This window comes from Agelaius phoeniceus, chromosome 13 (assembly GCF_051311805.1).
Source record: "Agelaius phoeniceus isolate bAgePho1 chromosome 13, bAgePho1.hap1, whole genome shotgun sequence".
Classification (NCBI taxonomy): Eukaryota; Metazoa; Chordata; class Aves; order Passeriformes; family Icteridae; genus Agelaius; species Agelaius phoeniceus.
In genome coordinates this window covers 12,302,365-12,373,500 of record NC_135277.1, presented here as the reverse complement: position 1 = coordinate 12,373,500, position 71,136 = coordinate 12,302,365, and the positions used below count along the sequence as shown (strand labels likewise).

At 49.6% G+C, this 71,136-nt stretch overlaps 1 protein-coding gene across 1 annotated transcript; it reads left to right on the top strand.

Annotated features, from left to right (window-relative positions):
• Positions 1-46,061: 46,061 nt before the first annotated feature.
• On the top strand, positions 46,062-68,816 carry ONECUT1 (one cut homeobox 1). Its single transcript, XM_054642306.2, has 2 exons — positions 46,062-47,546; positions 60,698-68,816. The coding sequence occupies exons 1-2, from the start codon at positions 46,466-46,468 to the stop codon at positions 60,988-60,990; spliced, it is 1,374 nt and encodes a 457-aa protein (XP_054498281.1). The 5' UTR covers positions 46,062-46,465; the 3' UTR covers positions 60,991-68,816.
• Positions 68,817-71,136: the final 2,320 nt, after the last annotated feature.

Sequence of the window (71,136 nt, the reverse complement as noted above, 5' to 3'; positions counted from 1 at the left end):
TAGTCTTTATTTTAGGAATTTCAACCTGTGGTATGTGTGTATTTGCCTCTCTACTGCCATCTGAGAGAAAAAGTGCAGCTGAGAATAGACAAGGTACCACAGTGCTTCCAACTTTTTTTAATTCTCTTTTTCAAGCTCTACCAAAAAAAAAAAAAAAAAAAAGAAAGAAAGAAAGAAAGAAAGCAGCTATGTGTTGATTTACTGGGAAGCTATCCCTGCATAGACCTGCTGGAAACATTACAGCCTTGACACACCAGCAAGTAAAATGATCAACTTTCCTTTTTCTACTTATCATAGTATGTAACAGAAGCACTCTGGGCATTGCTTTTCACATTCACCATAAAACTGTCCTCATAAATATTACTACAAAAAAACAATTACAGCGAGCACACATTTTTGCAGATGTTATTGCAGGCATCTCTGCAATATGAATGCAGCCCCCTTACAGTGGGGCACAGCCCTGTCCCACCAGCAGCAGGCTGGGACACAGAGGGGACCCTGCCAGGCAGGCTGCTCTGCTTGCTAAATGTGCTCCCCACTGTCTCCAGGAGCTTGAGAAATTTAGGGCTGGGTCTAAACTCAGGTTATAGCCCCTGTTCACTTCAGGCTGAGGGTTTCAGCCTCTGTTGCTTGCAGTGGCAGCAGCAGGCAGGGCAAAGCCCATCTGCTGGCTCAGGGCTTGGCCTGGGCAGCAGGGCTGGGACAGGGGAGCTGAGGAGATCCTGCCATGGGCTTGGAGCTCTTACAGGGAGGGAACAGCAGGCAGGAGGGCAGGAGCCAGTTGCACACAGGATTATAGCAGTTCAGTGGGTGTGTGAGAGTCACTTATTTGTTCTCTGGTCCTGGAAAAGAGCACATGGCAGTGCTGAGGCTGCACAGCACTCTCCCCCTTGCGGGGGTTGACAAGGGCAGGTGTATCTGAGGAGAGGGATGCTGTATCTCCTGCACAGGAGTTTGTTGTGTTTCAGGAGTGGAGGCAGACGATGGTGGGAGAACCATGCAGAAGGGATCATGGTTTACCTGTAGGTGTTTGGGCATCACAGTGTGCTGAGAAGTGGAGGTCACCACATCTCCTGCAATTCTTCAGGATGTTCAGCTCTGCCATGCCTCAGAAAAGGTGGGACTGGAGATTCAGCTTTACGTGTTCTTTCAGTGTCAACACCCAGCCAGGGTCAGGTGGCTGAGAGCTGAGCTTTCAGTGCATTAGGAGAAATCCTGTGTCTGTGCATGGCAGAGCTGTATCTCCTGCAGGCTCCAGCTTTTTGGCTGTTGGTAGAGCTGTCAAATTGAAGCACGTGTGCCAGTGGCAGCAGCTGAGCTGTTTTCCTTGAATAACATCCTGTTCTCCCAGCTCTCTCCCTGGCACACTGTTCAGGGTCCCATGCATCCCTAAGCTGATGGTTAGAGCTGTGGGTTGGAGGGGCACTTTAGGCAGGGAAGAGAGAGGCTGGATTAGAAAACGCCTAAAACAGAATTGTCAGTTAATGCCATTGAAAACATTGGACTCCTCTTTAGGAGCTGCATTGCTCCCCAAGGCATTCAGTGTGCCAGGTAACTGCTAGAAAGGGTCTTTTGTGAGCTCCTTGTGTTGGGTGAATCTCCTCTGTGTTGTTTTCAAGACATAGATCATCCAGGCCTTCAGAAATTCAAATTAAATACCGTGAGGTAAATATACTCTGTGTTCTTCATGTGTATCTCTAGTTTTGCTGCAGCTGGTTGATTGGTTTATTTTCGTCAAGTGTTTCTTTATTGGTCTGTTTGCCTCTCTAGAGCTGGGGCTGGTCTGCAGGAGCCAGCAGCTCCAGGGTCCTGCCTCACCTCCAGTACAATCATGCAAAAGAAGCAATTTTTCATTATTGATAAAATGTAATGTCATAATGTCATGGCCTTTCAGGTCATCATCTTTGTAAGTCAGCCATGACATTATCACAATTTATAATGATAACAAATGACCATAATGTTTGCATGTAATTTTCATTGGCTATTGCAGAATTCTAAAGTCACTCCTTTGAAGGAAGGATTTCATTAACAAGCTACTGCAATTACTGCTTCTACTGGGGGCTTTTTGCTAACATGAAGTCTATTCTGTCTGATATGGGAGATTTATGTACTTAGTAGAAATTTAAGATTTGGTGGCTCATGGTTAGTTAAGTAGTGATGCAAACTGAGAGAATATTACTGCCTTTTTATGGTATCAGGAGCTTTATAATATGTCTAAATACTATAATTTCTACAGGTTATGTAAATGCAAACTCTATGAATATTGCTGGCTGGAAGGTCTGGCTTGAGTGTCAGACTCATTCTTGACTGTAGTGTTGGCTTGACTTATTTAATATTTCATGATAAACTTAAAAGATTTACAGCTTGAGGAGCCGGTGAGAATCATAGGGCATTTATTTTCATGTGATATTTAGAGGCTGGAGCTTCAGTCCCCAAACACTTTAAACATATTCTTAGCTTTAACATCTGGACTGAGAACATCACTGGGGTGGGTTCCCTTTGCTCTGCAGGATCAGAACCTCAGAGTGAGTGCACAGAGTTCAATAGAGATGAATCTGGAGCACTTGTAGGGAGCACTCTGTCAATCTAATCCATAAATAAATACTCCTCTACTCCTGAAGTCCTCTGAAGCTAATGCATGGAAAACAATGAAATGCCTGGGCACTCCAGGCCTCTTGAAAGAACAGGGCCAGGCTTTTGTATCTGTGTGTATGAAATTAATTCAAACAAACAAAAATAAATGTTTCTGAAGGAGCAGCTGTGAGTTATAGTCTAACAGACTCCATGACAGGCCACCAGGCAAAAGGACTCAGAGCTGCACAATTGGTCCCCAAGGGACACAGTGCCTCAGAGAGGACAAAGCAAGAGCTGGGGACTCGGCTGTGCTTTGTTTTGGCCCACAAGCCTTATCAGACTCATGTTGTGATTCATTTTTCATTTGCAGCAAGAAGCTTGCAGGGAAAATTTACCTTTTTCTTTCTTTCCTCTTCCTTGAGGCTGCTACTTTTTTTCCACTGGAAATTACAAAAGTACTGCCCTTATGAAAAATATTAGACTAAGTTTCATCCTTTGTCAGTGTGACACCGAGGCCACCTGGTTATTATGGCATTGTCCACCAGGTCATGCAGAAGGTTCTCTTTCCTTGATAGTGAATTGTATACAAAATGCCTCCTTGTCTAGAGAATCATACTTTATGTGGGGTATTGCCCAATTATATTCATGGCCATCCCTTTTGTAGGGCTTGTACATCACTCATATGGGGATCTCCTTGTTATGTCTTTGAAATCCCCACCATGAAGACTGGTTTCATCAATTTTCCAGGCCTAGTGGCCTACAAATGACCCAGTAAGGTCACTCAGCTCAGTCTCCATATCGTGAATGCCCTCAGACCAGGGACAGTTGTTTTCTTTGCTTACAAGAATAACTTCACCCTCAGCAGCCAAGGGGGCTGCACTCCACTGCAGTACACAGGCATGCTTGCATCAGGAAAAATTCTTTTAAATTCTTTTAGCAGAAAAACTGCTTGAGCTATCAAAGTCAGTATGCACTGTGAGCAATGAGCATTAACCAGTCTTGGGAGATACCAAAAGAAAACAAAGTGTCTGTGTTTAATTGTCCTTCTTGAAATGCCTTTTTATTACACATCCCCATTGCTCACTTGATTTGCTCATTCTAACTCAGATTTGACTTTCTTTTTTGGATGCTGTTTTGGACAGGACAAGGGCTTGGTTGTATCAGGGAACATTTTGCAAACTCTTGGAGAGATGGCTCAGGTTAATTTTAGCACAGCTCCAGCTCTTCTCCTATGGTTTGTGTCCCCAAAGAAATAAGACTCAGGGACTTGAGTGGGCTTATCTTATTTTCTGTTTTGCTACCCCAAAAGACTTTTCCCTGAATTTTAAAGCTGATGGCTACATCACACTGCTTAGTGATATTTTATTTGGTGACACATAATGAGATGCCTGTGAGATTATGATACCATTGGAACAGTCCATGGGATTTTCATTCCACTGTAATTTCACAACTCTTCAGGGCCCCACCTTCAGCTCAGCACTGTCCACTTGCTGCTCTGCTCAGGAGAGTTGTTCTGCTTGCCTTGATCTGGCAGGGGCTCTGGGCAGAATCAGAGACTGCTCTTCCAGAGAGACAAGAATCTAAATACTGCAGAAAGGCACAAGGACTCCTTTGCATTCTCTGGCCAAGCCTCCTTGAGCACAGCAAAGGTTTGCCAGGCTGCTGTCACCCCTTGGGTTCATCTTGGTGTTGTTTTAGTGAGCCCATCCTTGCTCCCTCCCACCAGATGCTCCTGATGCCGGAGCTCAGTATCCAGCTGTGCTCCAGCTGTGAGCTCGGGGCTGCTCTGCTGCAGATGGCCAGAGTGCTCCCTGCCACCTGAAACAGCCACAGACAAAGCCTGGTTTTTGCTTGGCAGAACCTGGCTTTGCTGAGCTGCTTCTCTTCACAGGAAGCAGTGGCACATGCCAGGCTCAGGGATGGAGGATGTTACAAGGCTCAGAGAGCAGCAAGACAGGAGTTTCACAGGAGGGGAGGTTGGCAGTGCTGCCAGAGCAAAACCAGTACCACCTGATCCTTCTGAAGGCTAGATGAGAAGTAGTGTAACATGCAGAATTAACAGAGATTTGCTGTTTTGTCCTTAACAGTGGCTTTGCTGCCAGAAGAGCAGCTTTGCTGCCAGGGAATGTCTGTTTGTACTGTCAGGCCCCTGCTCAGCACCAGCCTGTGCTGTGCTAAAGCAAACGAAAGGGGAATTATACAATATTGAATGTGGACCTGGCTCTAAATGCATTGAAAATGTAGGTTATTGTCTTCTGGCATTTCCTAAAAAGCCTCTTGAGCTCCTGTTGGCAACCGCTGATATTGAGGGTACTTTTAGCTGTTTAAGTCTTCCTGTTCTAACAGGGGTCAAAGGGCTGTAAAGATCTTCTCAAAAGGATATAGAAGGAATCATTAAAAGGGAGGAGGAAGAAAGTGACAGAAGGTCAGCCTTTTTTTTTTAATGGGTGCATCCCCGAGGGGGTCAGACACAGTTGTGCATTATACTCCAGCTCCAGTACCTGACTTTTAGAAACCTACAGCAAATCTTATTAGCACTTCCATAAGCATAAAATACAGGACAGAGCCCAATGTTCCAGGCAGAAGTAAAAGAGAAAAACCATGAAATAAATCAATTTAGTCTTTCAAATTAATTTAAATCAACATAGTGCAAGGATATGACCAAGATGAGGACAAATACTCAAATATGTGCAAGGCATTTTATGGTCCCTGGTAAGCGTGTGCATGTATCCGTGTGTGTTTAATTCCCTTGCTGATCTTTTTTTTTCCTTAGAGACAAATTTACTGTATGCTCATTGCATGGCATGTCATGTAGCTTTTTGTAAGGACTGGTGTAGGGCAAAAAATTTACCTTTTTATGTGACACAGCCAAACAGAATTGTGAAGGTTTTCAGTGATTTCTAGACAGCAAGCAATAAACTGCGTTTGCACCCACACACTTACTGCCTAACACCCCATCTGGTAACATTTCCACGTCTCCAGGAAAGAAATCAATAGCAATAATCTGTGAGGGCCTCATAGGGTGTATATTTTTTTATCGCGCTGCTATTTGGAATTTTTTTCCTATCTGCTTACAGCACTAGATTGTTCTTTTTTTGTTAGCTAACATTGAAATCCTGGAACCATTATTATATTTTATAAAAAGCAGGATCCAACACTGGGGTCAGAATAATATATTCTAAACACTCATATTCAGTAATATCACAGTGTTCAGACAGCAAAGTCCTAGTCAGTGAAGGCACTGAAAAATCTCCTACAGTAAGAACCTGTGCATTTAAAATGATATGCTAGCACACTTCAAAGACTAGCATCCTAAAAATTCATGATTACTTAAAGATAGTTTATATTAAAAGAGAGTATACCTCCAGCTTTCATCTTGCTCCAATGCAGAGAAGAAATTGTCCTTATATTCTGAAATTTAGAACAGTGTCACTGTTGGTTTTCTGTGTAAGGAGGAAATATGATGCTTTGTTACTGGTCTTATTTATTGCAGACCTTGTCTGGAATCTAGTATTGAAGCTGTGCTTGATGAGTTGCTGCCTTGAACTTTTCCACTGATCAATGCTGGTGCTATGGCTGCATGAAAGAATAGCTTTCCTGAGGAGAAGCTATCACATGGGAAACACACTACACAGTAAGCTAAGAAATCTGCTATAATCTTGTATGCTTAGGCTTAGAAACGTGTTTCCCAAAAGAAATGGTGATAGGGAATGACCATTTTAAAACAGATGTTACGTGAGCAAGAGGTCAGGTGAAGAACAGGGAGATATTAAAAAAAATAGAGGCAGAGAAAGAAAGAAAGGAAGATTGGGAAAAGGGAAGAAAGAAAGGAGCAGAAACGCTCCTTTCACTGACATGATAAGGCACAACTGGACAAAATGCACAGCTGAAGACAACATTACAGAGCCAGGAGACAAGAATCATATTTCTTCTTCTCCCTGCAGTGACAAATAAAAGGTTGTTTTGATTTTTGCTGTACAAATGATAGGCTTTACTTCAAAACTGTAGCTGCTGAGTTGTTCTCCACGAAAGTATTTTTTGCTTTTTATCCCAATGGCAATAGTAGAGGAAAGAAAAGGAAGCAGTTCTGTAATCAGCATATATTTTATTTACCCGTGGATTGTCCTAGGCATCTTGCAGTGGGGGTGGGATTGACTCTCTGAACAGGAGGAATGTCCTTTGGAAGTGGGATTTCAGCAGCATTTAGCATGGGCAAATCCCTGTCTGTGCTCACCAGGCCTTTACTTTGTGCCAAGGCTGCCACTTGTGCCACTGGGGTTTTTATCCCGTCGGGCACACGCTGGGATGGACCCACTGTGATGTCTTTTTTTTTAAGTCCCCAAATTACGATCTCATTTGGTTACCAGCAGAGCACACAGGAGGTCTCTCAGTGTAGCTGGCTTTATTCATGAGTGCCTCTAAATAAGCCAGTGGTTAAAACAAGGACTCAGCCTTTCTGAAGCACTGCTGCCATTGAGATCCCACAAAGACCAACTGCAGAGACACACAGGGTGCCTTTAGTTGTAAGCAAAGATTTTAATTTTTTAAAAATTAATTTAATTTTAATTTTTTTTTTTAACTTAGCACCAAACCTAAAATCTCTGGATGAGATTGCAGTCACTTATAGCAGTAACAAGGCTCTTACCTCATTTTTGCCCCTAAAACTCATCACTTATCTGTCTTCTCTTACACTCTGAAATGTTGAAAAGTCAGATCTCAAAGCTGAACAAATAATAACATGTAAATAAGGATCTAGCAGATCAAATCACTGGTGCAAAGGATAAATATGTCTGAGAGTTCTGCCCGTGGATAGTGTGAAAAAAAGAGTTACTGGATTTCTTTACTTTAAGTAGGTTCATAAGGATGGATTTGGGCACATAATCTTTGATTTTTTTCGTCTGGTTTTAGAATCTTTTACTTGATGTCTCTGCTCTTTGGGTAGGTAGGAATGAGAAAAACCAGTGCTCTTCTTATTCACATTGTTGCAGTAAAAATAAATCCATGGTGAGGTGGGTATTCAGGTGCTGTGGGAAGGAGGGCTATGTAAATACCTCAGGCAGTGTTTTTTCACCTGGGGTCCATGGGCTGTGATTGAGAGTACTATAAAAGATAAGCAAGGATAGCAAATCTCTTGTCAGTTGGCTTAAATTTTCACTATAAGGGTCCCTACCTCCAGCAGAAGATTTTAGATACATAAACATTGAAGAGATTGAGAATCACTGATATAAAGAGGCTGTCAGACCATTGCAGGCACTGAGAGCAATATATTCAGCCAGCATTATCTCAATCTGAACATTTGAGTCATTTCTTCTAATACTATTGAATTTAATTTCTTAGTCTAAATTAAAACAGGAGTAAAAACTTTGTGTTTTTAATAAAGTTATATTTGAGCTGAGGCTTTGATGATAAATAAGCCATTCACTTATGTACATCTGCCAGAGTATTCATAGGAAGCACTGGGCTTAAATGAGTTGTGACCTTATGAGACAGTGTACTGTTTGGAGACTATATAGGTGACTGCTGGCTTTTGAGTCTTGACCTTTCTGTTTATATTCATCATGAATGTGCAGATACTTTTATTCTTTCTGGGAAAAGGCTGTCAATCTTCACACTAATTTTAATGCCTGTGCAATGCAGAACAGTGGTGGATCTTAGCAATAACAATCACCAACTGACTAAAATTAACTAATTCAGACTGCTATGCTAAATTGAGTATGAGGGGGTTTGTTTCAGGCTCGGCATGGAAGCACAGGTGCAGTGGATAAATAGGGACACATACGGTGCCTAAACACGCTTGTGCTCATTGTGACCTCCCAGCAAAAAAGCTCTGACAAATCACTTGTGACTTTCCAGAGCTTGTCGAGCTGCTGCTCAGTTGATCTGTATTTCTCCAGACTGGAAGTGACAGGAAGAGGCAGTGATACTCGTGAGCTTGAAAGGACTTCAATTCCCATCCCAAAATCAGGGTGCCTTCCAAGGGCTGGCCATGTAAACAGCTCCTCACCCCTCTGCTGAGGCCAAGGCTTGTCAGTGTCTGTCCTTCATCACATCTCCTTCCTTACTTCTGCCACAAAAGTTTGCTGCTGTCCAGGGACCATCTCAGGAAGTCTTGCACCATGCCCCTCATTAGCTGGGAGTTTTCTCTTTCCCCCTCTGCCCCCACCAGGGAGGCTCAGGTGGTCTCCTGGAGGTGCAGCCTGGGGCACATTAGCATCCTGACATCACTTCTGCCCCCAAAGGTGCTAAGATAGCCTGCTGCTGGGAGGTCCCAGCTCAAATCACCCAAATAGCAATGCAGAATATGGCCTAAAATTATGATGAGACTGTTCCAAGTGTGGGATACTCAAGTATCCACCAGGCTCTGGAGCAGCCACTCTCTACCTTGCTCTAACACGGGCATAGAAAGAATATTCATTTGGTAAACTCCAAAAATAGTGTTCTTTAATGATTTTAACCCACTTTACTGGTGAATAGAAAAGGAAACTTCTATTAGAGCTTTGGCACACTGAGCAGAAGAGCTTTGTGAGACCAGATATCTGATTCTGGGTGGCAGAGCTGTCCTGAGCCCTTATTTCCCTATGGCCATGATTTTTATTCTGGCACCACCTGCCCTTCCCCAAAATCCTTTCCTGCTTTTGCCACCACTCCTGCATTTTCACACTATTTCTCATCCTCACAGAGTGTTTTTCTCCTAGATTAAATCTTCATATTTAACTTCTTTATCATGGTTCTTCAGAGAAGCTTCAGCTGGGGAAGCAATTACCTGAACAAAAATAAGAGGAAAAAAAGGGGGTTTCCTTGTCTGCCAACTTGCCAGGAGCCAGGTCAGTGCTAGCAAGGATACACAAAGGTATTTTTCAAGCAAATATTACAGAGCTCTTTCAGTGAAGGCATATTGGCTTAAAAGGGCTCCAACCCTACTAATATCTGAGCTTCTTTCACTCAGAATCGTTCGAATCAATGCAAGTTATATTGCTCCTTTCTCCCATGCTAGCCCAAATAAGCTTTTATTGCCTTCCCTGCCCTGCCAATCTCTGTGATCCCAGGCAGTGCCAGCCCCTCAGTGCTGGCAGTGCTTTCCTCCCTGCACAGAGCATTGTGCACCAGCAGCTGCTCTCGCAGGGTGCGGAAAACACCACGGTGAGGCAGCTTCAGAACCACTTCCCTTGCTTGTTCCTGCCACTACCTCTGTCCTTGTTTGCTTTACCAATGGAAAAGGGTAAATTAAATTATAGTAAAATGTCTTCCTAAATATGCTTTCTCACTCCTCCTTCATGTATACAAGCACTGCAGACATAGCAAGAGATTATGTATCCCAAAGGAATTTGGTGCAATATTTTGTAATTCTGATTGAAATGTGTTCTGTCTGGTCCCCATAGTTTAATTTAGAACAATTAAGGTTCAGAGTACATGAGCTTGCAAAGCACATTACAAACAATGGCTGCAGAATAAACTGCAAATCAATCCACACTAAATCACCCTGAAAATCCCTGCGAACACAACAAAGAGGTCTAGATTCACGGTCCTTTAATACAATCTCCTCTGTCTTTGTAGCCATAAGTAGTTCAGCCTCTTCCTTTATGGAAAATTGTCATCATATTGTTTCAGGTTAGGAGATTTTTTGTTTGTTCCTGAAAATGAAACAAGAAGGAGCCATCCCATACATGATTATGCAAGCATGTCAAATCAAACCGCGAGAGAGACGCTGCCGCTGTGCTCCAGTCTCTGCTCCACCTTGCAATGCTTATTTCTAATGATTGCCTTGCTGCTTTTATACAGGATACAGATGAGCAGTGGGCACTAATATAATTAAACCTGATAAGAGGGTGTCCTGAATATCATGCACGTGCATGCACAGCCTGTGTAATAGGGCTAGTACATGTCACACATCAACTTTCTATGATTTTTACATTACCATTATTACTCTGGCTGACACCCATGTTCCTTTCATATGGCAGTAGCTTTTCATTAATACTGTACCTGAAACGTTATTTTAAGTGAGGTGAAGTCAGGTTAAAAGGAAAAGTAAAGATCCTCTGGTTTTTGTAAAACTAAGATTTTATTTCCTGTGCATACACTCTGAAACCTCGGAAGCAGCAGACAATACATGATGTTTTTAGCAGAAAATCTCACCAAGCATATCCCCATATTCAGATGAACAGGCACAAATGTGTAGATTGTTTTGCAGTCACATGCAGCAGTGTTTTGTTTTGATTTTGAGTGTGAAAAGAGTGGGTGTCTGGGTCCAGCCAGGGCTCTGCAGAGTCTGCTTTTCAAAGCCTGGACAATAACCCATTCCTCACAATCAAAGTTCAGTGAAGGGAAATGGCTTCCAGGAGAGCACAGGAGCCTGGCCAGCCCCAGAGCAATGGCCCTACGTCACAGAAGGCAAAGCAGGAGCTAGCAGAATAATTGTCTCTGGAAATGACCACAGGGGAGGGCCTGATCCAAAACCCTCACCAGTCAATAAGGCTCCCACTGATGTGGGCTCACATCATCAGTTGTTATAGTGGAAAGATTTTTTTCCAGGACAGTAGTTCTGATTTGAATGTAGTTCTGATTTGAATGTCCTTTGCACAACAGAGCAACAGAGATACCCAGCCACCAGATGAAGCAGGGGCTGATTAAGGGAGGTGACAAGGTTGGCACAGGGCTGATATATTCATCAGCACTTCTGCAGGGTTCACATCACCTCTGCAAAACCCCACAGGTCTCTCTGTACTTGCCTTGTTCACCACTGCTGATACATGAAGGAGGTAGTAAGACAAACTGCTGTTGCTGGTTTTCCACATCCCCATTTTGCTGAGCCCGGCAGCATTTTGTGCAGGGCACTGTCTGTCCCCAGCATGGGCACTGTCCCCTCAGTGTGGGCAGGACACAGCCTGGTGTGCTGTCCCTGCAGAGCAGCACAAGAGCCTGTCACACTGAGGTCACCCACCCCACAGAGGGTTATGGATGTTTGTGCTCCATGCAGTGCTGTCATGCCAGGCCTGCTGGGTGTCTCCAGTGACACCTCCCAGCCTGCAGCACCCTGAGCTGAGTGCAGCCCTGAGCCTCAAATGCCCTCAGCACATGTCAGTCACATCCCCATTGTGTTCAGCCCATTACAGGTTTTACAGTTTCCAGTGAGGGCGATGTGCAGCCTGGCTGAGGCCAATCAATATGCTCCAGGACCATTATCCTATAAAATTCCCACTTATTTAAAGAGGGGGTGGGGGGCACAGACCTTCAGTTCTGATCCAGCTCTGTAAAGTCAATGGCCAAACTTGCATTGATTTTCAGAGGCAAAGAGTTGGCATGTGCTTTAAAATATTCACAAGCCAAGAATAATAGCAACAAGCAGATATGGATGCAGCATCTTTAATCCATATGCTGTGGTCTGCGTGCTACTTCTGCCATAAACAATAAACAATCTGATGTTTGGGGGAAAATAAGGGCACATAAGCAATTGTGCATTTCAGAATCCCTTAAAGCAAGTGCAGTGATTATAAGGGCAAAGCAGAAAACCTGGGAGGTGTTTTATTTGCATGTTGTCACACTGGTTTTTGAACCACTTTTTCCCTTCTCCTAGCTAGCGTTCTGCTCGGCCTCGCTGTTGTGCTCATTAGTCTGGTAAAGCTGCACTGCAGGATTCAACTTGTTGTTTCAAGCAAAATGATTTCATTAATCTCGTATTCCATCATTTATTTTATTTTGGGAAACAAAGATGTTTAATCTGAGTACAACAGTGTTTGTTCCCTAACCTAGGAGCCCTGGATTTTAAGCAGAGCCAACAGATAATTTTCAGAGGGGAATTAGCACAGCACTTGTATCTGCAGTGGTGTCTGTGTCGTGCCCCTAATCCTGCTCTGCCACTGTGCAGAAACAACAGGGAGTGCTGAACTTGTAAAGACCTTTAGGAATCAGGTAACTTCCTCCACAGTATGAAGTTCTTCTGTCAAAGGTTCCCAGCATCTGTGGGGTTAGTGCTGATTTGGGAGGATTGCATTAACTGATTCTCACTGTCACAGTGCCACTGGTGAAAAGGCAGATGATAAAAGACTTTCCTGAAGAAAATGTGCTGCCATTTTCATTTCAAACAACATACTGCTGTGGTTATTGTAGTTTCATGTTCACTGGGACAGCGTGGGTGAAAAAAAAGCATAAGCATTTTGTTTTATAGCTATAGGGGGATTGGTTGGTAACTCCTGGCAAGCCTGTCCTTGGATGCTGGATCATGGGGACAGCTTGAGGGGGGAGTGTCCCTTCAGGGGCTCCCCACACCTGTGTTGTTCATATAGGTGGGCATTTCCTTGGAGCTGCTCACATGCAGGGGTTATAGGGACAAACTCCAAACAGGGAGGCAAAAATAAATCAATCTATCCATCTATCTATCTCTCTGGAAAAGTGTCTAAAAACTCTAAAAACCTTCCTGCCTGGCCATGCCATGTACGGACCCCCGAGCCTGGGTTCACATTCTGCTCCCCCCATATCTCTGAGTTTGTGCTTTGACTCTGTTCAGGAACACTTTGTTATTTCTCCTGTAAATGCAGCAGTCCTACGGCTCCGTGGTGCTTCAGTATGGAGGAACCATTTCTATCTTAACAGCCAGTGACCCAGGAGGTTTATATATATGGGAGGACACTAACCTTCGGTCTGAGTGTTTCATCCTTGTTCTCAGCTCAAAGAGGGAATTTTATTTTCCTCTAAACATCTGTGAAATACTTCTTGGCCATTTTAGAGACCTCCACGTATGGGACTCGAAAAGACAGTTCCTTCTCTGTCAGTAGTATTTCAGATGTTTTTATACAGAAGGTAACAGGAGATGACTATTTGCTTGTGTCTTTTTTAATTACATCAGTCCTTGAATGCAGTGCTGGGCCAGTGGGGCCCATCCTGCCTGCTAGGTGAGTGCCTTACTCTCTCAGTGAATAGCTCAGGCTCGTGGCTGCTCTCACTGCCTCCAGGGACCTTTCCAAATTGCATTTCTCAACAGGAGGGGTGAAGAGCAATTTCCCTCCTGGTCCCCTCACAGGCTTTTCCTGTAGAAGAGTACAGTTCAGTAGCCACAACTCCCTATACACAAATCTCTCAGGCAGAAGAGGAGAAACCCTGGTCTCCCTCTGCCTTAACCACAGGGCTTCACTGGGAAAAATAAAGCCAAGGGAATGGCAGCACCTCTCCCCCAGCTCTGTGAAAAGAGAGACCAGACAGCACAGGCAAGGCTGGGGGATATGAACAAAAGCAGAGCAAATGGAAGATCATCCCCTTCTTGGACCTCAGGAGGTGCCAGCCTACTGAGCCTGATCATGCTGGAGGATCTTCTGGCAGCATGAACCTGTGTCCACTTGAACCTTTAATACAACCTTTAACTTTAAAATACAACCAGGTAGTATTTCTAAAATCAGGAACCTGAATTTCACCTAAACTTAATTTGTGGATCAAACCTTTGACAGTTTCTACAAAATATTATAAAAATTTATTCTTTGTGGTTTGACAGAGTTGCCACATGATTAGAGAGCACTGTTGTGTAGGAATGGGCATAAGTGCATGTTTAAAACTTAGGCAAATGCACAGATGCTTTTTTGAACCTGGGGGCCCAAGAGTATGCCATAAAACTTCTCCTGGCTTGACCTGTGCCAGCAGGAACAGAAGGAGGGTCATCTCTTATGCTGTATTCCATTTATTCATTTTGAGTGTTGTTTCCCTTCTCCTTTGAGGTTGCGTTGTAACCAATCAAGTGGAAAATTTCCAAGCCATTAGCGTATCCCAGATAGGAAAGCCAGGTCTCCCCATTGCCAAAGAGCAGCAGGACAGGGCACAGTGGCAGCACAGCAGGGTCCCAGTCAGTGGCCAAGAGGAGCCCTGGCCACCACCATGCCCTCACCAAGAGGGACATGTTCTCATTCAGCCTGCAGGGTTCCTCCCATGCCACATCCAAGGGTGGCAGGGCTGGGGGCTGTCTGGGCTGAGGCTGGGTAGAATGCTAATTTCATGAGGGATTTATTGGAAACAAGACTTCAGATTGAATTATGGTGTAATTATGAACTGTTTTTGTGTGTGCTACAGGACTGGGCAACTTGCCACTGGGCACAATCCACTGTGCATCAAGCAACCGCAGGAGAACCTGGCAGTGCTGCCAGCCCTCCCCTCTCCCTCAATTAAACACTCCCTCTGACTGCCAGTTACACGAATTAAACTGTTTTGGCCTCATTTACAATATCATAAGTGAGGAGCGACAGGCTGAAACCATCAAACACCCTCAGCTTTCAGCAGCCTTATTCCTGCAATGACCATATGCTTGTGCACAGTTGTCTTTCTCAGCTGATCTGATACAGAATTAATTGACACTCAGATTTTAGCTTTAACATACCAGCTGTTAGCTGTAAACCAACAATCAGGGCTGCTCTTTAGTCAGAAAATGTACTAGCTACCTTAAGGGTCTAATTTTTTTGACAGCTATGAGTGATTTCTTATGCTTACATGATCCAGGCATAATTTTAGATGAAGCTGAAATGCTGCTAAATGTAAATGGTTTTACTGCTTGTGAAACCAAACACATCCCAGTGTTTTTCTCCTCGGCTGGAGGAGGTTTGGCACTTGGCAGAGAGGCAGAGGAGGAGGCTGGAGGGTAAAGGCTGCAGGGCAGAGCACAGACACATTTCCAGCCACTCCTGCCAGCCAGCACCCTGAGCCTGATGCTCCTGTGGATATCTGCAAAACCTCCTTGGACAACTTCTCAGCTGGTATAATAGAGCATGAGTGATTTACCCCAGCTGGAAGAATGGGTTTGAATTTGGCAAATACGTTTAACAACGAATGAGCGCTCCTAAAAAGCAATTGTATCACAGGATAAGCTAAGCTGTGAGAGCAGAAATTGGACAGCAAATGTGGCTCTCACAGTACTTGGACTTCTCACATGGCCAGCAAGTTTCTAAATTTGGGCATCTAAGTCTCAACATATTTAAAAATAGGATATTTTTTCCTGTTCTGTTTTTGCTGATCTTTCATTCTGCTTAGAATGATATTTTTCCTTGAGTTCTAATAAAATGAGTTAAATAATTAATGCCACAATCCAATAACTGATTATAGAATTTTTTCAAAATTGCATGTAGCACTGTTCACATACTAAATCTTTTTGATTAATGATTTTTAAAGACAGCTTGTTACATCCATAATATAAAAAGTAGAGAGATTTAAGCTACTGAAGTATAAGTCTAAATGCCTTTTATGAACAGTAATTCATTTTATAAGCTTGATTCTTGGTGTGTATGTAGGAAATACTAACATGGAAGAAATATTCTAAAGAAACTGCAGATAGAAGCCTCCTCTTCCATACCCCCCTGAAATCTAGTTTATGTCCATAGGTGAATTGCTGCTGTGAAGCCACTGCAATTTGACTTTGTACAAAAAGGGTCATTGAACAGAAGGTCAGGCAGCTGGCCATTTCCATTTCAAAGATGCTATCAAAAGGGCAAGAGGCAGTTCATCCAGCAGCCCTTTAGCAAACAAGATTTTCTCCTTTCTCATTTATGATATTTTTTTATGCTAAAATAGTTTATAGGCTGCTGAGAGAAGGGCCTTGATTCATTTTCTTTGGAAAGAAAGTGGACTAAGTGGAGCTTGGAAGGGACTTTGGTGCAAGAATGCATAGGAGCTTTTGAGTAATGAGGAGCCATTTGGTGTCCACTTATCAAGAGCCTGGCAGTAAGGCAATAAATCATTACAGGGGACTCTGAGCTTCAGCTGAAGACAATTGGAAAAGGTAGCTCTTTTATTACAAATTATGGCTTATCACCTCCTTAATGGCAGGTCTCAGCTTTATGAATACTTGAGCTTATTAATCAAGATAAAGCAAACAAGTCCAGAAAAGTTTGGGGATGCCGCGTGCCATCACGGGGGGAATCCTGCAAGGTTTGCAGTGCTCCTGACAGCCAGAGGCACAATCCATCCCTCCTGCCACTTGCTGACAGCTCAGATGATACTGGTTCTTCTGGGACTAGGGAATTGCCTCTCACCAATGAGCAGCTAAAATTCACCCATTAGGGGATTAAAAAGAGGCTGTTCCTCCCCCAGTGCTCAGTGTGTTCTTGCAGAGTGGGACAGAGCAGGAGCTCCAACCCTGCCCGGGCCAGCAACCCTCAGGAGAGTGATCCTGCTTGGGGAGGGGGTTGGCAGCTTCATTGTCACTTAAAGGAAAAGAAAAGTATCTTGCTCTCAGGGAACGAACGCTTAAAACCATTCAGGTCCCATATTTTACTCTACTCACCATTTTGCTTGTCATCTCAGAGAGCTTTTGCACTGCAGCTTCAGGGGCTGTGTTTCACAGGTACCAGGGGCAGAAAGCTGTCCCACCAGCATGCTTTGGGACTGAATTACCAGGCTGCTTGTGGGCACAAGGTGTGGGGGCCCAGCTCCACCACCCAGCCCTTGGGAGGAGCAAAGCAGTGGAACTAGGAACTATTTTCCAGTGTGGAAATTTCTGAAAAGCGAATTAACCAAACTTTCTCTACAAATCAGTGTGACAATTTTCATGAATTCTTTTTTTATTATGGATAGAACAAAGGATGATTTATGGAGCAAATTTTGCAAGTGGGTCCTCACTGCAAACACACTCCTGACCTGTGCTTGGGTTTGTACATGCAAAACAACTGATAAGAGCCCAAAACTCTAGTGAATCTTTGGTCATTCTCCCAGCCCTTGCCATGTCAGAGATAAGTGACTGAGCTCACAGCTTCCTCACCACCACAAATATTTTCAGAAACGTGTCAGTGTAAGTTCAAGATATGTCATTGTAAAATGTTTATACAACATTGAGCTGAAAATCTATCGATATATCTGTGCTATACCAATACATCCTGATAATAAGAATGCTTCATCACAGCAGGTCAATATTTATTGGAATAAATCAACCCCTTGCCAATGTGGAAATGAAGGTGTCTGTTACCTGAAATTGGAAGAGTTGTATATTCAATTATAAAAACCAACAAATGAAGGCTTTAGCTATAATACAACATCACTCTGTTGACTTGATGGAGCATCAGTTTACATCAGATAAGGCTGGTCTTAAAAGTCTTACTGGAATATCTGGAAAGGACTTGGGTGATCTTTACACAATGTGGTTTTAGAGGGCAGTGCAGCCAGATATGCAGCAGGCAGAGCAGCTCCCTGGCACCTGGCAGAGAGGGTGACACTGAGCATCAGCCCAGGGAGCAGCCCTCCCCACAGGGAGTGTACTGCTGGACAAAAGGCAGGGGCTGCAGGGACAGGAGGATCCTGGTCCTCTGGAAAAACCTGTCCCAGCTGCTTGGAGAGCACTGCCAGCAGCACATCCCTCTGCTGCCAGAGTCCAGTGAGAGCTGCAGAATGAGTGAGATCAGGGATGGGCTAATGGAGGGCTGGACAGGACTGTGCAGGGAGAAATGAGTAAATATTTTCTGTCATCCCTCCATGTCTTTATCCCTGTTAACAATATTGATTGTGGAAAGTGAAGGTGAAGTATATGGTTTTAAATACAGATGTTGCGAGTCATAATTCAAATAAGGACATTTCAAACATGTCTGAAGCATGGCAGTAGCAATCAGCAGTGCAGGGCTACTTGAAAATATGGTCACTGAAAAACATGAGGCAAATTGCCAGCTAAATAAGAACTAGAGGAGCACCACAGCCTGCTGTGTTTTCCAGGTTGGTCAGTTATGGTTAGCTCATTGTGTTCTTTGGAGAAGGAAGAGCATTTCCCAGTGGCAGATTTCTGCCATGCCCCTGCTCCAGAAGCTCAGCTGCTCTGGCAGTGCCTCCCAGGGCTGCAGAGCCAGCAGCACTGCCTGCCCCCGAGGTGCCCTGCCCTGTGCCTCTAATGACACTGCTCTGCTCCTGGGCAGCAGCAGCAGCTGATGCTCCTATTGTTTCTTTGACAATAATACAGATTTTAGACTTACTAGTCACGGAGGCATTTTTCTTGCTCTCTTCCTAGTGCAGCATAAGCTCCTTTGGCACCCCAGGGACGGGCTCAGGCACAGCTCTGCAGAGGGTTTGGTGCCGCAGCGCTGAACCTGTGACCCCCAGCGCTGCTGTGGGCATGCAAGTGAATGCAGAGGGACCAGAGGCAACTCTGGGGCTCTGCATCCTCCACTCATCAGCTCTGCTTCAGCATCACAGCTACACCTTGTGCCTTTAGGCTTAGCTCAGTTTCCACTTGCCAGAAGGAGAATGAATTAAAATGTTCAGATCTGCAAATGTAACGAGACCTTAAGGTGCAGCTTCCCCCACCAGGCTGAGGAGTGGGCTCCTCTGGGACTGCTCACAGCAATTATAAAATGAACTATGCAAAAAAAACTGTGAAGCAACCCATCAGCTCTCAGTTGGTGTTTGAAAATGCTAGAAATTGTCCTCAGGTGTTTCAGGGGGGCCTCCAGTTAGAGCTCATTACCATAAGGGACATATGTTTGGCTTTTAGGTAAACCACTGGCTCTATCAGATTTTAAGGTACTGGGAACATCAGACTGTCACCTTTAAGCACAATAATGTTTTGTTTTTAAATTCAAACATTGTTTTTGTAACCATCAAAGTCAATGAGAGTTTTGTCAATGAGCCCACGCTTATGTAAAAATACTACAGAAGAGGCAATCATTTCAAGGTTTTGTATTTTAAAAGTGTAAAACAAAGAGACCTTCCTTTCTACAAAGCAATAACATGTCAGAGAACTGCAGACTTATAACCCAAGGATCTATACCAAAAACCTGTAAAGGGAAAAGCTAACAAGAGGTTGTAAGAAAAGGTCGATGAAGCTGTACAAAAGGGTAAATATTCTGATGGTTTCCTCTCAAATACATTGATATTAGGTTCAGAAAGAATTCTCCAGGTATGTCTGGTGCTCAGTTTCCCAAGTAAATACTGCTTACTTCTGCTTTTAATCCAATGCAAGGCCATTGGTTAAGGTCTGAGGAGTTTGGGAAAATTCACCTGAAATTTTCAATCTTTTCAGTGTGAATTCATGCAGGTTGCAGAGGTGTACCAACTGTTATTTCATTATATAAAATGCTAACATTAAACTTGACAGCAATTCCAGGACATAAAACTTCAGCAGAGCTGTGGAAGCTATGGACCACCATAAATGGGGAAAGAGATGTTTGTCTTCAAGGGAGGAAGGATGATGCTTCTGCTGCTGTCACCAAGGCAGCACCTCCTGCCAGCTGTGCTCCTCCAGCACTGCTTCATGGGGCTCACACATCCCACAGTGAGGGATGTAAGGCTGCAGGGGAATATCTGAGGCAGAAACACCTAAAGATGCCTGCACCAAACCTATTGAGGGAGACAGCTGAGCAGAGCACCCCGATTAGACCTTTTGGGTGTACAAATTATACAGAGTTGACAGCAAGAGATGCCAAAAAGCAGCCACCAAAAAGGGCTGAGGAGTGATTTGGGCTAGCTGAAGACCAGAATTAAGCCAAAGGGATGAGTAAGTGCTGCCTCTGAGTAGTGCTTCAAAGAGAGGTTATTAAGAGCCTTGATGAGCTGGGTACAAAAATATTAAGAAAATAAAAGGGACCAGAGACTTCTGATTTAGCTTAAGGCTGAAGGAGGTCCAAGTTTGAGGGTATAAATAACAAAGGTCTAAATCTGTAATATCCTCTGCAATCCTCTTTGTTATCTCATAGCTGAGGAAGCTACTGATAATATTTCACTTGTGCTGAACCAAACCTCACCATATCTATCCCAGTCCTCTCCTCTTTTGCTCTCCAAGAGGCCCTCATTTTCCTGTCTGACTGCTGAGCATCTGAGCAGTTATTCCCACTAACTCTGTCCTCAGGAAAGCGATGAAGCTGTGTTTGCAGTCACAGCTTAGAGCATCCCCCTGGTAGGAATGTCTTTTCCTTGGGTACACTCACTGCAATCTCCTCTTGCTGCAGGGTGGTGCTGCCATCACTGATCTGTGACTATGCTGTGATTTAGGGGCATTCCAGAGCCCCATAGATGGAGCCAGGCAACTAACATGGGAAAAAATAACTTCAACAGTTTTGCTGGTTTTGCAAGGAGAGAGTGAGGAGAAACATGGCTCACTGATGGGAGTACAAAACAAAGCTGCAGCCTAAAACCTCCACAGAGTTTAGTACAGGTGATATTGGCCAAGTGTTTCCAGCTCCAGGCAGACCCCCCAACCCACAGCCCATGATTGTGAGAGGTGCATATCAGCAGGGACAGCCTGGGAAGGGCATTTGGAAGCTCCTCAGTCCTAGCTGAGCCTGCAGTGTGTCCCCTGCCCACACCTGGCACTGAAAGGGGCAGCCCATGGCCCCAGGTCTGTCACCTGCTTGGCCTCAGAGCTTACAGAGCCACAGCAGCACCAGGGGGCACAGAGCTGCTCTGTGGGTCCCAGGGGGGCCATGATGTGCCAGTGCCACTGCTGCCCTGGGTGCTGGTGGCACTCCCTGGGTGCTGGTGGCACTCCCTGGGTGCTGGTGGCACTCCCTGGGGCTGGTGGCACTCCCTGGGTGCTGGTGGCACTCTATGGGTGCTGGTGGCACTCTATGAGTGCTGGTGGCACTCCCTGGGTGCTGGTGGCACTCCCTGGGGCTGGTGGCACTCCCTGGGCGCTGGTGGCACTCCCTGGGCGCTGGTGGCACTCCCTGGGTGCTGGTGGCACTCCCTGCTGTGCCTCCCAGCCCCTCTCCCAGCTCCCTGTTTGCAGGATGTGCTGATGGTTCCTGCCCTTCACCCCCCCCAAGCAAAGGCAATTCCCCTTTCCCTGACAGGGTCTGACCTGCCCAGAGCCCCAAGGGATGAAGTGAAGATGTTGGGTGGGCAGGGCAGGGCAGGATGGCTTTGTCACCTGGAGGGACAAAGGGAAGGGAACTGGTTAAAGTGGATTTAAGGCTGAATTTTGCCACCAGACCTGCTTCAGAGGAGCCATAACCTGGTACTTTGTATTCCTGTAAATTCTGTCAGTTTTGAAACTGATGAATTTGAGACTTCCCTAATAATACAGAAAATATTTCCCACGGTGCTAATGACAGCTGTAATATCACAGTTAAAATAAATAATTGGCACTTCTAAAAGCACTATTTTATTTCAACTGTGTTCTTATGATTCAGATATTTCTATGTCTGTTCTATGGAATAGACATATTTTCTTTTGACATCTTTACAAGTTGGGTTCAAAATGTATCATTACGAAATATGGTCAGTTGCATTAAAATTATAATTAAAAAATTACTTCTTACCCTGACATGAAAAATTTAAAGCTGATACCGTGGAACAAAGTACTTTAACCTACTGGGTAAAAGGAAAGCAATGTTTTATTTTAAAAGTGAATTATTTTTCAAGAGTTTATTTTATAATGGTATAATGACATTTGTGGCCCCTTAACCAGAAATATTGGTCCTCACAGTTAATTAGCTCTTAGAGGGAATTTTGCACACCCACATTATGAATTATAATTGCTTGTTTCTGGGTTCACCACGAGGACACCAGAGAGGAAGCAGCACCCCCAAACCCTGTGTGAAGGCCCCTGATTGCCTTAGCAGCAGCACTGGGGGTGGTGGGGGCCCTGCCCACCCTGCTGCTCCCCAAGGCTCCAAGGGCTGGGGCAGTTCCTCTCCTCACACAGGATCCCTCTCTGGTTTCAGGGGTAACCCTCTCCACAGCAGCACAGCCAGAGCTGCACCAAATGTGCTCAGTCAGGGCTTTTCCATGATCACCAGTCAGTGAAAAAATAAGAAAAGGGATTCTGCTTTAAAAAGGTTGCACAAAAAGGTTAATTGTGAAGGGACTCTGTGTGGGAAATGAACATGAGCTTGAGGAGTCTTTCTCCTAGAAAGCCATGAGGTTATAGAAATTGGAGAGGGTTGGGATGGATGCAACTTCAAAACTGCGACCCATGTGGGTCAAATGGCCTCAAAGAGGAGAGGCAGCCAGAGCCCAGGGAATGCAGGAAGCCAGAAGAGGGTGCTACGATATCTAATTATCCAGAGAAGTTATTTAAATTAGTTTAAATATTCCTCTGATGGGCTGTGAAACCCTCCATCTGCCAGGCACACAACCCCCTGGCTGCTGCTGTGCATGCAGCTGCCTCTGGGGTGGCTGTGGGACGTGGCACTGGCTGCTGCAGCTTGTGTGGAGCCTGCACCAGGGGAAGGAGATGCAGGGCAAAGCTGGCACCCTGAGAGCTGCAGTCTGAGTGGGGAACACATCTCTGGGCCTCACTCCCTGGTCCCCAGGGCCTGCTTCCCTGCAGCTGCAGCCTTTCCTGCACTGGTGGTTCCAGGGTTTGGGGGTGAGGTGTGAGGGCAGGCAGGGGCTGCTGCTCAGCTGCTGGTTTTGCTTGTCTTGGAGTGTTTTCTGCAGCTGGTTATTGCTCACACACATTGCAGGGGTGCTGTGGTGCACTGGCCATAGTCCAGGGAATGTCAGAGATGGCTGCTTTACATCTCATGACCCATTTTAACTCATCTGATTTAAACCTTTACCTGGCCAAGAGTGCCATAAAATGTACTCATAAGACCTGTATTGTTCATTGCTTTAGAAAGTGCCAAATACAGGAGGTGGGACAAGTCCCTTTGCAGGCAGAGAATTATATTTCCCTGCTTCCAACCAGGAAGGTGCAAGGAAGGACAAAGAGCCCTGGTGCCAGTGATGACATGACACAAAAGCTAAAGTCAGGTGCATTTATAAATAGTTTCTGTAGGTGCAGGTTTAAGGTTTCTCTTCTCTAGGACACTGCAGGGAGAGCTGTTGTCCACTGAGCACCTTGCACTGGGTATCTGGGCTCTACAGCCTATTAACAGGAAATCTGGCAACTGAAATAAGCATTGAATCAGTCCAATTGCCACTGCTGCTAGTAAGTACCTGTAAGCTGCTGAGAGCACAACCAGGGGTTGAAAAACGTGAGGAGAAGCAATGATGTCCTGTCCTCAGGAGCTTTGCCACAGAGATAAAACAAGTCAGGCACAAGATGCAGCCTAATATTGTTTGCATGCCAGAAGCCTCTGTGCAGTAATTACAGGGATGCCTAGATGTCATAACTATTAAGAGCTGTCACCGTTTCCATTACAATCCCCCTGTGCCTGGATGAGGCCCAGATGCCCCAAGGCTCGTGCAGGTTGAGGCTGTGACTCTCAGCTGCATCATTTGGCCAGGCTGGTCCCTCCTGGCCACCCACATGTGGCACCTAGGGTAGGAGCCACTCCACACCAAGGAGAGAAAGAAAGGATGTTCCAAATTCTGGTTTAATGCTGCACTCAGTTCTTGCAAACCTTGGAACAAATCCTGACAAGGAGACATTTCCAGAGGACAAGAGTATGATGTTCAAGGTGTCAAAGTCAATAAATCCCAGGTGCTCAGTCTGAGAACTCAAGCTGCTTCCATCACACAAGCCAAGTGGCACTCCACAGCAGTTTCCAAATGGAGCTGCTCACAAAGCATCAGTGGAAGCTAATGGGAAATATTTTTAAATCTTACACATTTTTCCCTAATTTTTTACAAAATTATGGAGTTTATAATTTTTAAGAGGAAATGTAATCTTCCATCACCATTTTTGGAAATAATTCTAGTGGTGCAAAGTGTTATTGGAACATGGGACACTGTGCAATGTTTTTATGCCAGTTATTATGCAAGTAGGAGATTTGGATACACAGGGTGAAAATAGAGTGTTTTTTCTTGTAGGACATCATGTTTCTGTTCCTATTCTCACAGCTCACACTTGAATAAGTGTGATTTAATGCATACTCTCTTATAAAGGTAATCTTTTAAGTCATATGTTAAGATGGATTTATAAAAACAGAATCTGGTTTCTTGTTCTTGGTCTGTTTGTTCCTCCTGTGAGCCTAAATACAGCTTTCTGTCCATGGTAATTTACACTGATAGCAAAGCCAGTCAGTAGAATAAGATGTTACAATACTAGGGCAATATGTGGCAATCAGATGCTATTGAAGATAGAAAATATGTTAAATACCATGGAGACATATACAGAAACTGCAGACCCTTTTTTCCTTTCTGGTCCATAGGGGAGACACAAGCCTGGCACAAACCTGGAGAGTCTCTTCAGCATTGCTCAGAGCATCACATCAAGTCCAGCACTCACATGCAGCCCAGCAGAATTTGTTGTCATCTGAGGGGACCTGCTTTAATTACCTTGGTAAGTCCAAAATTAACAGGAAAATTAGGAGCTCTTAACCAAAAGACTTCAATCTGAAACTGCAAAAATACTAACTGGTTTAGAGAAAACCAAATGTTAGACATCCCTTTTGGATTGTCCAGGGAGAATCACGAGTGGGGGGTTGTTTGTGCTTTGAAATACCATGTTGTTTTACCTGGAGATTATTTATTTGTCACCACTCAACAGCTGCCTGAGCAGCATGACTGGCATTTGTGAGCAGTTTGCTGCATCAGGACCTGAGCCCTGGCACTTGCTGGGGCCATTCCTGGCCCAAAGCTGGGAAGTGGGGGCACAGGCACCCTGCATGGTTCCCAGGCTGGAGCACTGGGCCTGAGAGCTGTTGGGTGATGCAAGCAGATGTGAGGTCTGGCAGCATTTCCTAGTGCCTGCTCTCTGCAGGCACCATGCAGGGAATTGAGAGGCAAAGACATCCTGCAAGTGTCCATTTCAGCTCTACCTAATTGGCTGTGGCCTTTCAATCAGGCACTTCATGAAGACACTTAGGAGTGTGCCTGCTGCTCTTCTGCATGGGCAAACTGGAGATGATTTGAGGCACAAGTGAAGGAGGGCTGGGCCACCCCACTGCCATCATCAGCCCTCATCAATCACCACGTTCAGCAGCAGGGCTGGAGTGCAGCTAACAAGACCTAGTCAGTTAAAAGCTGCAGCTGAGGGTATCACAAGTGTTAAAACACTCTATTTACTATATGTGAAGGTAAAGCAATCTATATCCCAATGGCTGGAGTCATTTGAGGCTCACAGTTTGCTGACAAATGTGGATGGACAGATATGTAAAGATGATGCGTCATGAGCTCTGCTGATGAGTTTACAGCAGAAGCCTCTGAATTCACATCAAATGTGTCAAAGGGTGACAGAACTACATCACACAAACCCTGGCAGTTTAATTTGGTGTCAGCTATTAGTGTTGACTTTCAGCACTATTGCTGCTCAGTGTTTCTGCCAGCAAGGTGACACAGCCTCCAGATTGCTAAATTTCTTTGTTGTAAGAAATAGGGTTTGCTCACTGCACAGTAGTCCTCTAATAGAGGAAATCCAGAAGGTCAGAAAACTATTTTTCCAGGCTGCAGCGCTCCATTTTCTGACCTAGACTTTTCATTACATTATTTTTGGTTAAGTATTCGATTGTGTCACTACACGAGGAAAATATCTGTGTCTTGGGTTTTTTAATTTTTCTCAGTTGTTAGGAAAGGTCTTATTCATGTTCTGGGCTCTGCTCAGGGATGCTGGAATTTACCAGATGTACTGAAGGACTGTGGAAGTGTGAAAGGCTTTGAGTTTTCTAATCAAAACATTTTTCAAGGCAAAATGTTGGTTCAATGTGTTTTGTTTATCAAACACTTCCTTGGAAGATGGTTTGGGAGTCTGTCAGTAGACCCAAAATGGAATCTCCCTTTTTCTATCTCTTCTTAGCAATTGTTGCTAACCTTGCAAAAACTGGGGAAAAAAAAAGTAATAAAGTGGAGTAAAAGGGGGACAAGTGGGAAAACAAAAGCTATACTGCTTGAGAACAGGGAAGAATTAATGGGAAATGCACCCAAACACAAAACATTTTATATTGTGTCATGTTGAACAGTTTCCTTTATCAACAGAATGAGGTGGGCAAAAAGCACAAAAGCACAGTTGTGTCTCCTAGGAAGACTCCAAATGGTAGCCAGCAGTATTTCTATAGAAGTGCCCAGTGTGGGCACAGGCACACCCAGACACTGCTCCAGGAGCTCCTGCTGGGCTCCCGGCAGGGATGGGCTTTGGTGCTCCCAAAGATGGAGATGAGAAAATACAGCTCCCATTGCAGGGAGAGTGTTTAATGCACACTCTCTATCATTCACCAGTGCAAGTTTAAGCAGCACATAAGCCACTTTGACACAGCAATAGATCATTTAAAAACAAAACCCGTGCACTCTGCATCAGGCAGGGGTGGATAGATAGCTCATCACAGGGGGAGAGAGTCTTTCATCAGCTGCCTTTCACTGGGTGATGACAATAATCATTTCAGCACAGAGTACACAACCCAGAGTGATGAAGGCAGCAGAGCACATCTGGCCTGATCTCTTTAATACCGAATATTTTAAAACCTGAGAACATTTGTCGGCGTGCTTCAACACAATGCCTGAGCCATAGGAGAAGGAGTTACATTTATTAAAAGAAGAGCCAAGAAAAAGGAAGACAAACTGTTTGTGACAGAAAAGCACAGTATGTGCTGCATCTAGTTCTGACCTGCTAGTAACTTCACACTGGGGATGTTATAAGGTCAAACACATTTTACAGCTTTGATCTGATCCAAAACTGACCAAAGTCAATTCATTGCAGTCCCATGTATGTCAGTAAGCTTTGGCTGGGGACTCTGTACTTACATCAACTGTGTGCTGTTCTACACAGCAATATTCAGTCCTGAGATTGTGCTTGTCCTCAGGGTAGAGCAAAATGCTGGGTCAAAGTGGCCAGCATCACTCCCGTGGGTACCCAGCTGGGAAATGGATGCAGAGCAGTGAACTTGATTAACCAAGGCCACCCTACAGATTCTGGGCCAAGCCACTTCTGGAAACAGGAAGACTCTAAGCCCTTAGGTAGCATTCAAGTATATTTGGGTTGTTTCCAGCCCAAAGCAAGCTCCCAGGTCTGGGGGGGCTTTGCCTGGTGTTGTGTTATTTGCTGGCAGCTCACAGGTCCCATACATGTGCAATCCCATGTGAGAGCTTCACATGGATGCCTCCCAAACACAGCATTCAGGGGTATTTTTGGTCTAGAGCTCAAGAACTGTTTCCTGCTTGTCCACTCCCATTCATACAGCACACATGATAAGGAAATAGAGGCATCATCCATCTTCTGTGCTAGCCTGTGAGGACTAGGAGTATGGGAGGAAAGGCTGTGTGATGGGACACAGGGGTATGTGCTTCCTCTGCCATTCAGGGCCACTGATATTCAGGGGAAAAGAGCCTGTCAAGAGATAGGAGATCATTTCTGAGCCTCTGAAAGAGCCTGAGTGGGTGCCCACACACAGCTACCTTGACTTATTTTTTCTTTCATGTGAGGTACAAACACTGTCAAAAAAAACCTGTTTGCATTCAGGTCAAATGTAATGGGTATAATTCAGATTCTTGAGGGTCTTCCAGCAAGTAGGAGAACCTCAGCCAGTCTAGAGATAAAGCCCTAAAATAGAGCAAAATTATGTGTTTGAGTTTTTCCAACGTTTTTTACAGTATCATCTATATGCAAACCAGCTCTCTGCTCAGCAGCAGGAGTTTTTCATTTTCTGTATTTGACACAGAGACTTTATTAAAAACCCTCTGCACAGTTAAAGATGGATTAAAATGGATTTAAAATGAATTAAAAATTAATTTGTATATTAACATGTTGCTCAGAAAAAAAAAAAAAAAAAAAAAGAAAAGAAAAAGAGATGGACAAGGGTATAATAAACAAGACAATATGAAGAAACCAAGCTAATTGCCAGCCTGGGAGAGCCATGCAGCACATTCCTAGTAAGCTGTCTGTCTTAAACCCTCTGGATCAAAAAGTGATTAATCCTACAGACAAATGTAGCCTTGATGGTAGAGATACTCAAAATCCCCTAAACAGAGAGAGGCAGTGTTATACTTACCATTCTGAAGGCCTCAATTAAAGGCTCTTTAACTTCAGCCTTTCCCATTATGTTCCCTGATGTACCAGGAAGCCCCCTGCTCATGGCAACCTAGTCTGAGCCTCAAAAAATGCCTGATGCCAAGGTTTTCTGGAAAATAGCTTTTTTAAAAAAATAAAAGCTGCTTTCCTGTTCAAAAAAATACAGATAGCTTTTTGGCTGTCTCTGCTGGGTTACTTTATTCAGCACATCTCCAATCTGGTTTATAAGGCATTGTGTTAAGTGAGTCCTTTTAGGCTCATCACCGGTGCAATGCACTGAAAGGCTTTAGAAAACACATCACACTAAGAGTATGGGTGCTAGAAAGTGCTCTTGGCACTATTTGGCAAGGGGAGGGGAAGCCTTTATCAAAGCCAAGCAGCAGTTAAACAGTTTGCTGCCCTGCCAAGTACCAGGCTGCAGGCTCCAGCCCTGCCTCTCAGCACCTGGGCACCTGCAACCAGGCTGTGGGCAAGGGCAGGGCACTGGTGCCTCTCCCCACGCAGTCCTGCAGGGGAAGGTGTTTGCTGGCGGCCCCAGGCACCCTTGGATGCCTCTCAGTTACTCTCAGTGTTAAAGAAATGCTCTGAACAAACTTGCTAATACAGCGAGTGAAACCAGAAATTTGAGGGAAGTCTAAGCGAGCACCTTTAGTGATTGAAAAATTAAGATGTGAATTACGTGGCTGTGCTGGGGCCTCTCAGAAACATAAGGCTCAAATGTCCAAGTTCAGGGGACTTGAGTAAACAGGCACAAAAATGGGGAGACTCAAACCCGTGTACTGGAGGTTGATGAGAGGTAATCAGTGTGAAACAAATGTATCATCCAAATTTTTTGCTCCATTTGCCGGCTGAAACCAGAATTCTGATTCTTACAGAGAAGGTCCTTGCCATGTACAGTGCAAGGCCTGGACTTCCCTGCAGCACTGTGCTATTTCATGTCCCAAACACTGCTCATCTACTGAGCCAACCGGAAAAGACAGAGTTCCCAGGGGAGGAGGGCAGGGAGTGAATACCTTCCTGACCCCTACAGTTGCTCATTTTATGCCGTGAAACATGAAATTTGATTACTCTTATCATTAGCTTAGCTCACATAGCTACAAATGTTATTAGTAGCCATAAAATTATTGAGGCCCTTTTAAAATCCATTTTTAAAGAGTGTGTGACATGTATTAGCAGATCTGAAACCCTGATTTCAAATACCCTCGCTGGAACATCAGAAACAAAATGTCGAGCTAAGCAACAGTGACAGGGCTTGAGATGTGCTAATGAAGAGTGGTGCCATTGCCTAAGAGAAACATTACACATTATTAACACATTAGCCCACTAAGGCACTGTGCCAGCTGTAATAAGCAACCAATTTGGCATGCTAACTTAGATACACAGGACCATTCAGAAAATCTTCATTCTTTCTTTCTTCCCCAGTGACAAACACGTGGTGCAACCTGTTCCGACCTCACTAATGCCCCAAAAATCTCTGCTTAGCTGGGCCCTGATTCCTGTGCACATTTGGTCACTACACTATTAATACTTTGACACCAATCTTTCTGATGTGAGGTCCAGTTCACAAATTGGCTACATATATTATCTGTGCATGGGAGTGTGGGAGGGATAAATCATATTCATTATTCACATTCATGAAATTCCAAACACATGGGAAGTACTGATGGTGTCCTTGGGGAGCAAGAAACAGCTTGTCAGAGATATCCAAGTAAAAGGGGTGCAAAATCAATTATGAAAGGAGGTGTTTCCTGCTCTAACAAGCTAATTACTGTACATCAAGTCACAAAAGGAAAACTGATGCTTTTTATTTTTTTAATGGAGGTGCTGTCAGATTAAATCAACTTGGAAGGACAACCGGGTTTAATGTATTCCCTCAGCTGATGCTCTCTTTAACACATTTACATATGCAAACATGTTAATATTCTGGCAGGATGCATGAAATAGGGCTGACAGGGCAGAACCTAACAAAACAGTTATGTGACCCTGCTCCTGCAGCTTATTTACGTCATTTACATACGCTGGTAGCTCATGCTGAGAGTGATTGGCCTGGGAGCCAGCACTGTGAAAGCAGGAGCATCCCAACAGGGAAATGACACATCCCTGCTGCTGGAGAGATCCATTTTAGAAGACAAACCAAATGTATAAATTGCTAATGAGCTATCCCTTCCTGTCCAGCACAGCTAGCAAAGCTGCAGATGGTTGATTCCTCCTGGGATAATAGGTGAAGCTGGGGTATTTGTTAGATGGCTTCCAGGTTATCTGCCAGGAGCAAACAGCCATGCCACCCTTCCTTTTCCACAGCAGGGATCAGAGCAAGGAGTGTTTGCTGCCCTCCTCTCCCAGCCCCCTGGGCAGCCTGCACCCATCAGGACACACTGGCTTTTCTCAGTGCTTGTCCAGGAGAATGCAATGCTTCTCTGCATCCCTGTATCCATTTCTCCATCTGTCTCTGCCTTTTCTTACAGACCCACAAGCCTGAAAAAGCTTGCAGTCAGCAAAAGCTCCCTGTGCACGCAAACCTTCACGCTGGGCAGCGGTGCTCACCTGTGTTAGGGGTCGAGGCACTAATGTTTCCATTCACTGCTCTCCCAAAGATTAATTGTTTTCATGCAGCCACGTGCACTGGGGGCCAGGGGTTACACCCTGCCCACAATGACACTGTGTACAGGCAGCACCCAGAGAGCAGTGCACACATGAAGGCTCACACTGCTCAGCACCCAGCTGGGTGGCAGGGAGGGCTGGCACTGCCTGCAGTGCCCAGGAGCCCTGTGCCAGCACCAGCCAGCTCCTGCCCCGTGCCAGGGCTGCACCAGGGACAGGTCACATCACTGCACACACCTCCAGGACAGGGAACCAAACCCAGCCTCAGGGCCAGTGCCTCATCAGAGTGGCCTTGGCAGAAAGCAGCTCCAGTGCTGTGGCTGCCCCAGAGCCGGCAGCCGGGCCTGGCAGATGAACAGGGAAGGGTGCAGGCTGTGCTCTGTCCAGCTGCAGCTCTGCCTGCCAGCCTTTACTGGCTCTGGGGGATGGCTGCACCCAGCTGTGTCAATCTGCTCCCACCTCCAGGCTGAGTGCAGCTGAAAGACGGATCACCTGTTATATATTTTCCTACTTTTAACTATTCCCACATGATGGGAGTTTTCTGGGGTATAGATAATAGGTGCACTCTTGAAGTCTTTATCAGGGCCAGGTTGTCACTGGTCCCTCACACACCAGGTGTACTGGGGAAGATTAGAAGGAGCAATCAGATTTCCATTTGTGCAAAGCAAAGGCAGAAGAAATTTCTATGCTTAGACGTGGTAACAAGCTGCTTCCCATTGTAGTCAACAGGCAAAACCTTCTTTTAAAAGAACAGGAGCATCTTCCACTGCACACCACGCACCTGCAGAGTCAGCCAGGAGAGAATGTTGTGCTTTTCAGGAGGTGTTTCAGCTTGGACACTGCTCCTTCCAAAGAGGAATGTAATCAAACTCCTTACTCAAGCAAAACTGCTGGCATAGCTCCACCTAAATGCAAAGGGAGAAAGGATTCAAAACCTGGTCCAAGATAGGCCAAACACCTGTTTATTTGCCTGTTGTCTTCTTTCCTACAGAGTAAGCATAGGCAATGCTAGGGAAACCATGTCATTCGTAAAATGGATTGATATCCTTGAAGCTGTTCAGCTCCTTCTTGAGGAAAATGCACAACCTGTGTCTTACACTCAGATGGATTCACTCACTTGTGGAATTTATCCCTTGATACCATTTTCTGACACAGGCTTTCCTTCACACACACATCTGCAGACAGCAATTTCCTATTACAGATGCTGCCCATCACCTCCATGTTCCTTTCTTCCACCCACAAGGAATTCAGATGTAGGCAGTTCAGAGCAAACAGGGACAGCCAAGAGAAGTCTGGCCCCAACTTGCCTGTGATTTAGCACAGACCCAGAAGCACCTCATGGAGAGGGCAGAGTCCAGCCAGCAGTCCTGGCCAGCACACTGTGTCCAAGGCCAAACAGGCTGTACAACAGAGCCCTTTTCTCCAGACTCCATTTTCCTGGTGCTCCCAGGCAGAGCACAAACAGGAATGGGGATGCTGTTAATGATGAGGGGTGTTCCCCACAGGGAGCTGGGGTGGCTGAAACCTCCAAAAATTCACCCCAGAGCAGCCTGCATCCTTGCAGGCAGATGGGAGCTGATGCTGTCAGATGCACTATGCCAGGGCAAGGGGGAAGGGGGGAATGAAGAAATGGGAGCTGCAGGGTGTGTGTGTCAAACCCTGCCTTGCCACACAGGGTCCCCTGGCTCTTTCATGGCTGGAGTAGATGCCTTGGGCCTCTGGGAGCTCTCTAAAGAGCTTGCACTGGCCTCACTTGCTGAGATGCACTCTCCAGTGAAGTCTGTCCCCTTGATAAAGGAGAAAATGAAGAAGATAGAGACATCTGCTGGGAAGCTGTCAGGTTTATTAGATACATGCGGGCTTGGGGACGGAGCACCTAGAGGATCTCAAGGAATCTGAGCTCAAAGAAATAAAGGCAACTTCAAAAGGCACGACCAGACCAGCAGAATCACTTAACAACAGTAATTTTTTGCTGGAAATACAATTGAAAACACCTGAGAATCAAATCGGGATTCAGCCTATCCCCCTGGCTGGAATTGCAGCTGCTATTGATTCTGGGCACTAGATCTTAGGAAAGCTCCTCTGTAAACTCCTGACATTGGCCATTACAAGTGATCCCAGATGTGAAAGGATTTATGGGATCCCCACACCTTAAAATATGCACAGATTAAAGACTGTGCTAGTTCTAAAGCTAGAGGGAGATAGGGCTTGCTCCCCCTCCTCTGCTCAGTGCTGGGTGTCACAGAGGTGCCACTGGCTGCTGGGGCCAGAGGGGCTCAGCCTGGGGACCATGGGGCCATGGCAGCTCATGGGGATGGACAAACACATCTACAAACACTCCACAGCAACCCATGTGAGATGACTTACTGTCTCTGTCAGGAAATCTGGTACCAATCCCAAGTCAGTGATTTGCTGTTAATGATCCTTACCCGGAGCCCTTTGACACGACTTGAACTGCCTTGCCAGGGCACAGAGGAGGGACAGGCAGACACACCCTTGTCACTGGCTGGAGGAGAGCAGGTTCTGCCAGGTTCCTGCCTGCTCCACACCAGCGTTGCAGCTTTTCCTTTCAGTTTCATCTCACAACTCTCATCCAGGGATCCCAAGGCAGAAATGGGGAGGCTGAAGGATGGAAACAGTACTTGTAGACTTTGCAAAGAATAAAGCAACCTGGTCCACCTTCCACCCATCCCAGTACTCCTAATACCAGGGAAAAAAATTATATTGACTCAAGTCAGGAGGAGATCAGCCCCTTTGTGCTGCCAAAATGGATGAGGCTGTTCACAGTGGTAAATACCAGGTCAGCTGCATTCAGAGAAGGCAGTTTTTCTTCTGTGGCAAAAGACAGGAGTGTCTCCTCACTGTGTATACCTGTCAGTATCACTGCAAACTGAAGCAGCATCACCAGAAGGCAGGTTGGTCCTTTATGATTTTCTTGTTATTTTTCTTTAACAAAACAATAGTCTTTAAGTAAAGAAATTAAAATCTACCTGATTGCAAAGCTGAGCGTGTGGCAGTTGGTGGGGTTTGATTTTGAGCAGTGAATAGAGCAAAGCAAGCTGCCAGCTTGTGTTCACACACATCTCTGAATCGTCTGTGAGGTCTCAAAACTAATGATCAATATGTTGTCTGTTGTGGTAAACAGACATTTTTAAAAGATTCTTGCTTCATAGTCCACAGAAGAATTTGATTTCCATGCCTATTAAATAATGATAGATTTTATGACAGCAAATGTAAGATCTGTCATGTGACTGGGATCAACTTTTGCTGGTAATCCAATATCTGACCCTACAGCAAACATCTCCAGTGCAGCACCCACAGTGCTTTTACACCCTCATGGGCTGCACTGTCCCCTCTCCCAGCACCTCACCAGCTTCTCCTAGGCAAGGGAGAATGAGAGAGCACAAAAATACACCAGCATTCCCTGCATTTCTAAATAGCTGAGGGAGGAGGCTGTGAGGGAAGCCACACAGGTTTGCAGGTTCATTGCAGGCAAGGCATCATCTGTTCTTGTGTATTTTAATGTAGGGATTGATATCATGTTCCTGTGCATGCTCAACTAATAACACCCATGGCTGTTCTCATGTTTTCTGGACACATCTAGCACAGTTTTTGCCTTTGTCTGATGCCATGCTCTGTGCTGGCCAGGGGCTGTCAGGAGGGATGTAAGCTCACAGGGGTACATTGTGTCTGCCCCAGGGAGGTACCAAAGCACCTGGGCACTCTTCTTTAGAGGAGAACTTCACTTTTTGCCAGCACAAGTAACAGATATCTTGAGCTTCTCACTAACAAATTAACAGAGCTCAGGAACAGAAAGGCAGCTTCCCAGGACCTACCATCATATGAGTGAGCTGCTGCCACACAAATGCCTTAAAAATGCCAGCCCAAGCTCCAGATGAGCAAATCCCTGCACTACTCTGGGTGACATTTTCTTTTGCTTCCACAGCCTCTACAGTGAATAACTTGCAAGACTGTTACAGACAAGAGTTCCAAAGAGCTGCTCAAGCCCTTCAGAAAAACAAAGCTCTGCAATCATTAACAAACACTTGTGATGTGTTACCATGTTGAAAGAGAAAATTACTACACTTCAGCAGCAAACAGTAAGTATATCAAACATGAAAATCTACCAAACATACCAAATGCTGATGTCATGAGAGGTATACAATCTGTCCTTGAAAAGAAGGACATAGAGGGGTTCACTTGCTAGGTATAATCCCACTGAAATTATAAATATCGTGAGTTTTCATGAGACAGAGGAATTTGTTTTCATTGAAAGAGAATGAAAACTCATTCTTCATTGTCTTGATTCAAAGTCAGGAATCTCTCCATCTCTGAATACATGTGAAATCTGCTCCAGGCAGAGCAGCCCAGTGTCAGGTGATGTGGCCAGAGCCCTCTGATTTGGGGCACCGTGTCAGAATCCTCCTAGGCAGAAGCCACAGCTCGATCTCTGCCTCAGCTGAGCTTCTTAACACACGCAAAACAAGGAGGAAGGCTATCAGGGAGACTCTGCAAAAGGAGTCAAACGTGACAAGACCCCCTTTTGTACCCTCAGGGCTCCCCTGGGGGAGGAAGGGGCAGGGAATGAGATGCTGAGATTGCCCTAGCCACTTCTGGGGCAAACATTTACTTTAGATTAAGTGGCATGTAAAGAAGAGAGGAGCCCTCTCTGGCTGGCTGCTAGGGTTGATAGTTAAATATTTATAATGTCCAAATTAGCATAGTGGAAACTCAATTCATCAATTTGTTCTGGTGTGTTTGTAGGAAGGAGCGGGGGTGTGGGGCCCGGCAGGAGGCGCAGCCGTGGGTGGGCAGGGCGCGTGTGCCGGCTCCGCGGCCCGGCTCCTGCTGCCGCTGACTTGGTGCCCTGCCTGGCCCTTTCCACGGGGTCAGGGAAGCGGGCAGGGCTGCAGGGATCCCCGCTGTCCCCCAGACCCACCTGCCCGAGGGGGGCAGCCCCAGAGCTGTGGGGAGCAGCCTGGTCAGGCAGCACCAGCCTGCGGCTACCCGGGTGGGGGCTGGAGGAGGGAGGGGGCTGCCCTGGAAGGGTTAAGGCTTTTCAGGCCAAAATCCCCCAACAGAAGGCAGGGTCAGCCTCGGAGCTGAAATCTAAGTGCTAATGACTGATGCCCTTCACCCCTCGGCTGCCTCCAAAGGCGAGTGCCCTGGATGAGCCGGGGCCGGAGAGCATTTAACATTTGAACTTCTCCCGGCCGGCGAGGCAGCAGGCCGTTGTGCGCGGGGTCGCTGACCCCCAGCCCCGCTCCCCCCAGCCCCTCAGCTGCCTCCCAGCCCTAATTGAATGACAGATGGTCAGCGGCAGGGAGAGGGCAGGAGCGCCGGGGGCATGGGGCCCTGCTCCTGCCCACGCAGCCCCCTCTCCGGCCGGCCCCGAGGCTGCCTGGCACCCCGAGCCGCAGGCACGCACCTGGGGGACGCGGGGCATGCCCAGGGAATCAGGGCAGGGACAGCTCAGGCCAGCCTGATTCCAGCCAGCACCTCGCCAGTCCTTCTCATCCCTCTGCCACACGACAAAAGAGCTGTAAATCCGGGCAGACCTGAGCAGTGCAGAGCGCCCAAGGCCTCCCGCTGCTCCTGGCAGTGCCAGGACAGAGGAAGGAGCTGGGCTGGGCTGCCGGGGCTCCGTGGGGACATGGGGCAGCCACAGGAAGCCTGGCCAGGGCAGGCACAGCTGTGGGCGGCCCCTTCCCCTGGCTGCGCCCCCGGGGCTGCCCTCGCTCCCCTCCGTGCCTCTACCCGCGGTTCCGAACGTGTCCTGCCCTGCGAGGAGGATGCCACAGGTGACAGGAAGGGCCTCGCTGCAGCCACCGCGGGCTCTGTGGAAATGCTCGGTGGTGCCAGCGTGCCCCTGCCCCGTGCCCTTACCGTGCCAGCTGCCCCGCAGGCGGGGCTGGGAGCCCGGGCTGGGCGCTGGGGAGCAGAGGCTCTGCAAGCGCAGCCCCCGCTGCAGCCCGCTGTCCCTTTAACGGAGAGCCGTGATTCCCACAATTACTGGGATTACAAGGAAAGGGTTATCGATTTGCAGCCTGCACTGTGTGATCAGCGCCCGGGCGCCCCCCCCCCCCCCCCTCACAACCCACCTCTCCTACTGTAAGCACGAAACCATTTATAAATGTTTTATTTCACTGATCGCCTCACCCTTGCTGCATAATAATAACCCCAGCAGCACGGCGATATATTCTCTCCACTCCCCCTCTCCCTGTGCCCGCAGCCTGCAAAAGGCACCAACGTGATATGCAGCAGCCCCTGATTTGTGTGTATGTTTTAATTACCGCCGGAGAAACCTGTACACAAGCATAAAAAAGGGTGAGGGAAAGGGAGAGCAGGCCCAGACGGCGGAGGCAATGGCAGCCTAATGCACCGCTGGCTGACAGCGACTTCCGCTCAGGCACCTTCTCCAGATCGAACCCTTCGATTGTAACTGAAACAATTTGCATACTGATTCCTCTCATAGCCTCCCGATCCATAACCAGCCAGGCAGCTATTCAAATGCAAGTAGCATCCCTAAATGCAAGGCTAGACTGACCAAAATGCGCTGTCCTACAAGCAGGAGGAGAAGAAAAACCCCTTGATTATTATTTCTATTTTTGTTCCTTTTAACCTTTAAAGGGTTTAGCTGGAAGCTGTTGGCTTATGGCTGGGGATGTAAGGGAAAGAATTGATCCTGAACTGGACTTAAAGATGGAGCAAAATGGGGCGCTGAAGAGATTTTTCGTTGTGGTTTTTTCTTTTTTCTTTTTCCTATTTTTATTTTTACCTGAGCCACAAACTGAGGCTCTTTGGAGGGAAAGAGGGTCCATCCTCTCTCCCATCCCCTTTCTCCACCAAAACCATCTCAGCAGACCCAGGGAATACACAAATTGCTGCCTGTGCCTCTGCCTCTGGTGCCTGTTGGGCTGATGAAGATCGTGTAATTCTGGCTGTAAATTCTTGCATTTAAGTTGGTCCAATAAAAGATCTCTCCTACACCTTGTGAGGGTTTGGTGCTTTATTTTTTTAACGGGACTGGCGTGGCAGCCGCGGCGGTTGCCTTTTTTTTTTTTCCATTTTTTTTTTTCCTTCTTCTTCTTTTTCTTCCTCTCGTTCTCATTTGAAATTATGCAGATAGATTTTTTTTTTTTTTTTTTACTTTGAGTTTTCTCCTCCTAGGGACAAATCTAGGAGGCGAGCCCGCAGCGGATGGCCGTCCCGGCGGCGTGCGGCGGACGGCGGGGTAAGCGTGCCCAGCGGGGCACGGCGCGGGCGGAGGGGCCGGCGGGCGGGGCGGGGCGGGGCGCGCCGGGGCGGCCGCGGCCGCGCAGCGACAGCGGAGCGGGCCCGAGCGGCGCCCGCGGCCTCCTCCGCGCCCGCGGAGCGGGGTGCGCGCAGCGAGGGGAGGGAGCCTCGTCCGGAGCCTCCGCGCCTGCAGAGCGGCCCTCGCTCCTTGCGCGGGGGCCGCGCGTAGGCACCGGGCAGCTCCGCACCCGCTCCGCCGCCGCGCAGCCCCGCGCAGGCTGCGGCCGCTGCCCGCCGGCGCGTCCGAAAGCGGGAGCGGTCCCGGAGCACCGGCAGCCTCCATGTTTGGGGCTGTTCCTTGCTAAATTCACCGTGAATGTCCCCGAAATCGATGACGATAATTTTCTGCTAATAAGGGCCCCGCTTTTATTTCAGCTGGGCTAAGCAGCGCTGCGACGGCCATTGCGGGTCGGGGGATCGATTGCGAGCAGGTTCCTCCGCAGGTTCGTGCGCTGCACAGCCCAGTCGCACGGATTCCCGAGCGTGTGCCTGCCGGGTCGCTGTACGCGGGAATAAACCATAGAGATGCGTAGACATTTTATTATTTAGCGGCAGCCGAGGGAAAGTTTTTAGGATGCCGTGGAGCTGGCTGATTCCTCGTCCCTCTAAAATTCCCATTTGCCTCGGGCTACGACCTGTTATTTGACCTTTAGACACCCCGGAAGATAGCTGGGTTTTTCTTTCGAAATAGAAATAAGCCGACGTGGTGGGATGACATGGCCAAGGGGAGCCGGGCCCGGCCCGGGCCGGCCGGGGCTCGCCTGCCCTCGCAGGGTGCACGACCAGGGAGAGCTTTCGGGCGGGGGCCGGGGCTGAGCCCAGGGTGACATGCGTTCATTTTGATTTCATTTGAAGACATTTGATGGTTGTAGATCTTTCTCTGGTTTGTTGCATCACCACAGCTCACTCCTTAAAACAGTAATTCAAGATGTAAGTAAAAGTGTTTTCATTTTTATTGATCCTGCTAACATCTTTCATTACCCAACACGTAACCACAACAAATGATTGCTCATTTGATACGCAGAATTTTATCGACGCTCTCCCAGGCCGGGGCGCGGATCCTAAATCCCGGCAGCGTTAGGCGCGCTGCCGCGTAGCGGCCAGGACGGGAGGGCGGGCGCTGCCCGAGCCCCCGGCCCTGCCCGGCCCGGCCCGGAGCGCTCCCCCCGCCCTGGCCCTGCCGAGGAGAGGGCAGCAGGGCTCGGGGGGAAGGCAGCGCACCCCCAGCTTGCGCCGGGCCCTGCGGAGCGGCCGGGGCTCGGGGGCTGCCCGCCGCCCCTGCCCGCTGCCTTCGTTCCCTCGCAGCCAAACCCAACAAGTAGCGGGAGCAGAAGCGGCCGCGCCGCCGGCCCCGCACCGCCTCGGCCGCCACACGCCCGGCAGCGCCGGCAGCCAGGCGGCCCTTCGCTCTCCTCTCCTCCCTCCCATTTCTTAAAAATACACTAATTAAATATTTTTTAAAGGGGAATTTTGTTTCAAAAAATACAAACAGAAATCACCAAATCTTTGGGGCTGATAGAGAACACCGAACGATTTGAAACCGCAGATTCTGTTTTATTTACATGACCCCTTTCAGCTAACGGCGTGAAAGGTTTTTCAGCCAGCAAACAAATGCTACTATTTTAACTCTCTTTGAGAATATTATTTTTGCTCTTAATACTAGAATAGAAGGCAGGTTTATGAGGGAGAGGCTCGAAGAATTGGTTTCAATGCAAGAGACCCACAGTGAAATTAAACTAGGTGGATTCTTTATTAAATGATTTTCGGTCTTCTGTGGTTTTATGAAAATAAAAGGGAGCACTTTGTCATTTTTAACAATGTAAGTAGCCAATAAATCTAATTTTCACATTGATTTCTGTAGGAATTAAGTGATATCTACACTATCTGCTGTGAATTGTTTTTGGAAACAAGTGCGAGTTTCTCCTGGCGGAAGCTTTTTTAAAAAATAGTAATTACAAAAAATATATATTTTAAAAGTATTTCTTAAACCATTAGGTTTTTAAAGTACGGGGGAAATTATCTATGAGATTGATCATGTATATCTGAGACGGCATCTAGACAAAGAATTTTATAAAATGAGCTAGGACAGGCAAAGGAAGAGCATTGCATGGAAAAATGTATAATACGAATAATTACAGAGGCGAAGATTTTACAGAACCTACGGTCTGGCGTCCGCGGAAGGGGAGAAAAGGATTTAAAAAAAAGTGACGGACTATATTCGCTCATACATGTAACTAATAAAGATCTCAGCTGAGAACCCAGGGCGCTGCGAGCAGCGCTGCCAGATTAAAACGTGTCCCTGCCTTAATTGCTAACTCGGCGCCACGTGCTGCCTGCGCGGCCAGGTGCCCTTCCCGGGGCCTGGCACAGCATCGCCTCCGTGCACCCGCGGGGATTGAACAGCACCTTTCCCTGAATAATGACCCAGAAGAACCCCTAGTGTTCCCCAAAGCGCTATTGATCCCCATTGTGCTCCCGTCCGTGGGTTCGGACAGCCCGCGCCGCTGTGACCCCAAGGATCTCTTCTGTTTCGGGGTACCCGTGGGGGCGAGGGGCGGTGGAGAGGGCAGGAGCCCCCGCGGCCCTCCTGGCTCGGCCCGGCCAGGGGAGGGGGCACCGGGGCAGCGGCTCCCCGCCGTGGGACGGGCCGGACCCCGCCGGCGGCTGCGGCCCTCGAACCCCCGCTCCGCGGGCAAGGCTCGGCCCGGCCCCGCGGGTCCGCGGAGCGCCGTGGGCGGCGGCTCCAGGGGAGGAGGAGCGCGGCTCCTTCCCTCTCTCCTCCCTCCCGTTCCCCCCAGCTCTGCCAGGCCCTGCCGGGAGCCTCCGCGGGCCATCGGCCGGGCGCAGCCGGCGGCGGTGCCCGTGAGGAGCGCGTCCTTTGCGCCCCGAGAGTGTTTTCCTGCGGGTTTCCCGGGGCATCCTCGCAGGATCTACAGCCCAGGGTTGCCGCCCGCCGTGCCGCCACCGCGTGTTTCGTGCGTGGATCGTGCGTGGATCGTGCGTGGACCGCACATGCCCCTGGGCCGGAGGCCGCCCCGGCGAGGGGCAGCGCCCCGCCGGTCCCAGCCTGCCTCCGAGAAGGCGGCAGTGTAGAGTTCAAACGCATCAAACTATCAGAAGTCATTTATCCGGTTTCATAAATAATGTTCTTATTATCTGCAGCCCCCTTAATTCATGCTCCTGTCCTCTTGATTGCGGGGTTTCAGCAGATAAAAAGTTTATAAGTTGGTCGGGTTCTTGTTTTCCTTTTTCCATCATTAACATCATTAATATAAGCTATCAATAACCCTGTCGTTTGGAGCATAGCTTCACAGTATTGATTTGCGCAGCTATTCATCTCTGCCATAGAAGACACGGAATAATTTTCGCATTACAGTAGCTTGGATTTGCTTTTAATTCATATTTAAAGCTGCAACTGGCTCTGTGGAGCTCTCTGCGAAAGACTGGAGGCGCCTAATTAATAATAAGTTAGAAACGAAGGAAGGCACCAGCGGATAAATAATTAATACAGACATCTCTGTCTCTTTGAGTATTGCTACTTTAAAAATTTAGACTTACCAGGGCCATACTGTAAGTCTGCAAGTTATATTGAGGAGATGATTTAAGAAAGCTATTTTTTTTTCCTGAAATACAATGCTAAATTATTTACGGTGTTTTGCAATCTTCCATAAGTTCCTTCATTAACAAGCGCTGCGGTTTGCTCCGGGGGGTGCGGGAGAGCGCGGCTGCAGAGGGACCGCGGCGGCTCGGCCGGGCAGCGCCCGGGGCTCGCTCGGTGCCCTCTCCCAGCTCCGCGTCCTTCGGCCGGCCAGACCCCACCACGGGGGCTCCAGAGGGGAGAAGGGAAGAGCCCAGCGCCCTTAGGCGGGTGGCAGGGGCCGGCTGGGAGTGAGTTCAGCCACCGCGCTGCCGACCCTGGGTTCCACGAGGCTCCCCTCGGGCAGAAGTCCGGGCCCGGGGGAGAGGGGGAAAGGCGGGACCCCCCCGGGCGGGCACCCGCAGCGAGCCCCCGCCGCGCCGCAGCTTCCCCTGAAAGCCAGGCCCTCCCCCACCTGCCCCGGCCGGCGCAGCCCTCTGTTCTCTGCCTGCCCCCGACAGATGTATATGTTTTTGTCGCCAAGCAAGTTTCCAAGAAGCTCGACAGGGGAAAGTCTGGAAAAGTTAATCCCCCCCGGCAGCTGTTGGCTTTGGGAGCCTTCGAGCGTCACCTTTGACACGCTCCCCGTGCGAGGGGACCCGGTGCCGCAAGCTGTCACCGCACAGGAGGCGCGGAGGGCGCGGGCGGCGGCAGCCCCCTCACACGCCATTAAAAGAAAATCAAAGTGGAAAAGTATAATACAAATAAAAATAAATTAAAGGAAAAAAAAAAAAAAGAAAGAAAAGAAAGGAAAAGGAAAGAAAAAAAAAATAAAGAGAGAAAGAAGAAAAGAAAAAGGGAAGAAAACCAATTGTGTCCGATCGGTTGCAGCGCGCTGTGGTCGCTGCCCCGGCCGGGCCGCCACGTCGGGCGGGCCCCGGTGCCCGCGCGGTGTTTGCTGGCGTCAGGCGGGAGATTACGGCCGTTTCATGGTGTCATTAGCTCGGATTTAAAAAGCACACACACGCCACGCAATTCAAACAAGCAAAGTTGCGTTTTAAGTCCGCTCCGAGTATCTGCTGATCAAATAAAGACTTAAGGGCGGTAACGATTATTCTGTTAAATATATGGTACTTGACTGCACAAGCAGTAATTGATTAGCGCACCGAAATGAGCTCTCTCCGGCGCTCGTCCTTCGCCAGTGGGGCGGGAAGCTCCGCGGGGGAACCGCGCCGGGCTCCGCGACGAGGGGAGCCCACGCACGGCACCCCCGACGGCGGAGAAGGGAGGCTGCGGGGAGAGTGCCGGCCTCGTCTGCCCCGTCCCGGGCTTCTGCGAGCCCATCCGGGGCTCCCGGGGCACCCTGCAGCTGAGACGGGACCGGGGTGGTCGGGCCCGAGGTGCTGCTCTGTCCTCCGCGCCGGCGGCTTTTGCGCACCAGAGCCGCTTCGTCGTTGGGTCACCCCAGAGTAACGGAAAAAATATTTTAAAAATAAAAGATGCATGCAGGGCTGGGGGGAGCTGGGTGCGTTTATACGGCCACTCTTTTCTAAGGTTAGATATTGAACCTCGACGGAGGCCGGCGTGTCACAGGACTCTCCAAATTGTTTGCGGTCGGGTTTATACTCATTTCTTGAAGAAAAATTGGATGTTGCAATTTCCTACAAACTCGAGGAAGTAACATATTCGCTCTGACGTTTGCTTTGATAACTAATCGCTAAATACACGGAGATTAAATATTTTTAATTAAACTGTAAATTGTGTACAGATATTGATAATGAAGAAGCTGACAATGTTTCGATTGGATCTGTGACATCACCTGCGTTGGCTTGGGAAACAATCACAGCTGTTCACTTCGGTCTCAAAACGTTCTCGATTATTTTATTTTATTACTGTATTTTATTGTATTTTATTTTTGTATTCTATTGTATTTTATTTTATTTCATCCTAAACATTTTCTGAGGTCATTGATTAGGTTTCAGGTTTATTTTTTTCTTCTTTGGCAGATATACATTTCTTTATCTATTCCTCGCTATCAGAAATGGAGATACCGTCAGCGTTAACGTTACAAAAATTTAGAGAGTTGTGGAGGCGTTTAGGACTGGGGGTGGCTAGGGTGGTAGGAACAGTATTCTGTGCGTAGGATTTTTTTAGCACAAAATAAAATACAGGGAACTCCTTGTGCCCAGGGAAAATAAATGGTAGTGAGCAATTGATTTCTTTCGGAGACGGGGTTCAGCAGCTCAGAATTCTTAAAAGTGTTTGTATGTATGTGTGTATGTGTGTTAATTTCGGGAAATACATAAAACCGCTGTGGAAATTCTGAATTTACAGAGGCGAAAAGTATACTCGCTTGCAGGGCCATACTCGCAACACACACAGAGATGATCGCTGAGATTCTAAAAGTTTCCTGCGAGCCTCCCAGCGCCTGGTGATTTTTGAGCTCCGAGCGCAGGCACACGCAGGCTGTGCACCCGCAGCCTCGCTCGGGGCCGGCCCCGGTGCAGCCCCCACGCCGGGCTCCCCGGGCACGGTCCCGTGAGCGCCCACGCGTGCGAGAGGCACCGGGGGCTCCCGCTCAGCTCCGGGTCCCGCTGCGGGGCGGGGGTGCGGGAGGACGGGCCAGACGCTTCGGTGCGAGGCACGGTCCGCACCCCGCGGCGGGGCCGCACCTACTCCCGCGGGCAGCAGGGACGGAGCGGGGCCAGGCCTGGCTCCGGCCATGGGGCTCCGACCGAGGCCCCGAGGCCGCTGGTGCGGTACTTCGGGCTCAAAGCGCGGGGCGAGGGGTCTCGCTGCCTCGGTGAACCGGAGAACAGTGAGACCCCACGGGACCCCGAGCCATGCCCATCTCCTCGCACCCGAAGGGACTCTCGGCAGGCCCTGTCCGTAAAGTTATTGCCATAACTCCGAGAAAAGTAACCCCAGGGGCTGATTTCAGCTCGCTGCCAGGGGGACTCTGCCCCAGGAGCGGCTCCTGTCTCTGTCCCTGCGTTCCCCGGAGGCCGCTGGCAGCGACTCCTGACTCCTAGCAGGGAAGGGGTCTCGGAGCTCTCAGTGGAGCGCAGGAGGGTGACTCCGGCCCCGCACGGGTCCCGCGGGACGCAGCAGCTCGGCCCCGCTCTGCGTGCCGCCGGTGCGGGCTTTGCCAGGACGGGTGCTCAGCTCCTATCCCCCGCTCCATGGAAAAGACACCGGGAGCCCGGCCTGAGCCCCATCCGCTCGCTGTCCCCGGGCCCGGCCGGGGCGATGGGGACAGGTTGCTCCGCAGGGTGCCGAGGGCGGGCGCGGTCCCCGACAGCAGTGCGGGGGGAAGCGGTGGCGGCCTTTGTGCGCTGCCTGCCCGGTGCCGCCCGGCTGCGGCCCCGCGGCTCTCCCGCGGCTCGGCTCGGCTCGGCCCGTCCCTCCCGCCGCTCGGCGCCGCGCACACGCTGCACTCTGCCCGGCGTGGTTCGTTATTGTTAATGGGCGAACAATAGGCACATCTGCCCTTTCTTCCAGCATAAAGGCACCTTAGCTAACGAGGGGGGCCGGCGGGTGAGCTCGCTTGTTCTTTCTCCTCCGCCTCCTTTTCTTTCTTTTTGAAGAAAAAATAAAAGAAAACCAGCGGCATGTCCGGCTGCTGGGCGCCTCGGGACATATGCTCGCCTTGCACTGCCGGGCACGCCCGGGGTCCCCGGCGGGGGCTGCAGGGGGGCGTCCCTCCCCATGGCACCGCCCGGCCGGACCCGCGGCACCCCCGGCAGAGCCGCTGGAGGGGTGCGGGAGCTGCGCCGCGGGGCCGGCCCCGGGACGCGGCGCCGTGCGGCTCCCACCGCCCTCCCCAGGCCGGGCAACGGGAAGTTTCCCCGCAGGGCACCTGAGAGGAGCGATACCGGGACAGCGTGGGGTAGATACGGCGGGGAGTGCGGGGGACACAGGGGGCACAGCCCACGGGCGCCGCGGGGCAGGGCGGTCCGGTGTCACCTCCGGAAGCTCCCGGTGAGGAGGCTCCGCGGTCACGGAAAACGCGGAGTCACCGAAGGGGCGGGGCGGGTGTCCCTGGCCGGCAGCGGGGGCGGGCTCTGGGCCCTTTGTGCCCGGGGCGGGGGCGGCGGGCCCGGGGCAGCAGCGGCGGCACCGCCGGCTCTGAGCGCCGCCGCGCGGGGCTCGCCCGCTTAATAGCGGCGCTGACGTCACGGGGCGGGGCGGGGCGGGCGGGGGCGCCGCGCGCATGCGCGGTGCGGGCGGCGGCGGCGCTGCAGCACGGAGCGGAGCCGGAGCGCGGGGCAGAGACAGAGACAGAGCCATGGCTGGGGATGGCGAGGGACGCGGCCACACACCCGCCGCGGCCGCGGCTGCGGGGCCCGGCCTGAGGGAGCGGCGGCCCTAGGAACGGCCCGGCGGCGCCAGCCAGCAGCGGGAAAAAACAAATAAATACATTGCCACGAAATAAAAATTAAAAAGAAAAAAAAAAAAAAAACCGAACCAACCGAAACCGGGAAAGCCAGCAGCCCCGGCAGCAACAGCAGCAGCAGCACCGCCACCACCAGCCCGCAGCGCTCGCCCGCCGCCGCCGGCCCGCGGGAGCAACCGGCCGCCGCCAAGAGCTCCGGGACGCCCCGCCGCCCACCAGATAGATGTGCGGTCCCGCCGCCCGCACGGCCGACGATGAACGCGCAGCTGGCGATGGAGAACATCGGCGATCTGCACGGGGTGAGCCATGAGCCGGTGCCCGCCGCCGCCGACCTGATGAGCGGCAGCCCCCACCACCGGAGCGCGGTGGCCCACCGCGGCAGCCACCTGCCGGCCCACCCGCGCTCCATGGGCATGGCGTCCATCCTCGACGGCGGCGACTACCACCACCACCACCGGCCGCCCGAGCACGCCCTGACCGGCCCCCTGCACCCCACCATGACCATGGCCTGCGAGACACCCCCCGGCATGAGCATGAGCAGCACCTACACCACGTTAACCCCTCTGCAGCCTCTACCTCCCATCTCGACGGTCTCGGACAAGTTCCCTCACCACCACCACCACCATCACCACCATCACCATCCCCACCAGCGGATACCGGGCAACGTGAGCGGCAGCTTCACGCTCATGCGGGACGAGAGGGGTCTGGCGTCTATGAACAATCTCTACACCCCCTACCACAAGGATGTTACCGGCATGGGGCAGAGCCTCTCTCCGTTGTCTGGATCGGGCCTGGGGAGCATCCACAACTCCCAGCAAGGGCTGCCCCACTACGCTCATCCCAGTGCCACCATGCCCGCCGAGAAAATGCTCACCCCAAACGGATTTGAAGCCCACCACCCTGCCATGTTAGCCAGGCATGGCGACCAACACCTCACCCCCACCTCCGCTGGCATGGTGCCTATCAACGGGATCCCACACCACCCCCATGCCCACCTGAATGCCCAGAGCCACGGGCAGATCCTGGGCTCTGCCAGGGAGCAAAACCCTTCTGTAACTGGTTCGCAGGTCAACAGTGGAAGTAATTCAGGGCAAATGGAAGAAATCAATACCAAAGAAGTAGCTCAGAGGATCACCACCGAGCTCAAGCGGTACAGCATCCCCCAGGCTATCTTCGCCCAGAGGGTGCTGTGCCGCTCTCAAGGGACGCTCTCAGACCTGCTGAGGAACCCCAAGCCCTGGAGCAAGCTCAAATCCGGCCGGGAGACCTTCCGCAGAATGTGGAAGTGGCTCCAGGAGCCGGAGTTTCAGCGGATGTCTGCTCTGCGGCTTGCAGGTGAGCCCGCTGCGGGGTGTTCGGGGCACGGCAGCGGCAGAGCGGGGCCTCGGGCCTGGGCAGGCCGCCCCGGTCCCTGCCCGTCCCTGAAGAGCAGCACCGATCCCCCGCTCCGCCACTCCATTACTCTCCCTTCCCCTCTCCCTCTCCCTGCTCAGTGCACCGGCACCGTCCGGCTCCTCCGCGCCGCGCTCAGACAAAGCCGAGCCGGGGCTCGGGGCTCGGGCAGCGCAGTGCGGCGCCCCGGCTCTCCCCGTTCCCCGGGCCAGGCTCGCCTGCCGCGGGCAGAGGACGCCCAGCGCGCCCGGTAACGGGACGCCGCCGAAAGCCGCTCCGGCCGGCGGCAGCGCTGCCCGGAGCGCGGAGGGCGAGGCGGAAATGCTTGAACTGGCGGTTGAACCGGGCCCACGGACGGGGTACGGGGGAGCCCCGGTAATGCGCCGCCGAGAGGAGTCGGTGCCTCTGCTTTGTGTGGGGGGCGGTGGGCTCAGGTCGCGGCGGGGCTCGGGGCCCGCGTCCCGCTGGGGCTGGGTGAGCTGGGACAGGCGTTTGGTTCGAATGAGCCGAGCCCGGCGGGTGAGCGGTGCCTGAGAAATGCTGGTGGCTAAAATCGTTTGATTTCATTTTCTAAATCTTTTTAACTGGTTGTAGTTATCATTAGGCCGCGCACTTTGAGTTTCGCGTGGATGTCTCTGCGTGACACAAGCCGGCCGTGTCGCGGCTCCGCTGCCCCGCAGGCTCGCCCCGCTGCCGGTGCTCGCTGCCCGGGGTGCTCCCGAGCGGGTTCCGTATTGTCTGCTCAGAGATGGCCGTCCCGGTCCGGACCTGTGCTCTGCCGCCTCCCCAAACCCTCCCGTCTGCGCTCCGGGTGCAGAGCCCGGCTTTACTACACCGCGAGTGAGGGTTTGTTAATTAAGTGATAGGTCTCCATTAATTTGTCCCTGGAGAACGCAAGACAGTCAATCCGAGTTGGAGCCAGGGTCACTGATCCGTTTCACGGACAAAAATAAGGGAAGGGCCAAATCTTTCTCCTTTCAAAAGCACAACGGGTCTTGCGCTTTCGACTACCGAGACGGTGAGAGCTTGCGAGCGTTCCCCGAGTGTGCAGGGACGCGGCTGGGCCACCACCGTGCTCCGTGCCTGTTTTCAGTCAACCACCTTGTTCCAGAAACCTGAAGCTGAGCTAGGAAGGGTCCGGGGCAGGGCCTCCCTCCCCGCTGTAGCTGGCCCTTAGGTGCGCGCCGGTGGGAGGACGTTGCTCTCTTTGGCTTCCACTCCTGCGGAGTCGGTTTCAAAGGTCTGAGCTCTCAGAAATTGCCCTTTCCGCCTTCCCTTTCTCAGCAGCCACCCCACCAGCGAAAAACCCTCGTCTTGCTGGTGCTACCCAGGAGAGGAGGATGGAGTTTGTGTTTCCAATATCCCCGTAACGATTGCTAAGGCGAACTTTCTTCGATTTGGAGCGTGTTTTTACGACAATTTGGTCGACCTGAATCTCCGCTCATTTGCATAGATCGATACTGGAAACAACCCCTCGATTCGGAGCCTGCTGGCATCCCTTCCCTGGCGCTGCCGGCCGGGGAGCTCTGCCAGCCCCGGCTGCTGCAGGCCGGGAGGGAGGCAGGGAAGGAAGGAGGCGGCCGTGCTCTGCCCAGCTGCCGGGTCCGGAGGGTCCCATTGTTCGCTGCTGCCCCCAGACCGCCCCTTCTTCCAGCCACCTCAGCGCTGCCCTCTCATAAACGGATCCCGGTAATCCCGTTAGAGAGACAAAGCCTCATTATTCCGCCTTCCCTTTCCGATGAAACCCCAAAGCTGGCACCTTACAGAAACAGCCTCCCCGGGGCCGAGAGGGGCTGGCAGCGGGGGCGGGTCGGGATGTACCGCCCGCACCGGGGTGTCCGCGCGTCCCTCCCGGCCGGGCCGGGCCCGCAGAGCTCTCCCCGCGTACCGGGGGCTCCGGGCCCGCAGAGCTCTCCCCGCGTACCGGGGGCTCCGGGCCGGGCCCGCAGAGCTCTCCCCGCGTACCGGGGGCTCCGGGCCTCGCCGGGCGCTGCCCACCCGGGCGCCGGCAGCACGTGGGCATTTGCATAGAGCTGCGTCCCTGTCAGTGGGGCGGTCCCGGGGCCCCCGCCCCGCCCCGCGCAGCCTGCGCGCCCTTCCGCGCCCCTCCGCGCCGCGCTGCCGGCGACCGGCTGTAAATGCATAAAGTATCGATTTTATTTTGTGCAGGTTTTAAATGTGTGATGATCTTACTAAGTGGTAAAAATCTGCCCCGATTGATATTGATGTATGAACATCAATTCAAAATAACATAAATTACTGCGGCCGACGCAAATTAAATTTCACGTCCAAATTATAACTCACTCCCGGGCGTTTAGAGAATTATCAGGTAGATAAATACCCAGAGCCGCCTTCATTTCTTCCCTTTCTGATTTCCTGCAGACAGCAACCGGGAGGCAGTGAGGGGGATGCAGCCTGCTTATTTTAGGCCTCGCGGTCTCGCCTTGCACTTTATCTTGAGTATTTGCCCCTTCCAGCCGTCCCTGGGGGATTCCTACCTCCCAGATTACAGAAGCTCCGACAAATAGAAGAAAAATTGGTAGTTACATGGAAGCAGGATTGAGGTCTTGACACTTCCTGGGCTGTCTCTTGAAATGTAAGCAGAACTGCTAATTGCAAAGCTGACCTCTTCCAGCCTCCATCTTATTCATCCCATCTCCTTTCTCTTCTCTGTTCTTTTTTCCTTTGTCTGTCCCACTCTCTCTCTCCTCTCTATCACTGAATATTTATCTATTTGACTGTCTCTCTGTTAGTCTTCCCTCCCTCTCCCTCGCCTTCATTGACATTTGGAAGGGCTGTGAAGGGACGCCGAAAAAATAAATACAATTAAAAGAAAAAGTACATCCCTTCTGCAGCCTGCTGGGATTTAAGGCTGAATTCATTTCAGTTTGTTGGATTTTTTTTCCGTGTGTGTGAGAAAGAGGAAACAGGAGAGGATAAAGGAAGAAAAAACCCCGACTTTGGCTTGTTCAGGAAAAAATAATCTGCTTCGAGCCATTCATTGTTGGAACTGCGACTGCCCGCCGGCCTCGCTCGGGCCCGCCGCTCGGGAGGAAGGGTAGCGCCGGGGAAAACGCGGCAGAGACAAATTCTGTGAAGGCGCCGGAGGAGTGTAAGCGAGCCCGAGGTTCCTTAGAACCTACTGTCGGAGTGGGTCCTTCACCGATGGGCGCCCTCTGAGCGGGCCCGTCCCGAAGGTTCCCCCGTGGGGGCTCCCCGAGCGCGTCAGCAGCGAGAGGCGCCCTGGGGAACCCGCGCTCGCCCGCGGCTCTCAGGAGGGGACAGGCCCGTCCCTCCAAAGCTGCTCCATGTTTGCCCGCGACCTGACTGCTATTTTTCATAGCTGCACCTCTTTTCCTCCACTCCTCTTATCCTTTCTCCCTCCCAGTGTGAATCCCGGCTAAGCTGAAGCCTTGGGAAGCCGGCGAGAAATTCTCGCCAAATTAACTGTAAAGAAATCGATGGAGTAATCAGAGCGTTTTCCACGTTAAATATGAAATCTAATGACGCCGTTTGCACCTCTCGCCCGCCGCCGCCCCCGAGCGCACCGGGAAGGTCTGGGCCGCCCCGGCCCCGGTGGCCTCATTAGGGGCTGTTTAATATTTACCCTGCGGGCACTTTGCATAAAGGCGTTTGCATCAGGGAGGCGGGGGGCATCGACCGGGGCCTTCACCGGTGACACTCCGAGCGCGGAGCGGGCCCGGGGGAGAGGCCCTGCCCCTCCCGACCCTGCGGGCCGCCCGGACGGGGACGGCCCGGGCCTGGCTCGGCGCACCTCGGGCCGGGACAGCGGCCGCTCCGCTGCTGCCGGTGCGGGCTTGGGCCGAGGCAGGGGGCCCGGAGGCAGCGGAGGGTGGGAGAGCACCCGGAGCAGTCGTGCCCGGTGCACAGCCGGGGCAGCGCTGGGGCGCACTTGTTTGCCGGCCGTGTCCTTCGGCGGGATTGATTTACAGCCGCGTTTGCCCTTCGTTAATGTTTGCCCAGCGGGAGGAGGAGCGGGGCCGGGCGAGCCGCGTTCCTCCGCACCGGGCCGGGCCCGCCCCGCGCCCGTCCTGGCAGAGCCCCCGCCCCTCAGCGCGGCTCGGCCCCGCTGTTTGTTCGTGCGTGCGTTCGCCTGCTGTTTGTTTGTTTTAATTACCGCCGCGTGGCGGGGCGGCACCCAGGGGCCGTGCCCGCTCCCACCCTCGCTGCCGTTTGAATCAGACAGCCTCGAAACAGGGCGGCTCCCGCCCGTGGGCGCCGCCGGGGCCGCCCCGGGTCACACAGCCGGGCTGCGGGCGCGGTGCCCGCCCCGACCGGTGGGTCCGTCCGCAGCCCTCGCTGATCGCCCCTCGGTTCCCGGGGGCTCTGCGCCATCTACTGACCGCCAGCGGGCGGGAGCGGCCCCGCCGGCCCCGGCACCCGCCCGCACCGGGCAGCGGCGGCGGCTCCGGGGAGCGCTGCGAGCGGAGGGCCCCCGCCGCCACCGGGCTGGCCCCGCGCGGGACGAGTGAGGCCCCGCTGGACTTCAGCACCACGAACAGCGACCGCCGGCAGGGCCCGGCCCCAGCTCCGCCTCCGCCCGGGCGAGCCCCGCTCCCGGGCCGGCCCCCTCCCGGTTCATGGACGAGGCCGCTCGGGCGCAGGTGCTTGCTGAGCCTCCCCACGGCTGCCGGCCCCGATGGGGAGCAGCATCGCATCGATTATACGTAGCTGCAGCCGGCAATTAGTGCCGCGGTGCTGCGGCGAGCGCCGGGCCGAGCGCACGGGCTGCCCGCGGCGGGGGCGGCTCGGCTCCCGGCAGGGCAGAGCCCCGAGGGCGCCTGTTTTGGGCATGAGTGCCTTCGAACTGCGTGGCCAGAGGGGAAGCGAGCTTCCCTCAGCACGGTAACTCAGCCAGGGGGGCCGGGATGCCCCAGGAGGAGAGGAGAGGTGTGTGGCACCAGGACTGTGCCCGCCGCAGGTGACACCGGTAGGGAGCCCGGGCTCCTGCCGGTGCGCAGCTGGGTTCTGGTGTGTGCGATCTGCCTTCTACATAGCCAGGAAGGAATGTGATAATCAGATTGAGACAAAATCATATGGAAATCCATAGGCCAGGTACGCTTCGGTGCCTGGCTTTGCCTGTACAGGCATTAAACCACCGCTCCGGCTCTGCCTCAGGCAGCCCCCACCTGCCCGTGTAGCCGAAGGGTCCGCATAAACTCCACACGAGGGACGAGAACTCCGGGAGTTCTAAGGTGACTGAAGCGTAGGAGCTGTTGCTGAGGTGCTGGTGAATCTCACCTGACGACTACAGGCATCGAGGGGAGTTTTTCCTGAGGACCGACCGGGACCCAGCATGGCCGCGTGTCGGGCGCTTCCATGATCAAATCGATAAATGTAGATTCGCGTTTCAGACACAAATCTACCTGGATTAATCATACACGGACAGAGAAGTGACCCATGCTGACAGACTCTCTTTGGAAACGCAGCTGACTTGAGCCGTTTTGCTTAAGAAGAAGTCAGTTTTATGACGCTGAAAGATTAATTTGTAGGAACTATTTATTAACGGAACAGTAGTTTTCATTCCCCCCCCCCCCCCCCCCCCCCATTTTAGGGCGATAGAAAGCCTCAGTGGTGGCATTTTCCGTGCAGCCCAAACGGAATTAAAGCTCGATGGCCGGCTGCTGTTCCGCAGGGCTGCGGGCAGCACCGCGGGGCGCAGAGCGCGGCGCCGGCTGGTGGAGCTAGAAATGCCGCTGCTTCCCATAGAGGAAAGCCGTGAATCGGATGGCATGGGGGGCTCTTCCTTAACACTTGGGTGCAGAAAGCCACTGAAATGAGCCCGGGCTCGGGTTTTGGATGTTTTTAGGGTGCAGAATTCTGCACTCGTTGTCACATGCATTAGAAACCCGTCGATACGAACTGAGCCACAGGCGGGAGAGTTGCCCGCGGCCCCATTGCCCCCGTTTATCCCCCGCACAGGCAGGCTGCCAAACGGCTTCCTTAATGTCCTCCCCAACCGGAGGAACTTCTTTATGCCGTCACTGACTCATTTCTCCTTTATTTGAAACATATCTCGTTATTTTGAATATATTGGAATTGACGGAGAACTTAAAAATTGGAGCCGGGGAAGCGGCAGCCGGCAGGCCGGTCCTTAGGAGCGGAACCAGAGAAATGACCTGGGTTTTTCAGTGAACCTGGCCATACTCAATGTTGCAGTGAAGCTTTTGCGTCGTTTCCAGCGCTCAGAAACTCAATTTTCGGCTGCTGTAGCAAAGTCTCCGCCTGGGGATGTGGGAGGGGGCGGAATGTGCCGGAGTCAGCACCCGAGCGCCTCGGAGGCCCGGGGAGGGGATTCGCTCCCACAGCTCGGAGCCGGGCCCAGCGGGCCGGGTGCGGCTCCGCAGCGGGGTCTGTCCCGCGGGGCGGGGCTGCCGGGGCGGGAGATGAGGAGGGTGTGAAGGGGCACGGCCAGGTGCGCAGCGGGCGGTGCTGCCCGGCCCGGGTGGGCCGGCCCGCGTAGGCGGGGCGCGGCGCATAAGCGGAGCAGAGCACAGCACGGCACGGCACGAGCGGGCGGCGTTTTCCAGCCTGCGCTATGCGGAGTGCAGCGGAACGGAGCGGCTGGCTCTCCCCAGCGGGATGCCGTGCCGCGGTGCGGTACGGAGCGGTAGCGCGGGTGAGGAGCCCACGGCGTGCTGTGATGCCTTAGGAACGGAACCCGCGGTGCGGTGTGGCCCCCGCGGTGCGGTGCGGTGCAGTGGGACGCGGTGCGGAGGGACGTGATGCGGTGCAGTGGGGTGTGATGCCGTGCTGCGGGATGCGGTGCGGGCCATGCGGTGGGTTGTGATGGGATGCGGTGCGGCCTCCGCGGTGCGGTGCGGTGCGGTGGGATGTGGTACAGTCCCCGCCACGGGGTGCCGTGGGATGTGATGCGGTGCCGTGGGATGCGGCGCGGAGCTCCGCGGCGCGGTGGGATGTGATGCGGCGCAGTGGGATGCGGTGCGGAGCTCCGCACGGTGGGATACGGTGTGATGCGGTGCGGTGGGATGTGATGCGATGCGGTGCTGTGTGGTGCCGCGCGGCGGGATGCGGTGCGGAGCTCCGCGGTGTGGTGGGATACGGTGGGATGCGGTGCGGCCGGTTGCGGTGCCGCGGGATGCGGGATACGGAGCCACGGGATGCGGAGCCGAGCCCCGCTTGCCCTGCGCTCCTCCCGCGGAGCTCCCGTGGCGGGGAGCGGGCGCCCCCCCGCGGCCGGGGCCCGGCGGTGCCGCTGCGGCGCCGGGCGGGGGCCGGGCCCGGCTGACGCGGTTAAAATATTGATGTAGTCGCAAAAATCGTTCATTAAGGCAATTTAATCTTTGCTATTAAATGTCCTTTCAATTCATTTGGGGTAATTAAGATGCAGTTTAAGTGATTAAATTCTAATTACTTATGCTACGCTAAGAAATATTTGTCACAGTAATATGGTTAACTAAAGAGCTAGCTAAAGAATTTTAACATTTGCTTTAAATGATATCGCAGGGAAATCAGGTGCTTTCCCCTGATTGATCCACTTAGCAACACATTGTGTAACGGTGATGTCAGTTTGCTGAAGTGGTTACAGATCCATCAACACCGAGTTTGTGTAAACCCCTGAATCCCCAACTGCTGAGTCAGCACTCCTCAGTCAGATTCACTTCATTATTCCAGGGGCAGCAAATTAAGGTCACTCATTTTAATACAGTGCCCAGGAGTGAGATGTTTACCGTTCTGGCTCAGCTGGGATCTGTATGTTGGTGGGGTGATGTCATCCTGTGAGCTTCCCATACACAAAGGTATTTTCATCTCTTTTGATGCTATGAAACAACAAAAGACTATTCCCTGGATTTGATGGCAGAGAAATGGGACACAGATCAAAAGATCTCTGGGCATATGGAAACACCTACACCCTGAATAAGCATAAATACAAATCACTAGAGAAACAAGTGCCAAATGCTGAATAATGCCCGGATTAAAAAGAAATCATTTAGTGTGGGCTCAGACATTTCAGAGAAGACCATGCTCTTTTCAGTTAAAAAGACAAAGCTTTGGGGAATAACCTGTGTCACCCAGGTAGGCTTTCATCCCTGAAAAGCTGTGCAGGGCCTTACCCCACAGTGGGCTGGAGCTGAAGGGAATGCTCTCCCAAGCCTCTGAGGAACCTGGGGCAGTGCAGGGGACCACTAAACTCTGATGTATCAGAGTGAATGTCACCCAGCAGTTGTGGTTATTATTCAGGTCTAACAGATTTGCTTGGGTTTAGTTCATGTAGGCACATCTAACCCTCAGGTAGCCTGTGTCTCCTATGCCCTTTTATTTTGTTTTCATATGCCCCCAAATATGAAGTTTTTGATAATTGGGAAAGGTCTGTTGTTCGTGTGTGTCCCTGCAAGCCCCAGAGGTGTTATTCACATGATAAGGATGTAACTTATCACACTTTATTGTGTGTTATTGGCACCATGAATTTACCATAAGCTTTTGGCTACCTGTTTCCACTGAGCTGTTGTAGCCAGTGTGATTAGAACTATCTGTGATGGCCAAAGTCCTCCAGCAGTTTCAGTCTCCTGTGGAAGCAGAAAAACTGCTGCTTTCCCCACCAGAATTTAGAGCCTCCTACAGAAGAATATCCTTCAGGATATTCTCCAGTCAATACCAGTGAAATTTTCACTCTCCACACATGTTATTGGATACTGTGTGATGTTTCAAAACTAGAAGAAGATGATTTGGAAAGGGATTCCTGGGTGGATGCAGTTCAGACTGTAGCTGAGCTTTCTAGACCTGACACAGCAGAGATTAGAAAATACATGTAAAGAGAGACTTCTGAAAGGGCTTTTTATGTCTTTAAGACAGTCCTGTACATATGAGGTTGGGGTAACCAAAAGGCTTTTGCAGGAGGAGGGGTAAAATACATAATCTCATACTTGGTGGCCATCAAGTAACAGTGGCTTGTGGCCTGGCTGTGCCTGTGAGGGCACAGCTCTCTGGGGCCTGGGACCCCAAATCCACCATCTGCACCCCTCCATGCCCTGTCAGAGCTTGTTCTGTGCTGGCACCACAGTGGGCCAGCAGCTGAGCAATGCCTCTCTCAGGGGAGTTGCCCCCTGACACCAAAAGTAGCCACAGGGCTTGGGGCAGGACTTGCCCAAGTAAAATTCTCCATTGTTGTTCCCTCTGCTTCAGTGACTGTCTTCCAGAAAAGCAACCAGCGGAACTTGTGGTGATATTTTATTTTGTTCACAAACCAAGCCAGAACCCATGGGAAATTAGGTTTATTGAGAGCATCACCAGTTTTATTCTTTGCTTCTGTTTTTTAGAAAGGAAAACTGGAGTTTGCCAGAAACAGCTAGGCACATGTGTGCACACCAAGTGCTCCTGAAAATTGATGTAGAGTAATCAGGGTTTTTTCCTTCAATTTTAAAAAGAAATCCATCCTCTAGGGATGAAACATTAGATCAAGCATCAGGGTTAACACCTGAGCTTACTATAATCTTGACTTTTACACTGACTGAATAAAGCTGTATCACAGATAGGCAAAACATCCTCTTCACTGTCTCGACCTAAAGATGCAATTAGTGCATTTTCATCAGGGACAGGGTCCTGTTCACACTCCTGACAGGCAGAACTGATCCCACTGTGCTGCACCCAGCTGGGGCAGTGTCAGCAGGCAGTGGAGCTGCAGAGCTGGGAGCCCATTTCTGCTCCATGCCCAGACACCTGGGCCTCCCTGGCATGCACAGACCTTACGGGGCCTGGCAAGCTTGCCTGACCAAATCCCTCGGGTGACTTAGAAGGAACAAAGGGAGGCAAAAATAGATTGATGGGTTGTGTCAGGAGAATTGCAAGTGTCAAAAATATCTGTTGCTCAGGGCAGAGGAAGATGGAAGTGACTGGGAGAGGCCAGAGTTCAGGACTGGATTTATAAGGCTCCTTCTGGCACTGATAATATTACATTGTCATATCTGCACGCGTGTTGCCAGAGTCAGGGTGACTCTTCCTTTATCCTCTGCTTTTCTTTTTTCTTAACAAGATTTTCTTAAAGGCTTTTTCAGAAGGCATCACATGGAGCATTGCTCAGCTGGGGCACCCTGGAGACAAAGAGCAGGGCTCCTGCAGCAGGCAGTGAGGGCTGGGTGCCCGCAGGTGTGTGCTGGGGGAGGTGCACCCCTCCAGGGAGCACAGCACCCTGCAAAGCACCTACAGCCAGTGTCTGTGCTCTGGGAGAGGGTCCTCTCACACTGCTCAAGGGCAGGGGCACAAGAAGGACATCAGTGCAAATTACTGTTATTATCTTCTGCTGTGTAAGATAAAAGAGAGATGGAGTGTGTGATAAATCGCTGTGAAGACAGGCTCTGGTGTTTTTCCAAAAAAACCATTTCAGTTGACATCTCTGACCTCAGTGGGCATTAGGGGAAGCCCTGGCACTAGGGTGTGCTGCTCTGCCTGGGCATGACGTGGCTCAGGCTGCTGTCAGAGAGCCTGGCAGCCCCACCTTGCCAGGCCAATCTCTGTGCCTGCTCTGCATCTACTCTCCTGTTGGAACAGATTTTATCCCGTGGTGTGCATTTGTTCTCTGGCAAGCTGGAAGCTACAATTTATTATTAAAATTGATTGGCTCCAGTGCAGGGAAAACGATCGCAAGGAAACCCTATTACAGTTTTTCATTATCACTATTATTTATTTTTAAGTGCTATTAATATTCCTGAGCCTGGACAAGGCAGAAGATGAGAGGTGGTATCCACTCCTGCTGCTCACAACCTGAGCCTGGCAGTGCAAGGGCTCTTGGAACAATTGAGTGCATTGGGAAATTTTTGCCCTCAATCTGCCTCTGGCAAATGTTAATGGAGGTAAAGCTGAAAATATTTGCAAAAAAAGTAAAATAGGCTTATTTATATCATATACTGGATAGGTTTTATTTTTTTTTTCTCCCTAGTAATGAGCTATTTTCTTACCTCTGTGCTGTCACTAGCTTTAATTAAGAGGCTTTTGATACAATTAAAGTTGAGGAACAAGGTATGTTGTAACTCTTGGGACACTGTCCATGGAAATAATTGTTCAGGAGTGCTACATTTCAGGAAATGAGCACAAGTTCAGGAAGACAATGCGTCATGCAAGCTAGTTTCCCAATAGATGGTTGTTTTTTTGTTATTCCCTGCTATTTCAGAAAGCTCATGTAGCAGCTTGTGATTGAAGCCCCAGAGGCTCCCATCACTAATTGAGCTGGCTCTGCACCTACTGCTGTGGCTGTCATTTGTGATGTGATGATTCACACTGAAGCATTGCACAGCACTGACTTGGATCACGCTAGCTGTGCCATTAGGATTTTGTGACAAATTATGATCTGGATGGAGTATCTAGGCAGAAGATGGAATTTGTGTAGCCTTTGAAAAAGGGAGGTGTAAAGCAGCGTGAGCAGAAATGAAGCACAGCAAATGTTGTCTGCATCTGGTTTGTCTTCTTTTCTGCCTGAGCCTGTTAGCAGGGGCAGTCAGAGCTGGAGGATGAGGCTGTTGTAAAGCTGAGCTCCCAGGAATTTCTGATTATCAAATGGTCAGACATACATAAAAGACTGAGATGCTGTTGGTATCCTCATTCTGAATATGTGGCAGTAAATAACAGACTATTCTTGCAAAAGCATCTTCAACCCTTGGTTTGCCCATGTCACCCTCCAGTGGGGATGTAGATTATTTCAGCAGGAACCAATCCCCACAGTGAATTCAGCAGTTTGGCTTCAGTAGGGGCTCATGAGCATCAGGAAACCTGGTTTTTAGCCCAGAAGCTCCACGGTGTTTTAGAGGTCAGGATGTAACTTCAAAGCGTTCTGCAAAGGTTTTCAGATAAAAATACTTGTAGGAGACATGAGCTTGGCAGCCCAGTCTATTTGATTGATGTGTGATTTCTCAGGAAAGAGTATGTGGCTGGAATTTATATTGTTAGGGACCTTTTCAAAAGCCTCTCCTCAGAGGGGACTGAGCCACCAGTGTCTTGGGCCAGCACAAGGAGCCTTCACAGCTCCTGGCTCCTGATCTGTGCAGTTCCCATTTCTCAGGTACAAAAGGTGGATGACTGTTTTCATACCTCCCATGATCATTGAAACCCTCATGCCAGGACCAGCTCTTGGTAGTAGTACCAGCTGTAGAAAGGACCTTTGCAAAGTAATTTGTTGTTTTCATTCCAATAATCATGGTGTAAGTAGAGATACTGCACAAAATTCTTCATGTAGTCAGTACTGATCTCCACAGGAGCTGGGACTAGACAGATCCAGAGAAAGAACATTCATATTGCCTTCAGAAACACATCTCTCAATCAGAATTAAAGGACATTGTTAGAGAATGAAGGGAAACAGCTTCAGAGCATTTGGAAAGTGAGACAGAGGAATCGAATCTGGCCTCCCAAGGAAGCTTTTATCCTAGCAAAATGCTAAGATGAGATGGCAGACAGTCGAAGGCTGACAGAGGGATCTGGGAGTCTCCTTCACATCCCATCAGATCCTGCCTGGAAGATGCTCTGGGAGGCAGATTTCAAATTGCAAGTACCCTTTATTAATGTAGAGCAAAATAACATTCTGATAGGGAAAGAAGGGATGATAGATGAAATGAGGAGCAATTCTATAAAGAAGATTTCTATACCATTGTTTTTCATGACAAAACATGTTTTATTTTGTTCAGAATAGATTTGGCCTGTAAGATTGTAGTAGTACACTGCTTCCTCATAGTTCATTAATTCTCAGTCAACAAAAAGCTACAGAAATAGATTGAAAGCAGCTAATAATTGTGGAAAGTATGACCAAGGTTAACTTTAGCGTTCCCTCAAATTACACTCCACCTCCTAAAGATATTAAATGGCTAAATTTTCAACACTAATGGGTAGTATCAAAATGTAAGTTCTTAGTATAAGCATTTGCTGAGTTTTAACAGACAACAACAAAGGTATTTTTAACTTTTATTCCTTATACTTGTAATAGTTTATAATGAGTTAGAGATGTAAATGTCCCACATCCTGTCCAAATTCAGAAGCTGACACGAACAGTCCTTTTTTCCTAATTTGCCCTGCACTGTGCTCCCACCCACTCCTCTGGCAGCCCTGTCTAACTGTGCTCCCCTTTCTTGCAGCGTGCAAGAGGAAAGAACAGGAGCACGGCAAGGATAGAGGGAATACACCCAAAAAGCCTCGGCTGGTCTTCACCGACGTCCAGCGTCGAACTCTACATGCAATATTCAAGGAAAATAAGCGTCCGTCCAAAGAATTACAAATCACCATTTCCCAGCAGCTCGGGTTGGAGCTGAGCACCGTCAGCAACTTTTTCATGAATGCACGGAGGAGGAGTCTGGATAAGTGGCAAGACGAGGGCAGCTCCAATTCAGGCAACTCATCTTCTTCATCAAGCACTTGTACCAAAGCATGAAGGAATAACCACGAACTGAAACCTCGGTGGAAAAGCTTTAAAAAATAAATAAATAAATAAAATAAAGACAGACCAGGACCTCAAAATAGCAGGTTTATACTTAAAACTATTTGAAAAAAAAAATATTTATAAGTCCAAAGAAACCAAAGACTTATTTCACCTGCATTATGACTTTGTTCTAAGACACACACTTTAGTAGGATGACGACTTGCAAAAAAAAACAGAGAGGAAGAAGGAAGCAAAATGGAGGGAACGGAACGGAAAGCAAAGAGAAGAGGAACAGACCACTGGTCTCACACCTTTGCCCATTATCATCTTCACCATACTTGGCTGTGTAGTGGTTTGGAGCATAGTGATTTCCTGTCATTGAGCAGACATCTCTTTGGATACAGCTCTTCACGGCCACAGCAGTTGCCATGGAGGTGTCAGTGTGTCCGTCCTGCGTGCACCCAGTGGGTAGGGACTTAGGGCTGGTCTCCAGAGAGGGCTGTGCCAGGGCACGGCCCCCAGAGCGTGGAGTCGTCTGAATTCCTTGGAACGGTAGTGTGATTTTTGCTGTTTCACAGTTTGAACTTGGCTGGTGCAATGCCTCGAAACAAGTTCAAACTAGGCAAAGAAATTTTGAATGGTACCTAAACCAGTGCATTCTCTTTGTTTGTTAAGGAATGTTCAGATTTAAAAAAGGAAAACTATTCCATCCATAAAAAAATCGACTAGCTACCAAAGAACACATTTAATAATTGTATTGCAGGTATTTTATTGCAATGATTTTAATATTCCAAAGCTATTTTTACACAAATACTATGTAGAGTTATAGGTATAAACTAATCTAACTGTATAACACATAAAACTTGTAATCAAGACTGTTATTTGCAATTAGTAAAACCACATTATCGTTTCTTTCTGTGATTGGCAAGAAAGAATGTCACCCGAGGAGATCACAGGAACCGAGAGCGGGATGCTGCTCCCATTGAACTCAGTGAGCCCTTTCCTCACTGACTCCAACGGGAGCACGAGAGGGAGCCGCGTGTGGCACCGTGGGTGTGACACCGTGCGTGTGACACCGTGCGTGTGACACCGTGCGTGTGGCACCGTCCCCGGGCGCTGTCCCGGCTGGAGCCCGGTGCAGCTGTGCTCCAGCGTGGCTCAGCTCTGCCATCTAGCCTGCGAACAGGAGACCTGAGGCACTCAGCATGCAAAAATGAAAGGGACTGAGGGATGCAAAACCACAGGGCTCAGCGTCTGATCAATACTCATTGACATTAGTGAGCTTTTTTTTACCTATCGACTTTACCAGGCAAAGGAATAGTAACAGCTTTGACGGCTCGTGGTCCTTTCCTACTGGAAGCAGTGGCACAACATCAGTTAATGCGGGAGGAGCTCCAAGGGGAGCTCCAGGAGTGCTTTTGGAAGGAGGAATTGTGATCTCTCTGAAGGCAAGAGCAAAAGTCCCGTGACACCGAGATACAGCCCGGTGTTTTGTGGCTTTGTATCTATGTGTGGCAGGCTGAGCTTTTGGCCCGTGCATTCTTTCTTGCTCATCTCTTAGTCAGGATAATGCATGAAATAGTTTGAAGTTTGTCGCTGAAAAGCTTTAAACGCTCTGTTGCTAACAGACCCATAGGAGAGAAATCATCCCGTTCCTACTCTGATAAAATTAAAGAGAAAAGCGTGAAATATCTGCATATTAAATTTTAATGTAAGGGGAAAGTAGACTTTAAAAATCATACATGTGCCTGTTAGATTTCTAACTGGTATTTCAAATTATTGTAGTAATTATGCTAGGTATATTAAATTCCAAAATAAGCAAATATGCAGGTATAGGCCCAATGCAAGGACTAGAAATAGGTAATCTAACTTCCAACCTTTTTGTTTTTAAGGAAAAAAAAAAAGACAAAGGAAAATTCAAGGTAAACTAGAATCCAAACACTATAAACAGTAGCAGATACTGGTTTGGGGGATGAAGCCCACTCAAAATACCAGTGACACCAAAGTAGAGCAACTTTTGTAGCACCAGTTGTTTCCCAAGAGGACAGGGTCTAGTCAAGGTTCAGGGTATACAGTTTATTTCCACCCAGTGTTTAGAGTACAGGTGAAATATCTCTTTATTAAAATAAATTTAAATAAACCAAATATTTTTGGCACTGAATATTTCTCCGTATTTCAGTATGTTAAATCCACTTTAAGGCTGACAAGGCAATTATCTATGAAAATGGCACCTAATCTGGACTTTTTTGAGTGTCTAGCTTACCTTAAATTTTAGCAAGCTTTCTTTTGAAGTGTTCCATCCCCATGGAGACATAATTGACATGGAAACATTGATAAGCTCACATAGAAAGTACCTTATGAATGCAGTCTCATTAGTGTAAGGTTAGTAAAGGACAGTGATAACTAAAGGTTTAGTTTTTTCCAGCAAAACACTGCTTTGTGACGTACCTATAGTTTAGAGAATAAAGCCTTATTTATTTAAAACTTGAGAATTTAAAAATGCAGGGAAATTCAAAGTACATTGCCGCATTTTTAGTATTTCCATTGTATTGTCTTTATAGACTACTTGCTGAAACCAAAGAGAACTTTCATACCAGCATTAAATTTGCACCCAATATGCAATTTCAGGATCTCTGATACACACACATGCAAGCCCCTAAACAGGACTGTGTATATGTACATGCACACACATTTTGATGGGGTGTATGTATGTATGTATACACGTGCACACACATGTCCACACACACTAAAACTAATGCACAAGTTGTAGATTTTAAGTGTTTTGGGTTTTTTACATGTCTGTTTAAGTAGATATAAACCTTTTGGTTTTCTCTAAGCCATTAGGAACAAACCACTCTTCCCATGAGCAATATGCGCCTCATACTCTGAATAGGCAAAGAACACAATTTCCTACAATTTCCTTCAAAACACGAAGCAAATAACTCTGGAACTGCTCAGTGTAGCTGGAAAGCTGTGTTACCTCTGAGCAGACTGCCCAGCCACACCGACTGAAGCATGGACAGGTTACCTGGTGCTCCCTTGCTCTGACTGGTGCCATCACCCAACAGGGCATCCTTGAAGGGGAGTTTCCTCTGATGCTGCATTTAACATTACCCAGGAAACCTGTCTCTGCCTGTTAGTGTTAGTCTTTCAGCTCATTTCATTCCTGACAAAATGGAAATTAGTTTCAAATTCGACAAGAGGATCTAAAACTCTGCCAGGAAGGAATAGGAGAGGGAGCAGAACCCAAAACAGTCTGGGAGCATCAGGAGATGGGGCTTCAGTCAAAGGTGACTCCAAGGGCAGGAGGGCATTAGGAACATGCATTCAGCAAACAGGCTGCATCCAAACATGACCGCAGTGACCCACAGGGGGAGGCTGGCCAAGAGGTGAACTGTCCTCATCCATCCCCATTGTAAATGGCATCATTAGATTTCTAGGAAAAAAACAAAACAAACTTAAAAAAAAAAAAAAAAAAAAGTCCTCCTTCAGCCTGCCCCACAGTGCTCCTTCAGCCCTGTGTGCTCTCCAGGGCTGCAGCCTCCTCTCCTTACTCAGGTAAAGCAAACCCCACCAGAGCCAGCCGGACACGGAGCTTCTGCTCGGGAAGTTGCTCCTGCACCCGCCAGGCCAGGAGCAAATTCCCAGGCAGCCAGGGTGGCCTGGCATGAGAGCAGCCCCAGGGCTGCCCTGGGCACTGTGCTTCTCCTGGGACGTCAGGAAGAGGCCGGTGGTGGTGGGCACTGCCCCGGGGCTGCTGCTGCCCAGAGGGTTCACAAACACTGCTGAGCTTATACCAAAGAGTCTTAGGACACCTCTCCTCACCTGAGTTGTAAACAGGACATTTTTACCCCAAAAAACGTTCCTTCTTTCTACTACTCTTCCTCCTATCCTCCTCCTCTTCCTCCTCCTTTGTACATAGGGATGAAAACTATGCATTTAGCAAACAAAGAGAAAGCACTTACCCTTTTCTATCTCACTGCGTTTGGGTGCATTCAAAGGCCCAGGGGCTAATTTTGAGACTTTGCTTAGCCTCCTGGTTTATTATTGTGGTGTGGTTAGCTTTACAATACATTTGGTAACTATTTGCTAAAGACAAAGAAGCAAAAGGTAAGGAATAGCTACTTCCACGTGTTAAAAAAAAAAAGAAAAAAAAAAAGAAAAAAAAAGTGTGTAAAGATCTACTATTTATAGTGTGAACCAAAGACGCTACCTCACTCGATTTCCATTGGTGATTTTAATCACATTGATGATACCAAAGAATACCAAAGATTTTTCATGCACGGCCTTGGTCTGGAAAGGGAACTCATCCTCCTTCTTACCCCCATCCCCTGACCCCCTTCCTCACCTTCACTCAGTGTGTAACCTTGTCTTCATTCTTAGTGGTAATGCTAATAACCTTATGAATACTTCTCTTGCTACAACTGCTACTACTGACGATGATAAGGATAATAATAATAATAATAATAATAATAAAGCTCTTGGCAAACATGTTGCAAACTTTGTAAACTCATAGGACGAGTGCCTTGCTTGAACCAAAGTGTTAAACCGCTGTTGACCTCTTTATCTCTCACCTTATACTCTTTGAATACCTCAGCCTGTTAGAAAGGCCACTAATGAAAAAAAGGAATAATTCTTCACCGTGGTGCTTTTTGCCGTGCAACCATGCAATGAAACTTTCTTTGATACCAAAGGAAAATGTTTTTTTCCACTTTCTTGCTGACAAACCAAAGGTTCCCTCTCCTTTCCCCCAAAGCAGCTTGAGTCCCTGAGCCCAGACAGGCCGTGCATCGCTTTTACCAATTCCTCCAAATACCTCATAGTAATAAATCTTTAGGGTTATGTTGTATAGAGAGTCTATGTGATAAGGCAGAACTTACTAGTTTGATAATTGTTAAGGTTACTGAAAAAAAAGCTTTATAATTCTTATTTATTTTGTAGGGGTTGTTTTGTTTGTATATTCCTTTTATATTGTTTGGTTTGGGTTTGGGTTTCTTCTTTTTTCCTTTTTTTTGGCAGAACTTCTCTGTTATACTCAAGGAAGATCTTATTCCTGGGAATGTTTCAAAGTGGGTAAAGATTGCTGTTCGCAATGAATGCAAGAAAGGGAAACATGGCTTCAATTACTTTTGTTTCAGCTAGGATGCTTTGTGTTTGCTAGTCGGTGTTCTTTTCACAGGGTAAAAAAAAATATTCTCTGCTGTGATAAATGGTTCCTATTTTTTCTCTATAATGTGCTGTGACTTTTAATTTAATTACATTTTGTATACGCTTATTTAATCACTGCTTTAATTTATGACTATGTAGTTAAAAAAAAAAATTGTATATAGTAGATTCAAAAATGGCCAAAGCTTTATGTTACAATCTTTTCATTCTTGATGCTGAGATGAACTGAAGGAGAGTGCTTCTCTTGACTGCAGGGTGTATCTTCAGCCTTGTCTTGGCATGCACTTCCACCCGTGTTACAAACACTGCCAGGTTACCCCCCAGGCCTCCCTTCCCCCCAACTTGTACATGCCAAAATGAGTGTTTCAAGGTAGTACTTTTGTCACTTAGAAAGCAGAAAGGCATTATTAGCGTGTTTTTTCTTTAATTTATTTGTCTTTTTCTAGAAAGATTGCTTTGTGGGTGAGACCCGCACATCCAAAGAATTTAAAAGTCGTTTAATGTTTAAAAAGCACTGGCATTTGTGAGAGATTTTGCTGAGTTTTTATTTTCCTTCGCCATTCGCACGGGTAGCGCAAGCAAGAAGCGGGCGCGGGCCTCGGGAGAAAAGCTGACTTGAATCTGGAAACCTTGGGCCTCGGGAGAAAAGCTGACTTGAATCTGGAAACCTTGCTCATGGAAAGGCCTTTGCGGCGGGCGCCGCGACAGCGCGGGCTCAGGGCCACCCCGGGCCACCTCGGGCCACCCCAGGTCATCTGGTCCCCAGGCAGGGCTGCAGGAATGGGATGGGGATGTTCTGGGGGGCTCAGGGCCACCCCAGGCCACCCCAGGCCACCCAGGTCACCTGGTCCCCAGGCAGGGCTGCAGGAATGGGATGGGGATGCTCTGGGGGGCTCAGGGCCACCCCAGGCCACCCCAGGCCACCTGGTCCCCAGGCAGGGCTGCAGGAATGGGATGGGGATGCTCTGGGGGGCTCAGGGCCACCCCAGGCCACCCCAGGCCACCCAGGCCACCTGGTCCCCAGGCAGGGCTTCAGGCAGGGATGGGGATGCTCTGGGGGGCTCAGGGCCACCCCAGGCCACCTGGTCCCCAGGCAGGGCTGCAATGGGGTGGGATGGGGTCCCTGGGGCACAGCTGGGTCCCCAGGGAAGCTGCAGCTTCTGCCAGGCCCAGGGGTTGCCCCAGCTGTGAGGGAGTGCACAGGGAACGGAGCTGCCCCAGCAGCCCCACAGCTCCAGGGAGGACAAGGCAGCTCAGAGTTGAAAACCAAAAAATAAAGGAAGGGTAATGACAATGATACTTCTGCAAAGCTGATGATGGCATCATGGCACAGAGAATAGGATGCCACTCACTTGTGGTTTATTTTGCATAAAGACTAGATTCTGGTTCAAGTAAACATTGTGTACTGACACGGTTTGTGCTGGCTGTAAATATTTCCTGTCCCGTGCAGTAACTGAGCCCCAGGTGTAGCTCGTTTTCCTCTGAGGGGATAGTGAAGGGCTTGAGGGAGGGAAGGACGAGGGCAGGGTCTGAGCTTTTGGTGGAAGTTACACTTTCTAGGTACATTTTTATACTTCAAGTGTTGAAATGGGGCAATAAAGATGCTCTGAAGTGAAGGATCATTAAATGATCTGTTGGCAGGCATTAGCTCAGTGTCTGCTTTTAATACAGGAGCTAATGCTGTGCAATGATTGTGCTTCACGGGGAGGGGGAGGCGCAGCATTACAGTCTGTGAATCAGCATGAGCCACGAGCACTGGACACGCCGTGCTCGGGCAGCCGCGCTTTCCTGCCCCGTCCCGCTAGTTTGGTTTTTCACGGAATGTTCTGCATCCACTGCACTCCCCGCACCCTCAGCGTGGGGCCGCGTTAGCTCTGCGGCGGGGAACGCGGGGTACAGCCCTGCCTGTGCCTTGCCTTGCCCGGGGACCCCCGCCCGCCCCGCCCGGCCCCCGCCGCAGAGAGGGCGCCTGAGACAATCACCGGTCCCAGCTCCGCAGGGCTAGGAAACCTTCCCAGAGCAAGCGGGAATTCTTCCAGAGCAACGGAACAAAACCAAAAAAAAAAAAAAAAAAAAAACCAAAAAAAAACGGGAAAAAAAAAAAGAAAAAATAAAAAAGGAAATAAAAAAAAAAAAAAAGAAAAATAACGAATACGAAGCGAAGATTTTGCTAAAGCCCTTTGCTGCCATCTTTAGTTCGCCCATTAGGAAGCAGCAGTAGTTTATGCGTTGCATCTGCATTTCAGACTAAGTGATTATTGTACCTAATTACGGTTGATTGCTGATATTTCCTCACTCTCTCTCTTAGTCAAGCGCTTCTTCTGTATTTTTGTGTGTAGCGATGACAAGTGCAGTGCGCTAGGCATTGCCCTGGGTTGGGTATGAGTATCTCCTGTACTGCGTTAAGATTTCCTTAAGTTACTTTTTTTAAGCTTTGCTACTGTTCTCACTTTATGCCGTGCAATATCATCTGCTGTGTTTGCTAAGCAAAAAAAAAAAAAAAAAAAAGAAACAAAAAAAAGAGAAAAAGTAAAAAAAAAAAGAAAAAAGCAAGTGATGATGTCATCATGCTTTTCAGTGTTACAATGTTTCAGCGTTACAATGTTTCAGCGTTTATGTAGTCACAAAAATGTAGTAAATAAAAGGTTGGATTTTCCAGCACTTTAAATTTAGACATTTCTTGCCTTCTTTTGTTTCTCCGTGTGCAGCCACAGGCACCGGGCTGAGCCGAGGGGAGCAGGGGAGTCCCAGGGGCAGCCCCAGGTCTCCCCTGGGAGGGGCAGCTTCGGTGGGGCCGGGGAGGGACATCCCCGGGCTGGGGGGAGAGGGGAGGGCACATGGAAGGGCACCTAAGGCTTCCCTGCACTGTCTTCTGCCCTCCATCCACACAGCTGTGCAGCCCCTGCCCCCAGCAGGCACTCCCCATCCCATCCCATCCCATCCCATCCCATCCCATCCCATCCCATCCCATCCCATCCCATCCCATCATGGTGGGCTCTGGAAAGATGAGTGCCAAGTGTCTGAGAGGCGAGTGAGGCTCATACCAGATGCATTTCTCTAATTGAGGGGGAAAAACATTAAGAAAAATAAGTGAAGCAAATAATCTTGGTTTCCTTTATATCATCTAAGGGTATGGATGTCACCAAACTAATTCACAGAGGTGTTTCCTTTTGTGTGATGGAGTCCACCCCAGGCCTGCAGGATCAATATTTAATTGTTTAAAGGGATATTGTATTCCTTTCCTGTCACTGTTGTTAATGCCTTCGCTCTCTGTAATCCCACGGGGTCTTTTCCTGGGGATCTGATCAGAAAGATTACCCATCACTCGGGAGTGGTGGGAGGAGAGTCCCAGCCATAAAAGATTCAGGAATGCATTGAACCATTTTCTCTCTATCTCCTAATGAAGTGATGAAGCGTGTGCCACAAAATTTAACAGGGTTTTGTGGCAAATCAGGTTGCACTGCTGAGAGGAGGATTAAACCTTCATCGTTGTCCCATAAATCATGGCATCAGCTACATTTATTCTGATGGATGGCCTGGGCTCTGCTGACAATATTTTATCTCTGGAATGCCTGCAGCCTGTGCCCTGATGTAAAAATTTCTTTTTACTGCTAAGCTGAGAGGCACTGAGCGCATCCCTTCAGAGGCCTCCCCTGGGCTTGGCGTCCCAAGAGCAGGTCAGAAACCAAAGCATCACCAGGAACCCCTGTCCAGGGCAAGCACAAAGGCAAAGGGGATATAGGAGGCCAGAAATGTCCTCCAAGCCAGCAGGAGTGCCTCTGGGATTTGTTCATCTGCAGCTCATACTGGGATAACCCAGCTGGCTCGGTCACTGTCTCCATGGGATGGTGCTGGCCAGGGCCACAGTGCAAGGTGAGGGCTCCAGCTGTGCTCACCCTCACTTGGCAGAGAAGGGGACACAGAAAATGCTTTTTCCAAAAAAAAAAAAAAAAAAAAAAAAAAAAAATCCAGAGATGCCACAAGGGTTGAAGCACATCAGGCAGACATGGGGAATGTTTCCAGGTTCTCATCCCATGGGCCAGGGACAGCAATGGGCAGCATGTGGGCAGAGCCTGTTGCAGCCACAGCAGGTCCCCTTGCTGTGACCTCTCTCCACACCTCCTGTCCCTTGTTTCCTTCTCACATGAGTCACTTTGGTCACCAATCTCTGCCCAGGAGCGTGTCCCTGGGGTGCACCCACCCCATATCCTGGGGCACCCCTGGCCCCCAGCCCACGCTGTAGGGACAGGCCAGTCACAGGCAGGGCCAGCTGGGGTGCCCAGGAGCCTGCACAGCTTCCCAGTTACCTCATCAAGTCAGAACTTTATGTAGGAGCTATATTTAACTCTGGTGTGTGCACCACTTATGCCAGCATGCTCAGGGGAGCAAGCTGGGCTTTTCACAGAAGCCCACAACACAAACACCCAAATGAGCTTCACAAGTTTTATTTTCTGAGCACGGGCAGAAGGCAAGGGGAGCGGAGCAGTGCAAACCCAGGACAGGGAGAGGGGTTGCTCTTGCCTCTGTTGCACCCAGACCCTTTCAGGGGGGTGACAGCAGCAGCAGCTGGACCTTGCCTTCACCCACCTTGGCGGCAGCTGGGGCAGCAGGGGTGGTGCACAGCTGCAGCCTGGTTGTGTGGCTAACCCAGGGCAATAAAGGCTGCCTGAGCTGGACCCTCCTGCCCAGCCAGAGGAGCTGTGCCTGGTAAGGGGAGAGCTGGTGTATTTGTGGGGGGAATATGGGCTGCTTTGTGTTCAGGTTTGAGCTCTTTAGGGTTTTGTGTTTATGTGTGTGGGGGAGGAAGCTCTGGGCCATGGCTCAGGTGCCCTGTGTGTGATGAGGCAGTGCTGCTGTCAATGTTATAAATTACCAATAAATGCTAAAAGCCTCCAGCAGGGCCGTGGAGGGGAGGTGGGTAATGAGGCAGGGGACAGAGCTGGAGGGATGTGCTGCTGCTGCTGGGGCCTGCAGCAGGGCCTGGCTCTGCAG

What these genes read in the sequence shown, in the direction of transcription:
- ONECUT1 (XM_054642306.2), top strand. Translation starts at nt 46,466, where the DNA reads ATGAACGCGCAGCTGGCGATGGAGAACATCGGCGATCTGCACGGGGTG. An exon ending in GTCTGCTCTGCGGCTTGCAG is followed by an intron (nt 47,547 to 60,697) that starts GTGAGCCCGCTG and finishes CCTTTCTTGCAG; the next exon opens with CGTGCAAGAGGAAAGAACAG.